Source organism: Jatropha curcas, chromosome 5 (genome assembly GCF_041381405.1).
Source record: "Jatropha curcas cultivar XTBG-Jc1 chromosome 5, XTBG_Jcur_1.0, whole genome shotgun sequence".
In the NCBI taxonomy this organism is placed as follows: Eukaryota; Viridiplantae; Streptophyta; class Magnoliopsida; order Malpighiales; family Euphorbiaceae; genus Jatropha; species Jatropha curcas.
Window position 1 is genome coordinate 16,122,670 of NC_143155.1, and position 72,089 is coordinate 16,194,758.

At 33.3% G+C, this 72,089-nt stretch overlaps 1 protein-coding gene across 10 annotated transcripts; it reads right to left on the minus strand.

Annotated features, from left to right (window-relative positions):
• Positions 1-18,904: 18,904 nt before the first annotated feature.
• Positions 18,905-34,335, minus strand: AE7 (MIP18 family protein (DUF59)). Of its 10 annotated transcripts, none has more exons than XM_089721406.1 (10): positions 34,067-34,331; positions 33,755-33,889; positions 33,550-33,663; positions 32,723-32,761; positions 32,546-32,597; positions 32,308-32,439; positions 31,678-31,781; positions 31,477-31,576; positions 22,760-22,805; positions 18,905-19,296 (listed from the first exon to the last, which is right to left on the minus strand). In XM_089721406.1, the coding sequence occupies exons 6-10, from the start codon at positions 32,431-32,433 to the stop codon at positions 19,196-19,198; spliced, it is 477 nt and encodes a 158-aa protein (XP_089577532.1). In that variant the 5' UTR covers positions 32,434-32,439; positions 32,546-32,597; positions 32,723-32,761; positions 33,550-33,663; positions 33,755-33,889; positions 34,067-34,331; the 3' UTR covers positions 18,905-19,195. The 10 variants fall into 10 exon arrangements, with proteins under 10 accessions (XP_089577532.1, XP_089577534.1, XP_089577528.1 ...); XM_089721408.1 differs by having other exon boundaries at positions 33,550-33,679; XM_089721402.1 differs by lacking the exon at positions 32,723-32,761.
• Positions 34,336-72,089: the final 37,754 nt, after the last annotated feature.

Consider the following 72,089-nt stretch of genomic DNA (forward strand, 5'->3'; position numbering starts at 1 on the left):
ACAGAAAAATCAAAGAAACAAGTCACTAGTTCTCGTGCCAAAGGTAAATCTGTTCTTTCTCCATACCCACTTATGCGTTCTTATGTAATAGACTGGAAATTCTTTGGGAAGGACGAGTTCAACTTCAGGGAACTCTTTGAATTTCAGGGATGGATGGATTTTTTATCCTTGAACAGACAGTGTTATGAGAATGTTGTTAAGGAATTTTACGGTTCTCTTAAAACAAGCGGGTCAAAATCAATTTCTGTAAAACTTGAAGGAGAAATTAAAGCGTTGTCTTACGCTGACTTGAGCAAGATCTTTAATTTGCCAAACACTGGGTCTAGAGTAACACAAATCAAAGATATTTCTAAGGTTAGCGGATACAAAAAGGAAGAATTTGTTAAGAAAATTGTAAAGAAAGGTTTTGCAGATAAACAGGGTGTTATTGAATGTTCAAATCTAACGGACAGTATGAAGTGGTTGTATAAATTGATTGTGCACTACATTTACCCAAAGAGTGCCTCGCTCACTTATGTGAATCAGGTTGAGATGTGCATAATGTGGCATATAACTAAGAAGAAACCCTTCAATCTTTGTCACACCATCTTTGATAAGATGCAGAATAGCCCCAAGAAACTACCCTATGGCATGGTGCTCACCCCTGTGTTTGAATTTTTTGAAGTAAAGTTAAATGAAAGTGAGGGTCACAATGTTTCAAAGCTAGACAGTGGGTCTTTGAAACTAAAAGACGAAAAAGGAGATGAAGAAAAAGAAAAAGGAATTGAAGAGGAAAAAGAAAAGAAAGAAAAAGAAGAAAAATGAGAAGAAGCTTAGAAAAAGAAGAGAAGAGAAGAAAAAGGGAAAGTTAAGTTGGAGAATGCAGAAAAGAAAGAAAAGGAAGCGAGATTGGAAGAAAAAGAAAAGAAAGAAAAAGAAGAGAAATTGGAAGAAGAAGAGAAGGAAGAAACATAGCAAGAAAAGGAGACAGTGGCTGAGGTTGAGACAGAATCAGAAAGGGAAATAGAAATAGAAAAGGAGAAAGTTGAAGTTAAAACTGAAGAGAAAAAGGATTCTAAAAAGTTTGAGAAAGAAAAGACAGTAGAGATAGAGGAAGCCAGTGATCCAGAAACAGAAAAATTGGAATTGAGTGAAGAAGAAAAGGAAACTGAGACTAAGGCAAAAAAAAAATCTGAACTTTTATCAGCACAAAGGAGTAGAGAAGCTATGCTGGGCAGAATGGAAAAAGAGCTTATAGAAGAACACGATAGGGAACTTGATGAGGTAATAAAACAAAGCAAAGCTGTGATTGAGCATAATTAGTCCCTCATTGAATCTTTAGAAAGAATGAAGAATATTAATGAGAGAAGGCTAGCTACTCTGAAAGTCAAGGGAACAGCCTACACTCCTACCTCAGAAAAGCCAAAGAGAGTAAAGCACACTGCTGGCAAGTACAGAGTTCATGGAAGAAAGCCTCCACTGCACCCTTCTTCTAAGTGTCCTAAAAGTTCTATTGAAACTGCTTTTGCTCAAAATCTCAAAAGTTCTAAGAGACTTAGAACTGACCCCAAATCTCTCTGATTTATTTACTTTATCTATCTATATTTTGTGAACAGTTTTTTTTTTTTTTGGTTGTGTTTTTTATTTGTTTTTGCTCTGATCTTTACTAACCCTCTTGTATGATGACAATAAGGGGGAGAACACAGGATATTTTGATGGATAAGTACTCTGCTAATATGTGATATCTTTAGTGCTTATATCTTATTGCTTAGTATTTTCTAATCTATGTTATTTTATGAGCTATATGTTTTACATGATGAACTAATTGGTTAGTTTTTGGAACTTAAATTCTTGTTCTAACATATGCTTTGCAGGTTAGACTTAAGATTTTTGTTCTATTTCTAATGTTAGTTTTTATTCTATTCTTATTGCTCTGATTATTAGAACTTAAAATTTTCCTTTCTATTTGCATGTTCTAATATTAGTTTCTAAAATTACTTTATGTTCTAAGTCCCCATAGATGTTTTACTGCACTAACTCAAGGGGAGTTTTATACTTGTTCTAAACCTGCTTCATGATAGAATATATGTCATGTTTAGAACTTATATTTTATTGACATGCATAAATTTAGGGGAAGCACATGTTTTTATGTTTGATAAATTTATTGGTTTTATCATCATCAAAAAGGGGGAGATTGTTGGCTCAAGGGTCAAATATTTATCTCGAGATTTTGACGATTAAAACAAAACAAATAAATTTAAATTATGTTATTTGTGCTAATAATATTTTATGCAGATTATATATGGAAAGTAATAAATAAATAAGGCAAGTCCTACAATTTCAAGGATCATGAACACTATGGAAGACCTTAGTAGTTAAATTTTTAGGATTCATTGTAGGATAGAGAGAACATCCATTTATAAGCGCAAAATTAATTTCTTCTTTCTTTATCAAAAGGATTTTTCAAAAATAACTGTTTAAAAATCAAAAGCTTCTTTCGTTCCTTGATTATCTTACCTAAAATGGAAGAGATCTTGTCTCAATCATTTTTGGTAATAAATATCTCAGAAAATGCTTGTTTTAATTTTTCAAAAATTATCTTCATAAAGGTTCGAAATTTATTCACTTACCTAAATTAAAGAGACTTTGTCTCAAATGATTTTGGTAATAAGAATAAATCGAATAAGATTTTTATGCTCTTCATTTTTGGAAACAAACTTTTTAAAGAGATCCAAAATCTTGATTTTAACTTCTTACCTAAACGAAAGAGATTCTATCTGAAATCGTTTTTGGTATATATTTATTTCGAAAAAGATTTTCTTTAAATTCTTATTTTCGAAATTCTTGTTTTTAAAGGAAATTTAGATTTTCTTTTATTCACTTACTAAAAAGAAAGAATATTGACTCAAAAGATTTGTTAACAGTATCTTCTAAAAATGGAAAGTCAATATTCTGATTTTAAAAAGGGATTTCATTTTCTAAATACGGGATTCTCATCCCTTTCTATAAAAAGGTATTTCCTCTTTAACAGATGTGGTGAAAAAGAGTTTTCATTTTAAGATTATTCGTCCATTGATCATATCTTTTATCTCTCAAAACTTACTCTCTACCCCCTTATTCATTTTCATCTTAATACTTTACGTTTTATCTTTAAAAGAGAAAAGAAATTTTATAACAATTTCTTTTGAAAAACAGTTTTGATTTCTAAAACGACTTTCTAATCTTAAAAACTATTTTTCCTATGCTTATATTTGCATTTCTGTTTGTCTATTTAGATTCTGTAATCTTTAGTAGACAGGTTTTTATTTGATAAACATTTGTGTAATAGGTTAGGTGAAAAGCTATTGTGAAATAGGTTATTAAGCAACCTTCTCTGTGAGAGAGATTCTAATGTCTTGATTTGAGTTTCTATACTCTACCAAAAACAGAAAGGATTGAGGTTAACTAGAACCTTTGGAAAATCTAGTGGGACAAAGGGTAGATCTAGGAGTTGATCTATTGCCTTGTAATGTTGGTTTGTCTCTTACCATTGAAAAGAGATAACATAGTTGAGGATCTCAAGATGAGTTTTGGGGAGTGGATATAGGCGATTTAGTGCCAAACTGCTATAAATCACTGTGTTAAACTTTTTATTTTCTGAAGTTCTGCTTGATACTATTTTATTTACACTTCTGTCTATATTTTAGAAATGCTAAAGTTGTTAAAGGTTTGGATGTTCTAAACTGAAATAAACTTTATCTATTTCTGAACATTAGAACTCTGGACTTCTGCATAGTGAAAATACTAAGTTCTACTCTGTTCTTCTATTTCCAGTATATTTCACTATTTGGGTTTCTAATCCGTTTTCTAATCTTGGTTAAAGCTCTGTGAAGCAGTTCAGATTTCAATAACTATCTCTCACACTGTTTTTTAAATTTATCTAAACTTTATGAGAAAGTTCTAAACTTAATAGCTTTCCTTCATAAAACAGTTTTTGATATTATATGAAATATTATGAAGCAGTTCTAATCAATAACTGTACTTTGCAAAGTCTTTCTATTTTCTGCATAAAGCATTGTGAGGAAGTTTTAATCAATAACTTATTCTCACAAGTGCATTATTTGTCCGCTGCTATAGAACTCTTAATTTGATTTTAAAGTTAAATTTTTATTTTTAGAAAACTCAATTCACCCCCCTCTTGGGTTGTGCCATACATATTCGGGACCCACATGTGTCACTTGAATAACATTTTGATTGTCCAAGTGAATGCGAGTGGGTGTTGTAAGGGAAATACCCATGTCCTCAAGTAGCCAACGTAACCAAACCAACTTAGTAGTAGTATCGACAAGAGCTTGATATTTAGATTCAATGCTAGAGCGGGAACTAATGGTTTATTTCTTGCTTTGCTTAGATATAAGAGAATCACCTAAAAAGAAGTAAAAACCAGTTGTGGATCGCCTATCTGAGGGATCTCTACCCCAGTCATCATCAGAATAGGCAGTCAACTGTAATGAGGAAGAGAATGAATAAAATAAACCATGGAAGATAGTGCCTTTGACATATCGTAGAATGTGGAGTTAGCAGTGAAATGAACGGTCCGAGGAGGGGTCATGAATTGACTAACACGATGCACTGCATAAGCAATATCTAGTCGGGTAACTGTAAGATAGATAAGACTACCAACCAGCTGGTGATATAAAGTAGGATCACGAAGAGGTTCCCCACCAAGAGCACTAAGATCCCAATTTTCTTCCATTGGAGATTGAGCAATGATGTTGTCTAAGATACCAGATTTTGAAATTAAATCGGTGCAATACTTAGTTTGAGAGACATAGTAACTATTAGAATCAGAATTCACTTCAAGTCCTAGAAAGTAGCTAAGATTTCCAAGATCCTTCATCTCAAACTTTTGACTTAGAGAGAGTTTGAGATCATGAATGCCCGAAGTATCATCTCTAGCGATAATCATATCATCCACATAAAGTAAAACAATGACCAATCTAGAGTTGGTTTGGCAACAAAAGAGGGTTGAATCATAAGCACTAGAGTGAAAACCAAGCTGGCTCAGAATAGAGTTGAACTTCGAAAACCAAGCTTGTAGTGCTTGTTTGAGACCATAGAGTGCTTTCCAAAGATGACACACTTGAGGAGAAGAGTGCATATATCTAGGTGGACGTTTTATATACACCTATTCGAATAAGTCCCCATTGAGAAAAACATTTTTAACATCCATCTGATAAGGAGACCATTGTCAAACTGAGGCAACAACAATAAGGAGCTCGTACAGAGGTAAGGCAAGCAACAGGGCAAAAAGTCTCCTCGTAGTCAATGCCATATCCATGTGTATATGCTTTTGCAACCAATTGTACTTTATACCGTTTAATACTCTCATTTGCACGAATCTTGATCTTGTATACCCATTTGCAACCTACAATAGATTTACTTGGAGGCTGATCAACTAAGTCCCAAGTGTTATTTTTAGTAAGTGCTTCTAATTCTTCATTCACAGCTTTCTACCAAAGGGGGCTAATGGAAGCTTCTTTAAAGGTGGTAGGTTCATGAAGGGTTACAAGAGCAAAAACAATGATAATCATTAAAATGAACATTAGGTTTGACTACTCTACTAGAAGAAGTAAGAATCTCATGAGTGTCAATAGGGACGGGAGGTGCTGGAGGAGCATTGTTGGAAGAAGAAGGGATATTACCTGTAAGAGCAGGTGGATCAACAGGAGCAGGAGGAGAGTTTGAGGGAGGCAGTGTGATTAGAGGAACTACAGGAGTGATAGGAGGATTGTCTACAAAAGGATCAATAAACGAAGATTTTGTAGCAAGTTCAGATTTAGTAGGAGATTTAAGAGATGCCATTTGAGTAAAGAGGATATTTTCCCTAGAAGACAACATGATGGGAAACTCGTAAACTATTAGAGACTGGATCATAACAACGATACCTTTTCTGACCTATACCATACCCCAAGAAACATCACATGCAAGACCGTGGTTCCAATTTGCTTCGTTTATGCAGATGAAGTTGAACGAAACAAACACAACCAAAAACATGTAAAAGATTATAATTTGGAAAAGCATTAAACAAGCATTCATAAGGTGTTTTATTACCCAGAACAGAAGAGGGGGTACGGTTGATTGTAAAAACAGCGGTTAGGACAGCTTCGCACCAAAAACATTCAGGAAGAGAAGTAGAACGTAAAAGGACACCTGTTGTTTCAATAATATAAAAGGACACCTGTTGTTTCAATAATATGTCTATGTTTTCGCGTTGCTCGACCATTTTGTTTAGATGTTCTAGGACAGGAAGTTTAGGCAATAGTGCCATGCTTTGCCAACAAGTTAAGAAAAGGAATTGAAGTGAATTCTCCAGCATTATAAGATCTGAAAATTTTAATAGTGCTTGAAAATTGTGCCTGAAGCATTTGAGAGAGTTGAATAAATAGATAGTAACTCAGAACGATTTTTAAAAACATAAACCCAAGTGAACCAAGAGAAATCATTAACAAATATAACAAAATAACGAGATCCCCCATAGTAATATTTGGAGAAGGACCCCATATATCAAAATAAATTAAATCAAAACAAGCAGTAGCTCTTGATTCACTATTATTAGAAGAGAGTTTAGTTTGTTTACTCAACTGATAAGGAAGACACTTAAATCATTAAAAGACATAGAAACTTATCGCAATTGATAACTGGAGAAAAGAGGATGAAGTTTAAAGAGATATGCATGACCAAGACAAGAGAGCTAGAGTTCAAGTACTTTACTAGAAGAAATGGAGGTTGCCGCTAATGAGGTAGTGTGAATACTCAAATTTTGACCTTGCTACAGTAAATTTAACTTTTCTACAGTAACTTTGACTTTTCTACAGTGTCAATGCCGAACTGCAAACAGTCCGGCCGGACCGAAGGCCATTTTGAAAGTTCACCGAAAATATGTCAATATGGTACTTGAAACGTCCGGAATTTCACGAGGATCGCAGAACCGGTCCTAGAATGATTTTTGGAGGTCGGAAACTCCCAAAAAAGCTCCCGGAGCGAGACATGGTGGCCACCACCAACTACGGCGGCTTCGACCGCCGGACACGGCGGCAGCTGCCGCCTAGCATGGGCGGCACCTGCCGCCCCACCGACTGGGCGGCACCTGCCGCCCCACCGACTGGCCTGCCGCCCTCCCAGGCGGCACCTGCCGCCCAGCCTCTTGGGCGGCAGCTGCCGCCGAGCCAGGCGGCACCTGCCGCCCTGGACCCGAAAATGGCCTATAAATAGACCATTTTCAGCCTATTTTTGACACCCCGGTCTGTGTTGACGGACGAATCCTTCTCCCTCTCACGCTCCTTGCGTTTTCTTTACCGCTTTTTGCATTTAATTTAATTTTTATTGCATTTTTATTGTGATATTTGGACATTAAAATTAAACAAATTAAAATTAATTAATATTTCCTAAGCGAGGAGCTTAATCTGGAGTTAAGAAGCGGTCGTCGATTAAATCAGGTATGTAAACAAAACTCTGCCTATTTAATTTTAGCACTTCATGCATATTTCTCTTCTACTCTTAATAATTCTACAATTGCATAAATGCATTCACGTCATCATTTAGACAAATAAATTGTCTTAATTAAACACGATTAAGCTTAAATGTCCAGTTAATTAATAACTGTGGTATTAAAGCCTTAAATCCGATAATATTGGTTAAAAGAGCCTAGTTAATTAATAACTACGGTTCAATTGCCTTATTTCGAACAAATCCGGCTTAAGTCCAATTAATCAATAATTGTGGCTAAAAGCCTTAATCAATCACGTCTCGACAATAAATTGTGATTAAGCTCGAACGCCCGATTAATTGATAATCGTGGCATTAAAGCCTAAATCGCACATTTTTGGCAAACTAATTGCCTAAAACAACACATTTTGGCCAAAGGCCTTAAAATCAACCATTTTGGCGACAATCGCCTAAATCGCACATTTTTGGCAAACTAATTGCCTAAAACAACACATTTTGGCCAAAGGCCTTAAAATCAACCATTTTGGCGACAATCGCCTAAATCACACATTTTTGGCAAACTAATTGCCTAAAACAACACATTTTGGCCAAAGGCCTTAAAATCAACCATTTTGGCGACAATCGCCTAAATCGCACATTTTGGCAACAATTGCCTAAATCAAATCATTTTGGCTAAAAGCCATTAAAATCAACATTTTTGGCAACATGCCTAAAAATCAATCAATCTTTGGCGAAATGCCTAAACACTCATGCACAAAGCATACACACAAAATGCACAAAGCATACACACACTCATGCACAAAGCATACACACTCATGCACAAAGCATACACACTCATGCATTAAGCATACCCATTCAAAGCCCTTCAAAGAAGGCCTATCGAACTACGTTGACTTTGATCTTCCATTCAAACGGAAGTACGTCGGCACGTTCGGGATTTCACCCCGGGTGGCAAGTCGAAATCATCAAAATCACTCAAACATTTCATTAATCCATCATTCACCTTGCAAAACATTCATTCATCGGTTAGTTTATCAGCATGACATAGTCTCGGGATCCATCTCGGGTTTGCATACCATGCCTTACACATTGGGATAATTAATCTAGTAACTAGGTTAATTAAAATTGAAGTCATTCAGGGTTTTTTCCTAGTTTACCCTAAAATAATTAAACAAGGTGGCGACTCACACACTCACGTGCATTTCTTTCTTTTGTCATATGCATCACATGCCTATGATATTTGGGGAAAGGGGTTCACAGGTAGATGGTAGGTGAAGTTGATCTATTAGAAACATGCAACCCACCTGACCTCCTGTCCCAATAACCCTCCCCGTCATCGTCCTGAATAAAATAACCAATCTTGTTAAGAAGTATATGATAACCAAGATCAATAATTTGTCCAGCAGAAAGAAGATTGTGTTTTAAAGATGGAAGTAAATAAGTGTCAAGAACAGAAATGGAAAATGTAGAGATAGTGCCAACATGAGTAGTATGCAAAAAGGTGTCATCAGGAGTGTAGATAGGTGAAATAGAAGTTGTAATACCCCCAATTTGATAGTCTCGAATATTCTGATTACTATGGTAATTATTGTTATTCGGAAGGATAGAATAATTGGAATTACTTTACTTTGTTAATGAGGAAATATTAATTATAAGATATGATGTTTAATGGAAACCAATTTTGTTGTGAAAATTAAATTGGAAGAATGTTAAATGAGCTTAAGCTTTGATGATGAAAAGCTAGCATGAGAAGCTCCTTAAGCCAGCACCTTGATTTAATATTTAATGGATTAATGTTAAATCACCAAAGACATTTGACTAAGGTTTAATTGTGTATGCACAAAAAAAACGTTGATTTGTGAGTAATTTATAAAAAATCATTCGCCAAATCGATTTTGCGACCGATTTGCGACCGCCTTCAACTGGTCACAAAAGTACTTATCGTAAATTCTTTTGCGACCGAATGACGAAGTGGTTGCAATTTAATAATCGATATGTCGATCGCAAAATATAACAAATCGGTCGCTAATCTGCATCGTATTTTCTAGTTGAAAACTTGTCGCAAACTTGTCAGTCACAATTAGCGAAAGGCAGTCGCTAATTGATTGCAAAATCTAAAAGTGATTGGTTGGTGATTTGTTGGCGATCTGTTGTAAATTTAAATTCAATAGTTATAATTTGGTGGATGTTCAGTCGCAAGTCAGTCGCAAAATATGATTATAGGAAAAAAATAATATATAAATATTAAAAACTACAATTTTTTTTACCTATTAAAAAGCAACATATATAAATCACAAGCCTCATCATCATCATCATCACTACATAATAACAATCTAAAAAGGAAATGTGAATGTAATATACTATACAGAATATGAAAAAATCACAGATAGCTAAAATGGTCCGAAATCAAATTTATGATGCCGGTCCTCTAGATGATCCATTGTAGTTTCCATTGGATGTGTTGTAGTGTCTGCAGGAGTGTCCAAGGTATCGTCTATAGTATCTGGATGTGTTGTTTAGTTGCAAGTCGGTCTATATCTCTTGAGACATGCACTGCTGCTTCTTACCATTTTTCTGCATCCTACAAGTGAAGTCAGCGTACCAAAGTGAAAAAAATATGCTCGAGAGGATGGATATAAGCTGTGAAAAAAACCAAAGTGAAATATAAGTAGACGAATACATCAAAATCTAACCAAACCAAATTAAAAGGAAAAAGTAAACTAAGTACTTACTATCTCGCTACTAATATGTGCTTGTTAACTGGCTCTGAGGAAGCTGCAAAAGGATAAAGTGACAAATGCTATAATAGAGGGAAATAAAATGTAACTCAAATGGCAGTTAATGGTGCTAATTAACAATTATGATTACCTGGTGCATTAGGGGATTATGAAGCTAGTGAAGACTTTGTTGGTCAAGCAAATGGGGTAGAAGTGGAAGGAAAAGAAGGAAGTGCTAGTGGCATAGGGGGCTAAACAGAAGATGAAGCCCCTAGTGCACTAGAAGAAGGAAGAGGAGGTAGAGGAAGGATAGTCCCTCCCCGTCCACATGTGCTACATCCTCGGCCACGACCTCCACGCAGACCGCTACCGGACGCGTCTGAATCAGCCCCCCTGCCTCTAGCCATACGTACTACAAATAACAAAATCTACATATGTATGTATACAGTTATATGAATGGTAGAACATGTGAAAAATATTCATTAATTCATCATAACTATTGTATATATATCTATTAATTTAATATCTATAATATATAATGTATTAAGTATTTCTTCTTCTTCATCGTCATCCTCTTCTTCTTCTTCTTCTTCTTCTTTTTCTTCTTCTTCGTATAAGATTGTCATTTCATTCTTTGACTACTGACAGACATTTTCAAATTGTCCTACTTGGACAATTTAGGTATTCTCTTCCATATGGATGAGAAATACACTACACATGCAACTAAAGTTATATATATATATATATATATATATATATATATATATATATATAAACTTACTGTAATATCAGTAAGTGTATGGTTCCTGAAGGTTTTTTAAAAAAATTTTGGCAGCACTTCGGCATAAAATAATCAAATCTCTAGTCAAAAACACAACATAAACACTTCTATATTATCCAACAACATTCTCCAAAGTGAAACATGGCCGCTACTAGGCCTCCAATTCAAACTCATCATATTCATATCATTTCCACTCAAATGAAAACACAAATCTACATAAAGTAATATCAAAATAATCAATTTCAATGTAATTGCATAAACTTACTTATCTTTTATATGTTTACTTATTATAATTTATTTCATTGCAATAATAGAAAGTCCAAGTGTTTTTATAAATTTTTCTCTTTAAATGTATTTTTCTCATTAATTAATTTATTATAGTCAATTCAAATTTTATGCTTTCATTAAAATTATTTCTAATATTTTCAAAGTGTTTTCTAACAAAATTAGACTTATAATTTGACTTAAATAATATTCTTAATTATGACTTATAATTTGTCACTTATAAATTATACACAACTTTTATTCTAAATACACTAATTAGAATCCTTTTTTGTTATATATACACTACTTAAATTTTTTGTTATAAATTACAATTATTTCTAATAATTGTAATTTATTTTTTACAATTTTCATATTTGAAATTTTTTATTATCCATTCATTCATAAAATTTTACAACAAAATATTATCCATTCATTCATAAAATTACAAAAAAAAGCAAATACATAAACAAGAAAATATTAATTGAAACTTAATCAAAATTTTCAACAAATCCTATTTATGAATATATTTCTCATTAATTCTCACCCTAAAACTACACATTACATAAAACAACAAAAAAATTAAACACTCAAAATACACAAAAACAGATCAAAATGCACATAAAATAAAAAAACCAAACTGCTGCCTGCTAAGAACAGATTTGCAGAAAATAAAGGGTAAGGGCACCTACTTGACTAGGCAGACAGCGCGACTTCTCCAACAACAGGGGTGAGCTCCAGTGAACCCACAGCAACCGGCGACCGGTAGCCAAGGAGAGAAGAAGAGGAGAGAACTGGAAAGGGAGGGAAAGGGAGAGGGGCACGCAATGATTGCGACCAAGGTGACCTAGGGCTTATAAAGCCCTAATATTTTACGACGGATATGTTTATGAATTCAGTCACAATTTTAATCAAGCGTTGTCATTTTGTAAGTAAAAAAATTGCAATCACAAAAAATCAATTGCAAATCAATCGCCAATCCATCGCACTCCAAAAACAAAATCTAGCACTAAACTGTAGCACGCACTTTAATGACAGATTATGAATCAGTCGCAAATCCATCGCTAAGTCGGTCGATAATACATTGATGTTTGGTCGCAAAATAAAAACCAAACTCGCAGGATTTATTAACCCTAGAGTTAGCGACGAATTATCAATCGGTCGCAATTCCGTCGCTAATTCTGTCACAAATCGGTCTATGAATATTTAACTTCTGTCACTTCAACATTCGTCGCATGCGGTCGCAAATGCATCTCAAGTTTCAGTCAGTTGTAATTTAACATTTTTTTTTATAGTGTATATATATCCTCAATTTGGTAGTTCTTGGTATTATAGCTTGTTCAGTAATTTTGGTTATCCGAGTAATCTAAAAATTGGGAAGGACAAGAAACACTGTATAGTTAGAGGGTATTAATATTAATTAAATGGAAATTAAAGTATTTATGAATCAATTTGTATGATGTATAAAATAGAGACTATCACTAATATATATATTGAGCAAACTAATGCGACTGAAAGTTATATGAGTTTATAATTACTTATATACATTATAAAGCACTCGAATGGTTTAGTTACCTTTAAAACTAATTTGTTGTCTTAATAACGACTCTAAAGGAACAATCCAATATGTAATCCTCTTTCTAATGGGCTTATGGGTAATGGTTTCACCTATGTATTTGAGTATGTAAATGTGCAATTTATAATGGACTTTTAGTTAAAACATTTTAAATAGTGGAATGTTTATATCTTTTATAAAAATGAAAATTTATTGAGTTCGAGATTTTTATAAAAGTGAGTCGTATAATATCTAAAATGTTTCAAATAGTGTTTGAAATTATTACCACACATGCATTTTGAATATGAAAAGTTAAGTCCCTTGTAATGTGTTTATTGAGTTCTTATATAGACTAAGTGCTTGATAAACATAATACGAGCAACATGCCACGTCTTACAGTGGGCTAAGGTGCGACAAAAGTAGTAGGTGACTTGTGTGAAAAAGAGTGTGGTTCAAATGTCATTTGGTTACAACATGCACAGTCAAGTAACTAATGTTGGTGAGGATGTCGAATTTTTCTCAAAAGGGAAGAATTGAGTCAAACGGGCTTAGTTCGTTTTTTTAGTAAATCGATTTTCTTTATTAACCCATTCATTTATCCTCAAAAAATGGTTCCTTTACTTTGGTAAGAGTTTTATTAACTTTGGAGTCGCCACCCTTATTAGGAAAAATTCTCGAATTAGACAATTCTTTCGAATCGACTAACTCTGTTTTAAACCAGAGATAAGGTCCGAGAGTTAGGTAAGATAATGGGAAGGTGTTAGGCACCCATATTGGCCGGTTAAACTGGCCTCCTCATTGTCCAATAATTCACAACAATTAATAATGCGATTAACCCTAATTGAGATAAAAGAACCCTTTTTATGCATTTTTGTAAAACATGTCATCTAAGCATTTTTTGCATCTATCAATTCAACACACAAAGAAAGGGAAAGAAGAAAAAAATTGCAAACCATCCCTAATTTACAATCTATCCTTAACCCTCCAAATTTCCTAATACCTAATAATTATTACAAACAAGCATTTAAAGGAATCCAATTAGGACCCTTTACATTTTAACCAACATTAAAGCATAAGAATAAAGATAAAACATACAAACACAAAGTTAACTTTAATCACAGAATAGTAAATCATACATTCCTAAACCACCATTACTCACACACTCACAAAATGAAGATATGATGCATCTTAGGGATTCAAGATTAATGAATAAAGGAGTTAGCACACTAATAAACATAAAGCATTAAACTAAAAGGCGTAAAATAAAGGGCAGAATAATAAAGTGCTTGAAATGTAAAGACAATAAATTAAATGACAAGAATTTAAATTGTTGAACAAGATTTAAGCTTATGGCCTTGACGTTCATCCTTGAAGGATGAACAAATACACCAGTCATTACTCTCAATCTAGTCTTTATTGTTTATTTGATCCATATGTGGCTTAATACGCATCACAGATCATTTAAGGTTAGAGCTTGGCCACTGGATATCTAAATCGAGACATTTATTAAATTTTATACATTCATAGCCTCTGAATTAAAGGGCCATGTGCCACAAGGAGCTATGTCACGCGTAACAAGCTTATGGCCCACGCCACATAGAGTGGCGCAGGGCCTTTTCTGGATCAGGAAGACTTCTGGTATAAACAGGGCAAAAACAGGGGGATCTGGGCTCATATGGTGCGAGCCACAGTCTTATGGCACACGCCACACGCTGTGGCTTGCGCCACTAGCTTAGGCCATGCACCATAAAGGCACAGAGACCCCTTTGTGGTTGATCATATGTTTCCCTCACAACCAAACCCAGAACAGGTGTTTAAAACACCAGAAAGGAAAAAAAATGGAGAAATGAGTTTAAGGTTCTCAGAAACTACCTTTTGTTGATGTCTTTGAAGATTGATTCAAAAAAAAAAATGGATGAAGAAACCCGCCTCCTTGGTCCTTGATCCAATAATTCGAGATTCAAGATTTAAAATGTGCTTTTTGGATTTCTAGTATATGCTTAAGGGTTTTTGATTAAAGAATCTATGGATCACAATCTTAGAACCAAAGGAAAACAATGGTTTCCTTTGATTTCATAGATTGAGTTTTAAAATTTCTAGGGTTTCCTTAACCTATCCAAAAATCCTCCTCTACACACACCCCCCAATGTCTATTTATAGGCCTTTGAGGGTGGGGTGGCCCCATTTAGGGCTAATGTGGCAAAAATGCCACTGACAGGCCCCGCAGTAGGTCCGGACCCATTTTTATCAAATCGGATCGGGTGACACGCAAAACGAGATAGAGCTCCAGAAAGTGCACCGGATGGATCCGACGCGCTTCTTGGGTCCCATTTCTTTGCGAAACGCCTAGTATCCCGAAAAAGTAAAAATAGTTAAACACATGGTTGATCTCAGCTACGAACCAATGGTCCGAAAATCGGGGTGGTCGGAATTTCCAATCCAATTTTATACAAAAAAACGGTGTATCATCACTGAACCTTTTAGGGGCAAAATTTGAACGTCTACAGTTGGGCACCTGTTGTAATAGACAAGGCAGAAAAACTATGAGATGAAGAGTTAGAAATACCACTTCCAACACCATTTTGAGACTGACGAAGCTGAGTAATTACTACTAGTTCATCTGAAGTGAGTTGCACCTAGGTGAGAGAAGAAGACTCAGCAGAAGGAGCAGTGTTCGTTACATCAGCCACTGAGTGTGAAAATGATTTCTGTTTGTTGTGATCACGATCCTGTAGAATGCGGCATTCTAAGTGATGATGAGTAGATGTCTCATGGTAATAGCACCACTTCTTACTAGGAACCAGAGAAGTAGAATGATGAATAACCAATACAGTCTTAGAGGATGACATTTGAGATGGCTATGGAAGGCGTGAAGCCTTACAGGAGAAGACCCGAAGCCTGCAAAAAGAAGAAAAGTAATTGCCTAGAAGGGCTCTAATACCAAGTTGAATGAGAATGAATTTACATTGTATTACTGTGAGATGTACATTATACAACACCCTTATATAGGTGTACAAGGAATCGTAATAAGATACATAATCAGATACACTAAGATCAAAATCAGATATACTAGGTTCATATTCAGATACATTAGGATTAGATTCAGATACTAGGACCAGATTCAGATACGAGGATCACAATCGGATAATAGGATCATAATCGGATTTTATTCTAATAGTTTAGTGTTGGTTCCATTTCAGGAGCCATAATTTTAAAGAAAAAGCCACGGCAGTTTTTCTTGATCGGTTCTATTACTATTTTGTAGTTTTTGTATGATAAATGAAAAAAAAAATAGAGGATTTTGGTTTGTATGGATTTTTGAGATTCTTGAAATTCTAAGTACGAGGAAAGAAAAAGAATTTGGATATCAAACTTTTATCGTCTCAAAAGCAAAAATGGTACGATTTAATTAGGGGCTCTTTTATTTTTCTTCTAGTTTTGGCTTCAACCGTGGCTCTGTTTCTAGATTCGAGGCCTCTGATTTTCACAACTTACATCTTGTGATTTCATTTTTGTCCCATGGATCCATCTTCAAAATTAAAATAAAAATCTCATCTTGTGTATTTAATTAGATCCATCTATGTGAATCATTTTTTTTCATATCTTAGATTTGAGATAACTCAAATAAATTTTTTTTTTTTCACTTTCTTGATTTTTTGGGAAACCAAATGAGAAAAATCTAGTTCAGGAATAAGAAAGTTTCTAAATTTAAGGAAGGGTTATCTTTGCATTATTTTTAGATTTCATGTTTTTAATGTAACTTTGGTTCCTTCGACTCATGTTTAAAATCAAGCAGGTGAAATGGGTACATAAAATTATTACTTTCTTGATTAGAATCGAGAGTTTCAATCTATCTATATCTTTATATTTTGCTTTGATGTTATTCTTATTCAACCGTCATCTTCAATTTTTTATTTTGAATTAAATTAAATGGATCTCAAGGAGTCCTATATGCATAAGACTCCAGCTATCAAATTCTTATCCTCATTCAAATCGATTTTTCTTGTTTGGTTTTTTTACTAGCTCCCATGATATTTGTATGATAAATGAAGAAAATAGATGATTTTGATTTTTGAGTTCTTGAGATTCTTGAAATTCTAACAAGAGGAGCAAGAGGAAGGAAAAAAAAATTTAGATATCGAGTATTTTGGTTATAGATAAGAGACATAAATGAGAGATAAAAAATACATTTAAGCTAAAACAATGAGAAAGAGTAATTGTGTCTATGTGGAGGCAGGGGTGGCCACGGTTCCGAAACCACCGGTTCCGATTCTAAATTTTTTAAAACCGGAACCAAACCGAAAATTAATGATTTTGATTACGGTTTGGAACAGAACGGTTCCGGTTCCATTTTCGATTTCTCAATGGTTCTAAAATCGACGATTATGGCCGGTTTCAAGTGGAACTAGAACCGTTGGTTCAGACTGGAGCTGGAACCACCGGTTCACGGTTCTAAAACTGGTGGAACTTGAACCGAACCGATTTGGACCGATTTCGATTCCGGTTCGTACTGGTTTCGGTTCCCACCGGTTCGGAACCGATGGTTCTGGTTCCGAAAACCAAATTTTGGCCATCCCTGTGTGGAGGGAAGAGAGTGTTTTTGGGAACTGTAATAAATTTTAATTTATGTGGCATTCCAACAAACGAAATTGAAATAAATCAGCCAAAGATCTTGTATTGATACATAAATCAAAATTAGAGTATTTTTTAAATGACAAATTGAAATATAGGCAAGACAAAGTGCTTATCCCTAAATTGAGGCACCACAAGTAAAATTGACCCCGAGATTTACCAAAATATAAATTTTAGAGTTAAATTCACTCCAAAATTTCGGAGGAAATGAGCTTGGAATGTGACTTTTCTTTCTTCTACAGGCCAAAGACTCATATATTTAGTCCAAAATGCCTCGCACTCACAAGACACTAGGATTTAGTAGTAGCATTCATGTTACTAATGGTAGGGGAATTACATTCTCTCCCATTGAGAACTTTCTTCCTGAAAACAAACATAACCCTTAACTTAGAACAAGAACTAATTAAGTAAGGGGATTGTTGATGTCAGCCCAGAAACGATGTCCAAACACGAGGCTCGAAATGACATAATAAAAAAATAAAAAAATAAAAAGCTTATTAGATGATCAAGAATGCACCAATAAGGACATTTGGGCTTAGAACCCACTTATAAATATCATTTATATCTTGGATATTATAGGCATTTATATAGCCTGTTGTTGTATTGTAAATATCTTAGGATTATTATGCTGTCCTTAGAGTGATCGTTAAGATTGCTATAAATAGGAGGTGACACTATTGTAAATGACACACAAATCAACTAACCTAATGCTCTAAGCATTTACTCTGTTTCTCATCCCCTTTTCATTCACCTTTAACCCTATTTTCTTTTTTCAACCTCCTAATTTTTTAATTTTTCTCTTATCCCTCTCATATAGTTCTTTTCCCCTCCTAAACTGTTCTTATTTCATTCCATTCTTTTCAAACTTAATAGGTTCGTGGCCCATTAATCCAACATATCCAAGGCACTCCTCATAGACATAGGCATGACAGACCCTCTCCACTTTTAGACTGAATAAGGTTACTTATTAGTGGATGGAGTTCTTGATGAGAGAGAAGTTTAGGAGATATTATGTTAATGATAACCGTGACAAAATTGGTATTTTATATAGTAATGCTTTATAAATGGATTAGAGTGTTACAAAAATGAACGGATTGCTTTAGGGTCTAATAGCATACACACCTAAAGAGAATGAATTGAGAGAATACTTAAAACAATTGCATTCGAGGCGTGTGCATAGTGCGGAGCCAAGGGGAAACGCTTATCTTGCGGGAGGAACTCAAATCCTGACACTATAATTTGCCTCCGCTTCCTTTACCTCCGAAGACACAACCATGTTAGCTAGTCATGTGAGAACCATAAATTGAGACAATTCATCAAACACTTCCTCGTCAAAAGAACACTTCCTCGTCAAAAGAACACTCCCTCGTCAAAAGAAGCAGGCAATTCTAAAATAATTGCATATCTAAGGAGCAACATATTTATGAGTAAATATGTTAGACTACATTAGCCTTGAAACCATGTGGAAAAACTATATATAAATATGAAATATAAATCAACATGTTTTTTTATATTTTTTATAGAAAGTCTAATAATAAATCACTTATAAAATTAATAAAAATAAATAAATACAATCTTAATATAGAGTATCTCGAGTAACTCTTTTATAAACAATACATCCCTATCCTTTTTTTTTTTAAGGAAATTACATCACTAGGTAACAATTTGACTGCATCCTGCGCTTCTGCACATCACACTCCCACATATATCGTCACAATAGGTAACAATTGTCCACCTAACTTTGAGAACTAGAAGCAATGCTAACTACGATTGCAAATATTTTCAAGCATAAGATGGACCCAGGCATTCGTCAACCATATCCACTAGGTTGGGGTTTTCCAAGGCTGCGGCAACTCGCTCTTTATCGTTTAATTGTTTGTTAACTGCACGAAAAAAAATTATAAATAAGATCATTTCATAACTTACACAAATACTATTTATCAAGACTTCATGCTGCTCCAAGCCACTCAAGGGCCAAACAAGGAAAAAGGATGACCAAAGCATTGTGTTATTATTCACTGAATGAAAGTGCATTTCTCAAGACTTGCACCACTCACAATTCATAAAGGTCTGCTATGATAAAGGAGCAAGCAAAAAGAGAAACAAAATTATCAGCAGGCAACCAAATCTTAAAACTGGATATTATATGATCAGGGTCCATAATTAGCATCTCATGAACTGAACAAAACTATGGTGGAAAACAAATAATGAGGCTTGAAGAGCCGTAACAAACAATCTAACAAGCAGCAAAAACATTTGATTATAGTTGTGAAAGGTATGCCTTGGCTCCAGGCTCACCCAGACCCCATGGTTATGAGCATTAAGGGCTTGGGCAATTTTTCCCCTCATATAAGTTGTGTTTTTTAAGCCAATGAAGGAGCACAGTAGAATAGAGAGACCAAAATGCAAGAATGATTAAACAGGCCAGCAATACACTCACTCAATCAAACACATATATTAGTTTACTAAGGTCCCATTAGTAAAACTATGAGTTAAAATATAACTATTATAAATTAAAAGAAATCTTACTGTGTGATTTTTCAATTTGAAAAGATTTTTATGCTCGAAAATAGATGTCCAAATGGATTCCTACGTTTGCAGCCCTATAAGTTGGTCACTTTTACAATTAAGTTCTAATTATTTTACAATTAAGTCCTTTAAAAATAGCTCACTGTTAGTACAATCAATTAATTCAACTGAATATTCAGCTAGTCAATGGCACATTTTACTAGCCAGTACCAAATATAAGCTCTTTTCATATTTCTAATCTAGCAAAACAACCCTAATAGATTTGACGAGAATATTGAAAAAAGATAACTAATAGATCAGAACTCAACCAGAAGGAACTGAATCTTCTGCTGATACAACCAGGAACATAAACTACCAATAAAATGTCTCTTTTATTACTCAAAAACCTTAAGCATAACTGAAAACAAAAAATTACAGCCCTATTTATGAGCATGTAATAATTATCCATCTAGAACAAGTTAAATCATAATTAAAATAAGGACTTAATCACAAAATCCTACTACAATAAAGTCTTAAACCATAAATCCTGATGGCAGTATGACTTGACTATTATAAATAAAACCTAAATTCATTAAAACATAAAATAACGCTGATTTGAAAATTGCTATAGCTTGCTACTGTAACAGTGTACAGTAACTTCAGAAATTCTGAAAATTTTATCCTTTGCTACTGTATATATTCCAGTCCTAGAGTCTTTTAAAACTTACCTTTCCCTTTTCCCATTCTTTTTCGATCTGAAAGAACTTTCAATAGACCACCAAAATCATGTCAAGAAAGACGAAATGCCAATCAAAGTGTGATTCTTAGAAGAAATGTTTGCATTTGTCCCTGATTAAAGAAAAATTCATAGGAAGGTTTTGATCATTATCTATAGATTTGAAATTTTTAAACTTTAATATGACTATCTTTTTCTTCTTTTTTTTTTTTTAAAAAAAAAAAATCGAGTTTCGAAAAAGGCTAGGCTGTAGTATTTAACAGTTTTATGGATGAAGGAAAAACATTTTAGCATTGTCTAACAGAATTTGACATTGACTGACAATAATAAACTTTGTAAGTTTAGGATTTGGTTGAACAAAGATAAAAGATTTAGTACATAATGGTACAACAGCCACCAACTTTTAGGACTCTAATAGGGGTATAAATGAGTCGAGCTGCTTGCTTGAGGCTTGGCTTGTAAAAGCTCATTCAGGCTCTGCTGGTTATGTAAATGAGCTGAAGTCGAGCTTGATTTTAGATCTCATTTAATGAATGACCAAGCTTGAGCTCAAAGATAGCCAACTCATTTAAGAAGTTTCTGAGGTAACTTGTTTAAGAAGCATGTGAACTAACTCATTTAAAGGCTCATGAGCTTGCTCATAAGGTAGCTTGTTTACATGCCTATTAAGCACGCATGTATATTAAGTAGTTTAATTGAAGGCATATGATAATTGACAGCATTCTAAAAATATTTCACGTTTTATTTTTATTATTTCAAAAAATTAATCATCATACATGTTGAACCAAAAACTAAAATTCGAAGATTTATAATAAATAAATAATTGTAAGTACGAACCTTAAAATCTTTCAAATAAATAACTCACAGAAATACAAAAATTTATTTGAAGTTGAAGCAATAATTATAAAAATGATAAAAGATTTAATTAAATATTATAGCATGCTATATGATCTTTACATAATATACCATATATATAATTAACTTTCAAATGTAGTCACTGAAATCCAAGATGTAATGATGAAAAGAAAGAAAAAAAGGATAACAGAGGTTAAAAACCAAATGGGTAGCGTTCATCCTTATAAAAGCTGAAATCCTCCTCATTCATATTCTTAAGTTGTGGCTTTTAGAGCCATGGTGTGAGGCTCACATTGTGTGCCTCTTAATTTAATATTTTTTATATATATGGCTCACTATTATAAGCCATTATAAAATGCAGTTCAGAATTGTAAAACTGAGTGTGAGGTTATTTACAGCTTAGTTAGCTTGTTGAGCTCAGGTCAAGCCAAGAGCTAATTTAACATTTAAATGAGCCAACTACCAGATGAGCTTGAGTCCAGCTCAAGCTCCTTAAACATGCGATTAGCTGATCCTAAGCTTCTCAAAGCGCGGCTTGGCCCCCAGACTCCAAATCATGTCCAAATGTTCCCAAGAAATAGGACTAGTTAAAAAATTTAATACAATCGAACTACAGAAAATCTAGAGCTGGCATATTGAAGAATAACTAAATAGTAATGCTTAGTGAATTCAGTGTAATCTCATCTTAAATGTTTAAGAAGAGCAAAACGCACATACAAAACAATTACGGAAGCTAACAAAATAAATGAGGTCCTAATTAAATTTATTAACAATTTTTTCATATTGATGGTATTCTCTCTCTTAATTAGTGTCAGTGTTCCTATTTCATTGGTGCTTTAGCCATGAATAGGGTGGACTTAGCCATGAATAGTGCCGAATAGAAGCAAAGATTCATATAGCTGACCCCAACTAGTTTAGAATTAAGGTTAGTTATTGTTGTGTCTGAATATTAATTGTAAACATTTAAAAAAAGTCAGGCAATTATAAGCAGTCTTTGGATTTAAACTTAAAGTTGTCCAAAAATTAGGGTTTCTGTATTATTATTATCCCTAAATGAAACTAGGACCAACTGAAAAGAAACTAAACATTTTATTAACCAAACTAGTAAAACTGGTTAGTCAAATGTACTCTACATTTCAATTATTGCTTTTCGCAACTTGGTTTCAGTTCCATGTATCTATGACCATGCAGAAGCCTATTTGAGAACTATGCAATCAATCCACATACACGAGAGAGAGAGAGAGTACCTGCAGCTTCAGTTGCATGGGTTCCAGGTGCCACCCTTATATCCACCTGGCAAAATGAGGAATTATAGTGAGAGATACAGTGTATTAGATAGAAGCTACTCTGTTAAGCTCAGTGCAATAATTAAAAATCTCCATTTCAGTCACTTAAAATAAACACCCAGCCCATTCATGTTTTTGTGCCTGTGCTTCACATCTTTTAATGGACATGTAATACCACTGGAGAATCCATAACAAAGGGCAATGCCCTAAATACACAAAGGAAAAGAAAGTGCAATGTTGCATAGGAGGGGAAAAAAAGGTTCCTCATCAACAAAAAATGGCGAATGCATTTTCTCATACTTGGATAATGTTCGATCCAATCAAGAAACAAGAAACAAGATAGAATAAAGAAAGAATCAACTCATTAAATGTTGCTACATGCTTAAAAGTGCATAAAGAGAATCTAAAGCCTAGTCTACGCCTGTGCCTTTTACAAATGACACAAACAAAATAAAGTTTGAGACGGTATTCAGCCCAGAAGACAAATAGTCTTACATAAAACTACTCACATTCTTAATATAAAACATTTGGAATCTTAGCACCAATATTTTGAAATCCAAAATAAAAAAAAAGAAACTACTGATATTAAAAATACCTAAAACCAGAATCCATCATTTCTACTAAATAACAATAATCCCTAGAACAGCAATAAGAGTTATCATCATCAAGAATTTTGATGTAAATTTTAATAATCTAACCTTAGTTTTGTCCAGTAACTTTCCTATTTACGAGTGTTACATAATTTTGTATTTAGGAAATGTACATTTATTATTATCTATGCATTTTGTTTTAAGAGTGATGCTCCCTAACTAATATTAGCTTGGAATTTTCCTAGTCAGGAATTCACTTGTGCTTGTAGGCTACAGAGTTAGTCGTCTCTAAAAATATCCAATCTCAAGCTTTGAACAATGGAGTTTTGAGCATTTTGTTTTGGTATGGAAGATGCATGGCAAGCCTTTTCCTTCCCTACTAGCTTCCTCCACTAATACAATGCCTCAATTCCCTATTTTAATTCCTAGTTAAATCTTCATATATCATACCTCCTCATGAAAAACATAGCCTAGAAATTTTAATTGACTCCACTTGGTACCACACTACTGTCCAATCTCACCTAACCTCCATTCTTCTTATTGGAGCCAAACTAGCAATGCATGTATTTTGTCTTAATTTTATTTAGCCAAAAACTCTTACTCTCAACAGTGCTCCTAGATCAATTTCATTTTTCTTTTTATGAAGGTTCAGATCCTGGATTACTTTGAAACTCCAATGTCTTTAAGGTTTAGGATTATTTGGGTCTTTAAATAACAAAAGCTTATAAAGCTATTGGATCAGTATTTCCATGAAAAAATTCCAACAATTAGTCTTCCTAAGTAGAGTGATGCAATTCAGAGCCCAGAAAGCATGAGGCTTCCTTATAGAATAAGCACCTAGCTTTTAATAGTGTGAGGCTAGTAGTTTATTTTGCTTGTTTTATTCTCCTATACGATTGTGAAGATAACCATATTAGCTATGAAACCAAATTTCTTTAATTCTTTCTACGATATCCTAATCTTATTTAAAATTAACAAGTTTTTCCTTGGACACCTGCATCAATTTAAACCCCCGAAATTTTAAACTAATTTATGAGGAGAGATTTCCAAAACACCAAAAACCTTTTTGCCAAGTTGTATGCATCATAACAAGGCAATCAAGCTGTCATTGACTATGCTGGAAAATTCCATGAACTACGGATTGTTGCGTTCAAAAAAATAAAAAGCTTCACTATTTATCAAATTCAGTGATGCAGGAGCAATCCTAGTCCTAATTGGATTCCTAGCACAACTAGGATTTTATTTAATTTACTGTTTTATTTCAGATTTGCATTAGTTTTCCGTTTCCTTATTTGATTAGGATTTACTATTTTATCATTGAATAGGAGTAGAGTTTTAATTCTTTATTTAATTAGGATTCCTAGTCTAGTTAGGATTTATCACTATAAATAGACAGCACTAGTAGTACTGTAAATCATCCTATTTTCCTCATAATTTTAATTCAAAGGTTATAAACCTAATTACTGATTACTGTTCCACCTACAATCAACCTTATTCTAGCTTACTTGTTGAAAACTGACAGCCCTACATCTTCCCCTGCATCAACTGGTATCAGAGCACAAAAACAGATCCTAGGATTCTTTTTTTGTCTGAATTAAACCATGGTTCGAAGAGGCAGAGGCAGATGCAGAGGCAATCAGCCCCAACAAGATGAAATACCTGAGATACGGCGAATGATTGAGGATTTGACCCAGGCTGTACAAGCCTCGCTTCGCAGCGTCAGGAACCCGTGGAAGCCCAAATGGAGACTTCGGAAGGCAACCACTAAAACCTTGATTTTCAAGAAGCTCTTGAGAGTGAAGAGGAAGTCGAGGACGTAAACCCCTTTCATGAAGCTGGACCTGCAAACCCAGCAGCACGAGGCAGATTGGAAGAGCGTTTACTTCATGCTCTTGATTTAAATAGTGGAGGAGTTAAAATTGAAGTTGATGATTTTCATGGGAAATCGCATGCCGAAGACTATTTAGATTGGGAAACTAGTTTAGAAAATTATTTTGAATGGAAACCAATGGTTAAAACCCGAAAAGTGTTTTTGTAAAGCTTAAATTAAAGAGTACTGCACTTCAATGGTGGAAGAGAGTTGAGGAGCAGCATGTACGACAAGGAAAGCTTAAAATCAGCACGTGGGAGCACATGAAAACTAAGCTAAGGAAGCAATTTTTAGCAGCTGATTACGCAATGGAACTATATGAAAGTTTCCACTACTTGAAACAAAATAGCATGTTTGTTGAAGAGTACACTGCAGAATTTAATAATTTGTCCATTCGAGCCGGAATATCTAAAATTAATGAACAAATTACCTCTCGCTACCTTGCTAGTTTGAATCAGTCCCTTAGAGATGAAATGGGCATAGTCCGATTACACAATCTTGAAGATACTCGCCAATATGCCTTAGCAACTAAAAAGCGAGTTTCTCATTACGGTGCTAGAAGGTCCATAAACAGAAGCAATTGGCAAAACAATTTCGGAGCTGCAAGAGGGATTCAAACAACTCAACGAAGCGGGAAAGAGGCTGCTGCTACTAATAAATACAATGAAGAGACAACCCGTGTTGATGGGAATGATAAAGAGAAAGATATAGTACCTTATGGTGGACAAAACAATTCTGGTTCATCTACAAGGAGAGGCAACAATTCTCAAGTTTGTTGTTTTACTTGTGGAGAAAAGGGACATACTTCATTCATCTGTCCACAAAGGAGGGTAAATTTAGCCGAGTATGATGGAGACCTAGGCCCTATTTTTTATGAATATGATGAGGAAGTAGAAGAAATTGATGTTCACCCAGCTCAAGGTGAGTCTTTAGTTGTTCGAACAGTCATGACAGCCATGAACAAAGAAGGAAAAGAAGATTGGAGGCATAAGCATTTTCCGTACACGTGTTATTTGTGAAGGCAAAGTGTGTAATTTAGTCATTGATGGAGGAAGTATGGAAAATATAATATCAAAGGAGGCTGTAGAAAAATTAAAGCTTCCTACAACAAAATATCCTCATCCATACAAAGTAGGTTGGTTGAAGAAAGGGCACGAGATACCAGTAACATCTCAATGCTTAGTGCAATTCACAATGGGAGATGACTTGGCAGATGAAGCACTATGTGATGTAGTACCAATGGATGTTGGGCATATTCTAGTGGGACGACCTTGGTTGTATGATCATGATATGGACCACAAGACAAGGCCTAATACTTATTCGTTCTACAAGGACAACAAGAAGTACACTTTGCTTCCTCTCAAGGCAGAAACAAGGCAAATAGCAAATAAAGGAGCTGCAACTAGTAAATTAAATGAGCTTGTAAGTGTTAAAGAATTTGCAGCAGCGCATAGTGACGTGGGAGTCACGTATGTCTTAGTGAGCAAACTGATAGGAGCTGACCAGGTTGAAAAATAAGTTGAATCTTCCTTTGAAATTCAACGATTATTGCAGGAATTTAAGGAATTGATTAGTGAAGATGTACCGAAAAGCTTGCCACCGTTAAGAAGCATCCAACATGCTATTGATTTGGTACCAGGAGCAACTTTACCAAATCTGCCTGCATACCGAATGCCTCCTTTAAAACGGGCTAAAATAGAAAGACAGGTTAAGGAATTATTGGAAAAAGGTCTGGAGCGTGAAAGTAAAAGTCCATGTGTCTGCCCAGCCTTATTAACACGAAAGAAAGACGGTTCTTGGAGAATGTGTGTGGATAGTCGTGCTATAAATAAGATTACAATCAAATATCGCTTTCCAATACCAAGATTGGAGGATATGCTTGATCAACTAGCGGGTTCTAAAGTATTTTCCAAAATTGACTTGAAAAGTGGATATCACCAAATTAGAATGAGACATGGTGATGAATGGAAAACAGCTTTTAAGACACCGGATGGGTTATTTGAATGCTGCACCGAGGAAAATCATTGAAAACACTCAAGTGTTAGAAGTACTTCGTCAAGAGTAGCTGCACATAAACCTGATAAAATGCAGTTTCCTACAACCAGAAGTGGTATTCCTGGGATACATTGTGTCTGCTGAAGGATTAAAACCAGATCCAGAAAAGGTTCGTGCAATTACAGAATCGCCAGCACCGCAACCCATCAAAGAAGTTAGAAGCTTTCATGCTTTGGCCTCTTTCTATAGGAGATTTATCCAAAATTTCAGTTCAATTATGAGTCCTATAATTGAATCTATGAAAGAAGAAAAGTTTGAGTGGACAAATTCTGCACAAAAGGCATTTGAAAGAATCAAGTTTTTGATGACCAGAGCACATGTTCTTGCACTTCTAGATTTTGAGAAATCATTTATTGTCGAATGTGATGCTTCACATGAAGGGATTGGAGCTGTTTTTAGCCAAGAGGGCAGACTTCTTGAGTTTTTTTAGTAAGAAGTTGTCCGAAGCTAAGAAGTGTTACTCAAACTTATGATCTAGAGTTCTATGCCTTGGTACAACCTATTCGACATTGGCAGCATTACTTAGCCTATCGTGAGTTTGTGGTTTTTTCTGATCATCAGGCCTTGAGGTATCTAAAATCTCTGAATAAACTCAACAATCGATATGCTAAGTGGAGTTCTTTCCTTCATGAATTTAATTTCTCACTAAAGTATAAATCCGGTCAATCTAATATTGTGGCTGATGCATTAAGCAGAAGATCCCTAATTTTGCCAATTTTGAGCACTCAAATTACTGATTTTGAAGAACTGAAAAACCAGTATGATTCAGATTCATGTTTTGGCAAGATAAAGGTTGATTTGCTGCATTCTTCAGAAGCTGGAAGTCTGCCATACCGATTGCAAGATGGTTATTTATTCAAAAGGAATAAGTTATACATTCCTGAAGGATCTTTAAGGTTTACTCGTCGGAGCCGAGTCTTTTTCAAACCCGGGGAGAATGATGCAGGAGCAATCCTAGTCCTAATTGGATTCCTATCACAACTAGGATTTTATTTAATTTACTGTTTTATTTCAGATTTGCACTAGTTTTCCGTTTCTTTATTTGATTAGGATTTACTATTTTGTCATTGAATAGGAGTAGAGTTTTAATTCTTTCTTTAATTAGGATTCCTAGTCTAGTTAGGATTTATCACTATAAATAGACAGCACTAGTAGTACTGTAAATCATCTTATTTTCCTCATAATTTTAATTCAAGGTTATAAACCTAATTACTGATTATTGTTCCACCTACAATCAACCCTATTCTAGCTTACTTGTTGAAAACTGACAACCCTACATCTTTCCCTGCATCATTCAATCTGGGCCCCAAGACCAGAAATGCAAAAGCAATTGACAAATGTCAGATTACATAACCTACAAAATTAAGATGAACAAATGCTTGTAACTGAGACATGTTTGAAATTCACGACTATCTTCTAAATCTGGACATGATTATTGAGGCAATAAAAAGGCAATGCGACAAAGAGGAGGTAGAAAAAATAACAAAAGAAACCAAATAACTAAACTAATCAAGCATCTGGATCAGCCAATTAAAAAGCAGAAAAGCTAAAGCAACTAAACCTAGTGAATTGATAAAGGAAACAGGAAAGCCAAATAAATGTGTAATTATATATTCGCTCATTCAACTTTGTATTGAGTTTCATTTTGGTCACAATTTAGCTTGTACCAATTCTCATCAAACTTTAATTTAGTTTCAATTGAATCAAGGCCACCAGAATCCAATGAGAGGCTCATCAAAAAGCTGGTCTCCTACCGATGGTGAAAAGAACGATAACCCTACTGGTTCGAGGTTACTAGTCTTATTTAATTTATTTCTAATGGTTCTGTTAATTTTCCCCATTTTTCCTTATCAATTGTGAAGCCAATTAAATTTTTATGTTAATTTTCAAGCCTAATTTCTTTATCTCTGCCAAATCTGACCCTTCTTTAACTCCATCAAACCCTAACCCTCGTTTAGAACCAAATGAGTTTTCCACTTGGTATCCTACATCAACAGTATTAGGTGCCTTCAACTTCTTCCAATATTTCCTAGGACTATTATGTGATGCATAAAAAATAACCCTAATCCTCAACTGGGAAGATTTGAAAAAGAATGTTGAAATAAGAGGAGAAAGGAGATAAAATCATCAACCAAAACAGGCTGGAACTTCTGGTTACACATTAGGAAAAGATGAATAACCAAAACCATTTTTCTTCTTGTCATTACTCAAAAGCTGAAATCTGCAATCTGCATCCAAACAGAAGATTACAGCCTCATTTATAAGCGTACATCCAAATAAAATAAGGTTTTAAACATAAATACTAATGGAATAAGGGCTACAATATCAAATCCTACGAGAACAAAGTACTAAATAGTAAATCCTAATAGAAGTAGGAATTTACTATTCTAAATAATCCTAGTTAATTAAAACATAAAATAACCCTAATCAGAAAATTGTTACAGTAACATGAAAAGTAACATGCTACAGTAATTTGAACAGTTCTTTAGATCTTATGTCCTCCATCAATTCCTCCATGGTAGAGAGAACTCAACTCCTATGAGGAAACATGGATATAGTGGTCATAAATGGCAGAATCAATATCTTCAACTTCTCTTTCAAAATAAAAGAGCTTTTTATAGTTGGTTTGCTTAATCGCTTGATGAGAAATTTTCAATAAAGATTTTCTCTTCTTGAACAAACTTTCTTCATATCAAGAATGTCTTAAACCACCTCAAGTGGCTCTTCCAGTAGCCGATCAACCCAAGTTTTAGTCAATGGCTATTGGTTCACCACCTCCCTCATCAAATTCAAGAAAATAAATTAGGGTTGCATCATTGAATGTGGTGTGAAGCAAGTTTCTCTCCATGGTCTCTTCTTTTTCAGCATAGGCAAACTGGCAGAACACATGGACTATCACCTAGTCCTAACTCCTTAGCATACAAACGATGCTCTGCAACAGAATCATACAAATGATGGCCCAAAAAAATTTTGACAAGCATCCATTGTAAAACATCACACGATACTTCATCTTTGTAACATCATCCATGTTTATTGAACCAAACACCTAGATGTAATAGGAATTGCATTACCTTTTCTAATCCAAGAAACTTTAGAAGGGTGAGGATGCTTATGGCACACCAAATTCAACTTATCTATTGATTCTTCTCAAACTAAATTCTCAACAATATCATTATCAATAATAACACCCAGACCTTGAAGTTACCTTACTATGAAATCGCTGTCTTCAATCTCTTGGTTAATAACTAGAACTGATTTTTTTACTGTTATTCAAAATCTGAAATTTGCCTCTAAATAGAACATTACAGCAATTTATAAGCATCTAATCAACTAGAATAAGGTTTTAAACATAAATATTAATAGAATAAGGGCTACAACATAAATTCCAACTAGAATAAAGTCTTAAAAAGTAAATATTATAGTAGGAGTGAAAATTCTCAGTAAACGCCTGACTTAATTAAAACATAAAACAACCCTAATTAGAAACTTGCTACAGTAGCATGAATAGTAACATGCTACAATAACGTAAACAGTCCAGATTTTGAGTCCTGCATCATTATTTCACTTTGCAGCATCTTTGATCCCAAGGCCCGCCAACATCAAGAAATTTCACTCGAAATCAAAGGTAAAGCACATGCATAACCAATTTTCTACAATTAATCATAAATTCCTAATATAGAGGTTCTTTCAATTCATAAGATATTATTTATGTTTCTAGCCTCAATGCTATGTCTTGGCACTAAAGTAAAAGGAACCAATCTTGAGTTATTGTCCAAGCATTCATAATCCTTTAGCTCTCTTTCCCCTTATCCAATAGAAACTAACAAGAACAAAGAAAGGGATATTCGCATTAGCAGAAGGAGAGCAAAGAGATGAGCACTTTTCAAGCATCTTTCCTTGAAGAAGTCATCTATGTGCCATTGCAAAAAGGAAATAAAAACCTAATTAGCTCTGCAATCACAAAACTCTACAATTGGCACATAGATTTAATACATGTGAAACAAGGGAACTGGAAACAATACAGCTATATGCTAATAGATTCTTATGATGGAACTGATATTTCATGTCAAATAGAAACTAAGCAGTGTCACAGCCAACAGACCCTCAAAAAAATTGGTTCCACAAATAACATTTAACAATGAAGCTGAAAACCCAATTAATACCTTGTAACGAGAAGGCAAGCTTCTCATGAGTTTCACACGCAAGCAAAGACCAATAACTGTTGCCATACTGCAATGTTCGACCGTTGGAGTAAATGTCACTCTACATAGGTTGCAACAATTATAGTGAAGTAAAAAGCAAAAAATTTGAGCATCATAATAAGTAAAAAGAAGAAATAGAATTAAGCCAGAAGCTCCTATTACCTCACATAACTATGCTTGTCATCAACTTCAATTGCATCTTCTGTAATCACTTTGAGCTCCTCTAACGAGTAAGGATGCTCTGGATCTTTTATATCTCTAATATGATTTGAGAATGTTAAGAAAATGCAAACTCCACAAAGGTCCATTCACATAGTTTGCCATCAAACTCATTAATCCCCCTTTTTAAATTCCACAAATATATCTCTTAATGGTGGGAAAAAACTACTAAACTATAACACAAGTTTAATGCAACACATCTCCACAAATATTTGCATGCTATTCGTATTTATCCATACACAGAAATATAGATACGTACCTAAATTACAGAAATCAAATATTTGCATTAATTAAATGTAGAAATACAAATTAAATATCTATACATACAAATAAATAAACATACTTCATTTGTTTCACTCGCTGCTCTGCTGGTGATAGAGTAAACTTAATTGGGAAGAATAAATAAATCATGATTGCCAAATTTTAAACATCTTAGATGATTGAAAAAATTATACCAAAAGGAATCTCTAGGAACAATTATAAAGGGGAAAAGAAAATACTTAAAGAGACATAGATAAACACATTGATGGTTTGCAGTTCCAGAAGCTAAGCCCAAAAAAGGGTGAAGAGGATATCAAAAATTTCCTGTTGATCAATTGGCTCGACAGCATACTCATCAGCATCAGTAGGACCACGTCGAATCCTACTCTCCCTTTTTTCATAAACTATTGGATTGGGATTTATAAGCCCAGACAACATTCTTTCCTGAGAAAGAAAAAGAAAAAGGGATATTCAAGCAAGTTAAAACAATTTGCATATAAATTTAAATGTAGAAGCATATGTTTTGGATTCCTTTTTCCTTTTTTGGTACCTCTCTTCCTTTGTATGATGGAAATTAGCAAGAAGAATTTTCAACCTGTAACCTAGAAATGAATAATGAAAAATTAGAAAAAATGGAGAAAAAAAATGTAAGGACGAAAATAAAATTGCAACAAAATGAAAAAGAGAGGATAATGAGGGGAAGGAAACTGAAAACAAAAGCGACAACCTGGTGAAGTCGACTCGAGACCATTGATCAACTGTCACGCTAGAGAAGGGAGATGGGGGAAGAAGAGAAATGAGAAGGAATTATGCTAAGTGCTTGCTAGATAACGTCATGTAAATGAAGTTAGTTTTACTTCAATCCAAAAAGCACCTTATAACCAGTTACCGGTTAGAAAGGTTATCACTTTATTTATGTATTGTTTTAGATGGAAGGATCTCGAACAATTTAGAGGAAATTAATAGAAACAAGAAGAACTTTTTATTAATACTAGAATCAAGTTAAAATAACTTGTTTATTATTACTTAGACTCTATATACAAAGAATCTATCAAATATCTGGCAGAATCTCCCCTCAAATTTGGACTGAACCACCTGTTTGTAAATCACAATTCAATAACAATTCTCAAAGCCCATCCGTCGGGCAATTCACAACAATTAATCTCATCTGCCATTTACATATTCCATTATTAATTCACTTTCCAATTTAATTCATTCATGCTAAAGATATTCCATAATCATTTTTCAACATATATACACAAAACATGGTAAACAATATAAATAACCTTATTCCATTTAATTATATTGCTCATTTTCCAATTTATTCCAAGTAACTATGTATTTGGCATATAATATAGGAACCGAACATCTTTAGAATGAGACCAAACCAATTTATACCTTAATATTTAACTCTTCAAATAAAGGAATTTACTTAGTTGCAATTCCCATCAACTCATACCATTACAATTCAATCCCAAAAAATTCATATCAAGTAAGTTTAAATTAACCTGCTAAATTTAAACCACATGACTAAAATTCGTCCTTAACACTAACCTTGCAAAACTAAGCAACTCCAAGTAATTCTATTATCGATTGTGTAATTGCCTAGCTAATTAGATCTTCTGAGGTCACAACATCTTTTGGTTCGTTAATTTCCGCTGTCGTCCGCTTCAAAATCAAATTTCTATATTACGTCAATTAGCAATTCAGACATCAAACTAAGTCGGATTGCAAAACTAGTCATATATTTAGAACCTACACAAAAGCTTGATCTTCCGCCTATTGGGGACTTTTCGGTCACCGGAGCCACCGCCAGCCTCACGCCGCCGCCGTCCACTGTGGCCGGAAGGCGACAGTTGTAGAATCTCACCAAATAAAATCAAATCATGGTACTCTGTATATAAATTCCATTCCATTGATCAATTTCATCGATTCGTGTCGAAATCTATCAAAACCCCAAGTTTTAATCCAATTAAGACCTAAGTTCAAATTCTCCTAAAATCTCCAATTAATTCACAAGTTTAGCAGAGAAACCATTTGAATAAGCATTAGAAGGAGATGGTTGGCCTACCTTGTCAGTAAAAGTTGCCGGAAACGGCTTGAAGATGGTCGGACGATCTTTCTCAGTCTAGGCCTACACCTATCGCGCAATATGCCAGCTTGTACACAAGAGAGACAGCGCTGGAACTCAAAGAAAGGACCGATAATGTCTTATAGGCGGTCTAGCAGTCAATCTTTGGCTGTAATTTGATCGGAAACGACGAAAGTTTGAGGCTGAGGGTTGCTTCGATCGCAACTTCGCAAGAAAGTAGAAAAAATGAAGGGGTTTTTAAATAAATGGCAGATTTATATTTCATTTTTAACTAAATGTCATAAAAATAATAATAAATTTGATATAAAAATTCAATAAAACCAAGGCTAACTTTGCAAAAGAAACGAAAAATACTGAAAAAAAAAAAGGAAACACAGAAAAAAAAAAAGAAGACAAAAAAAATAAAAAAAAAGAAACACGAAATCTATAAGACCAAATTCTTATAGAGCTTATATAATTTAACCACGACAATCATAATCAGTAACGGTTACTAATGACCGGCGTTTGCGACAACATATTAGTAAATACGATATATATAAATGTTTTGTATCAGTAAATTCTATAAAATCGATTAAATATTTAATACATATACATATGTCAATTAACATATTGGATTAAATAAGTAAAGATGTATACTTATATATATATACTATATCAATAAATACTGTAAAATTAATTAAATACAGAATAGATATATATACATCAATTAACACGTTGGATCAAACCAAATATATACGGTGTATCAAACCAAGTAAATATAGTGTATACATATGTATTGTATCGTATCGTATCAATCTAAATAAAATCGAGACTCCTACCTTATTTCCTGATTATATAAAAAATTGATAGAGATATTCTCAATAATAAACAGCAAATCAAAAATAGAAATCAACATACTTTATGAATAAAAAAATGAAACCATAGAACAACACCAATAATGAGAAAGAACGATAGCAAAAGTAGAAAGAACAATAAGAAAATAATGGAAGGCAACAAAAGGAGAAAGAACCATTAGAAAATAATGAAGGCTGAAAAAACGCAATAAAAATATTGTTAATATACTAAAAAAAAAGAAACAATAGTAAAAATAGAAAATTAATACAAAAGAAAATGCTAATATATTAAAAAACTGAAATAGGAAATTAATATAAAATGAACACTAACATATTTATGAAATATCCATAAAAAAGGATATAATAGTAAAAGTATATCACAAATGACAATAATTTAAATCCTAAAGTCAAACTGACATTCTATAAAAATAAGCTTTCAAAAAGTGACGTTTATTATGACTTTCCAAAAATGAAAGAGGTTCGGCCCGATCCAAGCATCATTAATTTCATTTAGGGAAAATAATCATTTAGTTCCTCGGGTTTGATGAAACTATTTAAGTAATCTCTGTCTTTTAGACTAATATCCAAAATCCCCTGATGTTTGCACCCATCGATATAAGTAGACCCTATATCCATTTCTGAGAGTTTTTTTCATTAAGTCACAAAGAAAGGATGAAAACACCTTTAGGCAATATGAAAGCCACATGCTCATTCTCTCCCTCTCCTCCATAGCCCCTCTGTAGTATACACCTAACACAATGCAAGTGGAGATAGTTGAACTATGCTTACACTTAACCCCAAACAACATTGCATAAAGAAAGAAAATAAATTCATGATTGAAACGTGTTTTTGTTAGTCTATTTTCAAGTTCATTTGCAACTTGTATTCTTTTCATATTCGTTAATCTTTTTTCTTCTTGATTGTCTTTTCTTGTTTGCTTATTTGTTGTTACTTCTATTGTATGTCATATCGGATAAGCCCCCTTCTATGAAATTTGATTTATTTTGAGATTTATTTACAATTTAATCTCAAAAATTCAAATTTGTTCACCCAATCAATGTTGATTTTCATTGTAATGGTGAAATTTGATTTCTTTGTGAAATCTTGTGCTTAAATTGCTTATGGGTTTGCTTCAAAATAACAATTCTAATCACCCAAAATCTCTATTTTAGGCATAGACATGATTAATTCATTATGTTATAAGCAAAGAAAGTATCAAAGAAAGGTTCTCTCTGCTTGTATGGCACCTCCACCGGACATAGGGAGTGATGAATATCATGTAATCAAATTCAATGTAAATCTCTTGCATGAAATATAATTGTATTCTTCTCAGTTTAAATCACTTCTAATTTTTCTTTTTTGTTTTATTTTTTTATTCACTCGAATTTTGATTCTCAATTCTTATTTCCTTTGTGCTTAAAATGTGAATTTTCCTAGAATAAAATGCATCTTTCTATTTATCCTTAAATTTTTTATTTGAGTTAATGTCTTATGATGTTCTCGTTATAGATGTAAATAGGATTCATATATCCTTCCTACATTAGGTGAGAATCTCAAATCTGTGTTGCAAGACTAGAAACTACCTACAGTTTCTTTAAAATCTCTTCTTGAAGGTTTCTTCATTTACGATCTATGTGGTCTTTTATGGGCTTTAACTTCTCCTCTTGCAGTTGCTCTAACTCTATAACAGTGACTTCTAGTTTCAGTTCCTCTTCTTTAATAATTTCTTCAATTGGGTTTGCATCGGAGTTCCTTGCAGTTAAAGGTACCTTAATCATATTGAAAGTTTTCTCTTACCTTTTATTGTCCTTTCTTTATGATTTAATGGACAAACCCTCAAAATTGAACGGAGGGACTACTTATGTTGACTGATGCAAATGTCAAGCAGGCTTTGGATATTTGTCTGAAAGACATGAACTACTTAAATAATTTAATCAAACCTTAGGGACTAAATAATTATTTTCCCTTTAATTTAAGTAATATCGGTTTGATTAGATGGGTTTTGGTTGGTTCATGGAGAGTTCCAAGATCTAATCCATCTTTTTCTTTGGTTTTCTAGAAATCTCTTGATTTCTCTAGACCACCTTTTGAGTTGAGTTTGGATTTCGAGTTATCCTTAATGGATCTCGAATTGGGTTTGTAATTTAAAAACTCTAAATCCAATGAACCTATCTAAATTATATTTTGTAAAATTTTTTATTTAACATATTATAATTTAAAATCTTATTTTCGATTTATTTTTAGTTCAAATTTTGCAAATTTAATAAATTAGGGGTTTTCAAAATAATGATAGGGATATTAAAAAAATTGAGTTGAAAGCCTTAGTTAGACAATTTCTTCAAAAAGCGATTCCAAAAGCCAAGAAAATTGCAATGAGTGAATGGAATGCTAAAGAGTTTACATTTGAACAAATTGAGTATACAAACTTGGATGCTTTTATTTTGTTGGAATTAGGGATTTTGCTGAGTAATAAGATTATAATATTAATAAAATTCTTCAAGTCAATATATATTTCTTTCTAAATATTAATTAACATTAATATTAACATAAATATAATAATAGGTTTAAATAATTTAAAATATAAGAGGGAGGAGAGAGATAAATATGAGTTGCAACCATTCTCTTGCCATCATTTTCAAGGGGGCTAACTGCAGTAGGTAGCTACATAATGTTGATAGGCCCTTCACTGCACAACATCCATTTCTTCCTACTGATTGGCTATTTACTGTAGGTATAACGTACCAAATGTTTGATTTTATGTGTTTTAGGGTAGGATATATATATATTTGGTGATAGCCTTTTGGGTTTTTATGTTTCTGCCGATTTGAAATTAGTTTTTGGTTTAACAAATATTTACAAAGTAATTAGCTTTGCTAACTGTGTCTACTAGGGTTTTTGAAATGCTTTACAAATCTTAAACTAATGGTATTTGTGCTTTTGCTTGTCACATTTGTTGCATGATATCAATGGAATTGATTTAAATTCAAATATAGGTAATACGGAAAATGCAGCTGTTGACAGAGGTAAAAGAAAAGCAAATTTTGAATTGAAATCTATATACATGGTAATTCAATATGTTTTCTATTGGGCTTGGGGAAAAACAATTTTCTTATTATGAAGGGGCTGCTCAGGTAGAGAAATTAGCTTAATTTCAGATATAAATATTAGCTTGTTAAGAGCAAATCAACTAGTAAATAATGACAATCTTTTAGAGGGAAAAAATGTTTAAAAACCAAAGCAAAAAAGAGTAATCATCTAATAGAATTGCAGAAACATGCAACTCACTCACATAACCTATCATCTAGTAGTTTTACTAAACAATGTTAGAATATCCTAAGAGAAGATATTATAGTTGAAAATAAAATTTAATATTTGAGTACATTACTATATTAAATTTAATTTCTTGGTTTCAAATACTTTACTATCTCACTTTTATTGTTGCAAATGAAACTACAAATGAAAAATTATTTGTTGGATATTCTTGAACCAAAGATCTGTTGTTAGTATCTCATACGATGGAATTGTTCTTTTTATTTGCTTTTATCAGGGAATCTATTTGACATTTCTTGTTCAACATCCTATCTCCATAATTCTTCTCAAGATGTTCCTCTTCATATTATTTTAGTTGAATATATGTACTTAGATTTGGCTTGTTCAACTTTAAGGTATCATACTAAACTATGGCTGCATGATTTAGTTGATCCTTTATTTATGAATTATTACAAAGGGAAACAAAGAATTTACTATATCCAAAGGTTGTCTCTATATTCAATGTTCATGTAAGAGAGCATATGAACAAACAATTTCCAGTCTTATAAAAGAGTTTGACTACATAGAGGGTAAGGGTTTCTTCCTTTCTCTTACTTCATTTTATCTACTGAAACTGTATGGAGAGTTGGACTTGTATAGCTCTTTTCTTTAAGGGTACCAGTGAATAACAACACTATTAGGTACGTTCTCTCTCCTTACTGTTTATAATTTCCTTAAATTGTTGTAATGTTGATTGTTGTTGCTTTCACTCTGTCAATTTTTGAAGGGCTGGTGGCATTTGTTTTGTCATTACAATGGAATTAAACTTTAAAACTAGAGTAAATATAATTTTAGCCAACTTAATTTCTAATGTTAAGCTTTGTTTAACTCTATCTATACCACTAATATATTGTATCATCTAAAATAATATTGACAATGATTTCGAGGGGAAGTAATTGTCGTTATGTATGGTTTAAATGAACCAACTATTCGCGAACTATTCAAAACTCAATTTGAGAAAAGCTCAACCTGATTTGATTTTGTTTTCTAAACGTACCAATCTTGAACAACATTTTAGGTTCATTTGAATAAACGAATCAATCTTGAGCATAAGGTAGTTCGGCTTGATAATCACAAACTGTATCATTTATGTAGCTCGTGAACAAGCTTGTTTAATAGGTTTGCGAACAGGCTCATGTACAAAGCTTGTTTAATAGTTAAATTTAATTTAAACTATATGAAAAACTACGTGGTTTTGATGTAGAGATTTGAGACAAAACTCAATTAGTTTATAGGTTAGGCCTTCTACCCGTCTCTTCTAGCCATTTTCTCTTACAGCCCTTCACCCAAAAAATTGAATCCACTTGATAAGCAATAATTTTCTTATAGATCACCATCTTAGCAATGATCTTTAGCTTTGAGGGATAGAGAATCCAGATTTAAGAGAACTCAAAGTTATATGACGTGATCTTCCTCAATGTTTTGCTCTCTCCATCTAATGGAGGGAAGTTCCACCACAAAGCTTCTAGAAGATTGGGTCTTCCAATGAATTTTTGTTTTATCAATTTCAACTTCACTTGTTTGAATTACACGTATTTTATGGTTTTTATTTAATTTTCTTGGATTTTGATTTTAGCCTCTACCGTTCATCAGCCCCTCAAAGTTTTTTCTTCACTTTTGACAATCTCTACTACACAGCTTTCTAATGGTAAGATTTCAATTTTCTTTTCATTTATATGTTTTGCTTATTTTGTTGCTTAGAAAGTTGGGTTTAACATAGATAAAATATTTTCTTACTGCTGACTTGATAATCTATCTCAGCTTAATCTATAAACTATGTTGAAATAATGAAATTCAACTATCTTTTCAAAAAAACAGATACTATGTTCAACTTTTTCTTTGCAAATTACTTAGTTTTGGTATATAATAAAACCCATTTGGAGATATTTACTGTTTTTGCACTTTTGAGCTCTCTAATGGAGTTGCTTCTACTTGAAAGCTCTTAATTCTGGTTGAGTCTGAATTCATTGGCTTTCACATTTTTCTTTGGAGATTTCATGTGTAACATCCCTTCCCGGTCCACCCGTTAACCCGAATGAACCTAGCCGAGACGCTACAATCTGGTTGAACCTATGTCCTGTCATGCGGATATCATCCTGTATGCTAAATATGAATATAAAAAACTCCCAATTAAACTTCAAACTTTCAATATCTCCAACTCATCATCATAACACAACAACACTTTATATATATAGTCATAACTGTATAAATCCTCAATAGCATTTAATATCCAGCAATTAATTGCATTCATGATCTATATCAAATCTTCATGACCTAATCATACCAACTATAGTAAAATATTTCATATTCAATCATTTCCTCCAAATACTTACACCACAATAATTACATGCTTCAATTATATTTCCAATCACATAAGCTCTAACAAATGTAATAATTATACATGCCATAAATCTTAATACATGCCATAATTCTTAATTATATAACTCTCAATCTACTACTCCCAAATTAATCACTTCTGCTTTGAAAGTACTCCTCAAGTCTTCAAGTAGCAACCACGATCTTCAACCTACGCGTGATAAAAATCGACGCTCTGAGTATAAAACTCAGTGGTGCTCATAATTCACATACTTAACAAAATGTGATGACAACTAACTTAAACTACACATTTCATAAAATCATTGATAATCTTAGAATCATTAAATTTCAACATAAATGTATCTTTGTAGTGAAGAATAAACTTCTAATGCACAACATAAATAATTTAGTTCAAATTATCTCATAACTCCTTTACATGAACTTTTAATCACACATTATGATACTATCATGATCTTACCTGCTGTTCATTGTGTTGTATGAATGAAATCAATAAACATGTAAGACTACATAACAGTATATGTTCATTGTCTTACTTGCTATTTATTATGCTGTATGACTTATGCACTTTTAGTCACATCATATAAGTTATGATTAATAACATCTCATGACTGTATGGCTCCTTAAAGATTCAATAAAGAAACTTGTAAGCATATATAGCATTATACTTTCATGATCTTACCTGATGTTCTTTATGCTGTATGAACTCTGCAACTTTGATTAAACTCAGTGAATATCACAATGAATAAAGAAACATATAAGCACATACATATGTAGAAATAAACATTTACTCACATATGGAATGTAAGCACACATATCATGATACTTTCATTTTACCTTGATGATCTTTCTTGCTGTTTAGTATACTGTATGATTCATGCAATGTTATGTCAAGATATCTGTATGGCTCCATAAGGTTATAGTGAAACCGAAGTGATAAGAAAAACTGTATGAAACTGGATGAAACTGTATGCTTGGCTGCTATGGCCTATATAATCATATCCACTCAACGGCCTGTAGCCGGAGTACCAAACTGTATGGGGCGCAGATCTGCTATTCTATGTCGCGACATAGCCTTATCTACGTGGTTTCTACTTAACCTCAATGGAGCATATTAATGGAATGACAATAGATAAAACAAAAGCAAAGTAACTGTGTCATAATTTGCATGCTTGTGTCATGTTATTTTCACATGCTTGTGTCATAAAAATTAACTGCTTCATCATTTCATAAAATTTACTGCTTACCTGTATGCTGATAGCCTCGCCAAGCGGGCAACTTGTGTCATGTTAGTTTCACACCATTTGCATGCTTGCATTTTGTGTTTATACATGTGTTCATGTTGTCTTTTTGCTTTAAAATGGTTGAAGACATACAAGTTGAAAAAAGGAATACAATTGCATAGAATTCATAACTTCATACACCATTTCACATCATTTCACAATTGCATAGAATACAATTACAAGTTGTGTTTACCTCATTTCACATCATTTGCATGCTTGCATGTTGTTTTGATACATGTTCTAATGTTGTCTTTTTGTTTTAAAATGATTGGAGACATACAAGTTGAGCAAAGGAATACAATTGCATTGAAAATGAAGTCCAAAAGAGCATCAGAACACAATTCGCGAGCGCGCCTTGCAAAGTCGCGAGCGCGAGAAGTGCAAAATGAGAGTCAGAGAGTTTCCAGGCACAATTCGCGAGCGCGCAAATGAAATTCGCGAGCGCGCGTCGTGTTTTTCAGCCTGCGCAGTCTGTACTCTTTTGGTCATATCTCTCAATTTACAACTCCGATTTGGGTGATTCGAAAACCCATGTAAAGCTAACACATAGAGGAACAAATAACTCTTCTATGACACTTCCTAATTCCATCGTTAAATAGGGTAAAAAGCAAGGTGAAGTTACTGGTAACTTTTCCAGCAAAACTTGTTTCAGCATGAACTCAATATCTACTTCATTTATTCATTTCATCTCATGATTTTTCACCATTTTCAGTCATCTTACTCAACATGAAACAACATATTTTCTCATTATCAACACACCACACAAATTCTCATGCAAGGAAATTAATTAAACTAAAAGAGATAGCACACCTTCACTCCAAAAAGCTTAAGCTCTTCTTTTTAGCTTCCTTTTTCTTCTACCTTTGAGCTCACCTCTCCTATACATGAGAATTCTTATGAATACTCTACAATATCACCAAATGATTCAAGTATGAAATTCAAGAAGGTTTACTTACTTGGATAGAATAGAGGTTGAATTAATGCTTGAATCCCATTAAAATCTTCACTACCATTAAAAGTGATGGAGAAAGGAAAGTGGAAGAGGAAAGTAGAGGAAGAAGATGAAGATAAGGATGAAGAAATGAAAATGAAATGGAACTCACGGGTAGTCTCTAGAATATCATTGATTTTTATGTGAAAATTACCAAATGGTACCTCAAGTGTCAAAATGGTACAACTCAATACCTCAACTTTATACTTTAGTGTAAGCAAGTCCTAATCCTTATACTTTGATCTTTTTGTTTCCTTCAAGTAAGTCCACTTCTTTTCCTTATTTCAATTACATCCCATTCTAGCCCACTCTAGACTCTAATGGATCGAACCGGGTTTTGAATCAGCCCGACTCGACTCTAAGCAACGACTCGATTCAATAGAAAAATGGGACGTTACAGTTCTACCCCCCTTAAAGAATTTCGTCCTCGAAATTCACTTACATTAAACACTGATAACTCTCATAATAGTTGCCAACTCAATTTGATTCTTCGTTAATCGGCTAGCACTTACTAGCCTTATGTTCTCCACGTGATTCTCCCAAATGAACATCCATACTAGCTAATATATCTAGTCCATATCGGCACTCAATCCAAAGACCTATATACCGCTCATACCAAACATATCAGTATATCATAGACATATCATATCATATACATATCATATCATCATCTCATATACATATCAAGGCATTTCATTGCAATAGCCTATTCAAAGATTTGCATGAAGTACATTCTCATAAGCATGATGAGATTATAGAAACATATCCTGAGATCATATAATTTATGTTCATAACTGTATGAATAACTTTATGTCGTCATGGTACTTAATTTCATCATGGTACTTCTTCTCATCCACTGTCATGCATATATACATATAGTCATACATGCATACTTGCAAGTTCCACTCAAGAAGAAAACAAAATGAAACCAAAGTTCCAAATGTCAATACATGAAAGTAATTGTACACAATTACAAAGTTATGCAAATCATGCAATGTGCCATATAGATTATCTCAACTTGACCATTTATCCTTAATGATTTGGTAGTGCCATCCAAATAGAATTCACTAAGTGATAGCAATTCCACCTTTCTTTTTTTTTTTTGAATCATAGATAGCTCACATAAATCCATAAATCATCCATGACTTATAAATACTTCTATTAGCGTTTAACCAATCTTTTCTGTCTGAAGAATGATCACTTATAAAATCTTGATCATTTTGGCTTAGAATTTATTCTCATATAAACATAATGAGATCAACACGAACCACAATTTGTACATATTCATGAACTCTCAAAGTATAGTACGTCTGATCTTGTATATACTCTGATGCATCATTACTTTATGTCCATCGAATCTTAATAACCATGATTCCTAATTTGTCACAAAACTCTGAATGACTATCATCTCATTGAAATCATCCTAATTCATACTTCTTCACCTCTGTAATTGATGCTTTTCTTAATCTTACTTCAATGACATGACTAGATCCATTCTTACTTACCTAATTTCTTGGTATAACATCAATTCAATAGTTGGACAACTATCTCTCCATGTCCAATGTCATTCATCATTTCACTTAATCATCATGGTCCAATATTTATATAACATAATTATCTTCATTTTTTTTTTTTTTTGTTCTTTGAATCATAGAATCTCTCATTAACCTTACATAACATCTAGAATTCACCAAATACTTTAAACCTCAAAAACTAAATCTTGTTGAATATAATTCATACTTATACCATATTGACCCACAAGGTGCCACAATTCATACAGCTTCACAACTAGGCTCATCAAGATTTAATAATTGACTTCGTCCTAAGAATCACCATAGTTTTCTTATAACCATAGTACTTTCTATTATTCCTGATAGTCATACATTTGAAAAATAGCTGATGAACACCACAATATACTTGACTCCACCAAATAGTAAGTAGTTCTCATAAATATAAATCACTTCTCATAAATGACTTGAAATAATGACAGTAGTTCTTATGAAAAATACTCATCATCCATTCTTAGAGCAAATCACATCAAATCATTCATCATTAAGATCATTTATGTAACTACACCAATGAATATATGTATATGTGTATTCTATCCAGCAAAATGCTTATCTCAATAGTCATAATAGATTCCATTAACCACAATCATGTAAACATCAATACTCTTCGTAAATAGATTCTAATGTCCTTAAATCCGAATCAGTTCGTTTTCTTATTAGATAAGACTAGCAACTCATCCTCAACATACTCCTTCCATAGGCACATGTACACACATTCATGCATTTCACATTCACATCATTTCACCTTTATACTCTTAATCATGCATAACTTAATATAGCTTTGTGCTTACACAACCATACAAGTTTACACTTCATCTGACATACTTAAGTATATACATATATGTTATTTTCATGTTTAAGTCATAAACCAATATACTTCATAGCTCATGAACAAACATTTTTACAAGTCATTCATGCTATCACAATCATGGATAAAAAATCAGTTTCAAAATACATCTCATAATACTTATAACATTGAGAACTCATATCAACTCACGAAAGTACACAAATCCTTAATACCTCAATAATATTTCATCTCGAATAACCACTACATCGAATTCCCTATTCCTTATTCTCTAAGAATATCCTTCATGAATAATGGTCCAGAAGGATATAACCATTAATCATCAATAGGAACCTCAATATATATACTCCGCTTACCACAACACCATTCTCCAATGGCTGGTTGTTTCCAATCAAACCAATATGGTATGTCTTTAACTTCAATTACTCCTATTCTCACTGCAAAACAGATAACTTCCTACATAGATACCCATATAGTCCGAGAACCGCCTAAACCTAGGCTTTGATACCAAAAATTGTAACATCCCTTCCCGGTCCACCCGTTAACCCAAATGAACCGAGCCGAGACGCTACAATCTGGTTGAACCTATGTCCTGTCATGCGGATATCATCCTGTATGCTAAATATGAATATAAAACACTCCCAATTAAACTTCAAACTTTCAATATCTCCAACTCATCATCATAACACAACAACACTTTATATATATAGTCATAACTGTATAAATCCTCAATAGCATTTAATATCCAGCAATTAATTGCATTCATGATCTATATCAAATTTTCATGACCTAATCATACCAACTATAGTAAAATATTTCATATTCAATCATTTCCTCCAAATACTTACACCACAATAATTACATGCTTCAATTATATTTCCAATCACATAAGCTCTAACAAATGTAATAATTATACATGCCATAAATCTTAATACATGCCATAATTCTTAATTATATAACTCTCAATCTACTACTCCCAAATTAATCACTTCTGCTTTGAAAGTACTCCTCAAGTCTTCAAGTAGCAACCACGATCTTCAACCTACGCGTGATAAAAATCGACGCTCTGAGTATAAAACTCAGTGGTGCTCATAATTCACATACTTAACAAAATGTGATGACAACTAACTTAAACTACACATTTCATAAAATCATTGATAATCTTAGAATCATTAAATTTCAACATAAATGTATCTTTGTAGTGAAGAATAAACTTCTAATGCACAACATAAATAATTTAGTTCAAATTATCTCATAACTCCTTTACATGAACTTTTAATCACACATTATGATACTATCATGATCTTACCTGCTGTTCATTGTGTTGTATGAATGAAATCAATAAACATGTAAGACTACATAACAGTATATGTTCATTGTCTTACTTGCTATTTATTATGCTGTATGACTTATGCACTTTTAGTCACATCATATAAGTTATGATTAATAACATCTCATGACTGTATGGCTCCTTAAAGATTCAATAAAGAAACTTGTAAGCATATATAGCATTATACTTTCATGATCTTACCTGATGTTCTTTATGCTGTATGAACTCTGCAACTTTGATTAAACTCAGTGAATATCACAATGAATAAAGAAACATATAAGCACATACATATGTAGAAATAAACATTTACTCACATATGGAATGTAAGCACACATATCATGATACTTTCATTTTACCTTGATGATCTTTCTTGCTGTTTAGTATACTGTATGATTCATGCAATGTTATGTCAAGATATCTGTATGGCTCCATAAGGTTATAGTGAAACCGAAGTGATAAGAAAAACTGTATGAAACTGGATGAAACTGTATGCTTGGCTGCTATGGCCTATATAATCATATCCACTCAACGGCCTGTAGCCGGAGTACCAAACTGTATGGGGCGCAGATCTGCTATTCTATGTCGCGACATAGCCTTATCTACGTGGTTTCTACTTAACCTCAATGGAGCATATTAATGGAATGACAATAGATAAAACAAAAGCAAAGTAACTGTGTCATAATTTGCATGCTTGTGTCATGTTATTTTCACATGCTTGTGTCATAAAAATTAACTGCTTCATCATTTCATAAAATTTACTGCTTACCTGTATGCTGATAGCCTCGCCAAGCGGGCAACTTGTGTCATGTTAGTTTCACACCATTTGCATGCTTGCATTTTGTGTTTATACATGTGTTCATGTTGTCTTTTTGCTTTAAAATGGTTGAAGACATACAAGTTGAAAAAAGGAATACAATTGCATAGAATTCATAACTTCATACACCATTTCACATCATTTCACAATTGCATAGAATACAATTACAAGTTGTGTTTACCTCATTTCACATCATTTGCATGCTTGCATGTTGTTTTGATACATGTTCTAATGTTGTCTTTTTGTTTTAAAATGATTGGAGACATACAAGTTGAGCAAAGGAATACAATTGCATTGAAAATGAAGTCCAAAAGAGCATCAGAACACAATTCGCGAGCGCGCCTTGCAAAGTCGCGAGCGCGAGAAGTGCAAAATGAGAGTCAGAGAGTTTCCAGGCACAATTCGCGAGCGCGCAAATGAAATTCGCGAGCGCGCGTCGTGTTTTTCAGCCTGCGCAGTCTGTACTCTTTTGGTCATATCTCTCAATTTACAACTCCGATTTGGGTGATTCAAAAACCCATGTAAAGATAACACATAGAGGAACAAATAACTATTCTATGACACGTCCTAATTCCATCATTAAATGGGGTAAAAATCAAGGTGAAGTTACTGGTAACTTTTCCAGCAAAACTTGTTTCAGCATGAACTCAATATCTACTTCATTTATTCATTTCATCTCATGCTTTTTCACCATTTTCAGTCATCTTACTCAACATGAAACAACATATTTTCTCATTATCAACACACCACACAAATTCTCATGCAAGGAAATTAATTAAACTAAAAGAGATAGCACACCTTCACTCCAAAAAGCTTAAGCTCTTCTTTTTAGCTTCCTTTTTCTTCTACCTTTGAGCTCACCTCTCCTATACATGAGAATTCTTATGAATACTCTACAATATCACCAAATGATTCAAGTATGAAATTCAAGAAGGTTTACTTACTTGGATAGAATAGAGGTTGAATTAATGCTTGAATCCCATTAAAATCTTCACTACCATTAAAAGTGATGGAGAAAGGAAAGTGGAAGAGGAAAGTAGAGGAAGAAGATGAAGATAAGGATGAAGAAATGAAAATGAAATGGAACTCACGGGTAGTCTCTAGAATATCATTGATTTTTATGTGAAAATTACCAAATGGTACCTCAAGTGTCAAAATGGTACAACTCAATACCTCAACTTTATACTTTAGTGTAAGCAAGTCCTAATCCTTATACTTTGATCTTTTTGTTTCCTTCAAGTAAGTCCACTTCTTTTCCTTATTTCAATTACATCCCATTCTAGCCCACTCTAGACTCTAATGGATCGAACCGGGTTTTGAATCAGCCCGACTCGACTCTAAGCAACGACTCGATTCAATAGAAAAATGGGACGTTACATCATGTGTGGTGGAAAGCAAATTGGTTCATGTCTTTTTGGTTTTTTTAGTTTATATGAACACTTTATGTAGCACTTTACATCTTTTAGAATAGGAAAGAAAGGAAAGTGTTAAAGAGTCATGCTTTACGTTTGATTCTCCAGCTTCTATTTGTATTCCTCTCTCTGCCATTATACTTATTTAGTTGTATTAATTGTATTCTTTTAATTTTGGATTATAAATGATAACATCCTCTATTACACTTATCAATCTAATACACACTTAGACTTTCATATTGAATTTTTTACGGTTTGTTGACAATTTGTCAAGTCATAGACACAAGGTAGGTTGAGTATGTAGTTAGTTCTTGCTTGTGTTCTTTGTACAACTAGCTACATTTGTCTCCTCTTTGTTTTGTGCATGTGCTGCATCTTTGCATGTAGGATGCTCTTAAAATTATTGTATATGGAGATTGATGCACAACTTTGTTTTTCCAACATTTCTATATTTTTTTCAATGGGGGGCTACCTTGAAGACTATTTCCTAGGTGTGTTTGGTTTTTGTGGAGACTGTCAAGCAAATATTAGCAAAAGCGAAACTTTATTTTGTATATGTGGTGCTTGTCTACTAGTGAAACCTTACAGGGAAAAGTCAAGGCTTATTGATAGGTAAACATTTTTTGTTTGTTCACTAGTGCAACATCCATTATCTTTTATTTGGATTGTGGATAAATTATGGCACTTCTGATTTCAATTATATATCAATTCTTAAAGTTTTGGAAAATTAGGTAGTGTTTAGTACTATTGTGGTTTCTAATTTTTCGTTCAATTTCAGTAAAAAAAAAAAAATGAAACATGTTTGTCTTAAAACTGTTTAAATTTATTTTTTAACTCGTTTCAAAATCATTTAAGAAATAGAAAACGTGTTTTATAAAACCACAAATCATGGTTTATGTGATTTTATTTTTTTTCCACTAATATGCTTCTCTCTTCTCTCTCCTACAAGTCTTTATAAATAGATACACTTCCTTTTCTCTCTCCTACACCTTTGTATCAGACTGAAATCTATGTTAAATTAGATAATTTAAAACTCTATATTTGATTCTCCTCTATTCCCTTTATAAACTCCATTATCTTATCTAAACTGTTTTCTCAAAGTTTTATAATTGTTAAATAGCTCATCACAAGGTACAAATAATACAAGTATTCTCCAAATATTTGAGGAAGATCTATCTATAAAAGGGCAGCTGAATTTGTAAGGTACTTTAATTTACTTTACAATTTTTTATTATTATTTATTGCACGAACTATCATTATTTAGTTGAATTTTTTTCCAGTTCTTCACTTTGTTTGGAACTTGATTGAGTTCATATTCTTTTATCATAATCTAACATCTATAAGTACTAGTTATTCAATAATAAAATAACTTGAAAAGCCCACAAAGAAACATATAAAAGTAGTAGTGATCAAAATAACAACTAGCCATCTTCTATCACAATAGTAATTTCACCTTTCTCAAGAAGATCATGGTTCTCAGACAACAAAGGAATTTTGTGTACAAATATTATGAAAATAAATATTTAATATAGCTCTCATCTATGGGTCTTGCTGCTGTAAGTGGATAGTCTCGTCTAGTACGAGTTTTTTTTCTTCTTTCATGGCGTAACCTTTGACATATCCGAAAGATATCTCAAATGATCTGATTCACCTTTCATTATGTGAGGAGGAGGAGGGAGGGGGATTGATTGTGGGGGGTAAGAATAATACGGTGATAGAAGAGGAGGAAGATTATAGTCTGGTGGGCAGATTCCTAACGGAAAGAGGAGTCAATTTCCAAGCGATGAAGCAGACCATGGCTTCTTTATGGCGCCCTACTAAAGGTGTTAACATCAAGGAGGTCTCGCCAAATCAGTTCCTTTTTCAGTTTTTCCATAAAGGTGATATGAAGAGAGTGATCTCAATGAGCCCATGGACTTTCGACCAATATCTTCTCCTATTCAAACGTATAGGGACAAAGAAGCAGGCGCAAACAACACTACTTTTCTCCACCTTACTATGGGTTCAGGTGCATGACATGCCAAATCTGCTCATGACAAAGGAAATTGCCACAGCTATTGGAATTATATTGGATTGTGGAAGCTGATGAAGCAAATTTTACAGGCTATTGGCGGGGATATATGCATGTTCAAATCCTTTTTTACGTTTGTAATCCCTTAAAGAGACGAATGCACATTAAACGTGTGGGCGAGGAGTGGTTATGGATCAAGTTCAAATGTGAAAGAGTTCCCAGTTTTTGTTTCCTGTGTGGTTTGCTCGGACACTCAGATCATTTCTATTCGCAGTCAATCACCCTACCAGGTCTGATCACGGAACGACCCTATGGATCTGAGCTGCGTGCCTAATCATGCCGAGCTTTACAGTCGATTGGCGCCCGATGGCTTTGAGATAAGCAGTTTCTAGCGAACGAACTTGCAACAGTTGAGAGGGAGGCAGTTACTGAGTGTTTCCGTGAAAAGCGCTAGAATGTGACACAAGCTATGAAAAAAGGGGGAGAGAGTGGAAGTGGAGGGAACATCATAGCGGAACATCATAGTACACGTTCCCTCTTCACCTAACTGTCTTAAGTAGGAACAAGTTCTTATGGGCCCAAGTAGCTTACATGGACAAGTAATTAAAATAGATGGGCCTGGAATCCCTGATCACAAGAGGAAGCGGTGTGAATATGGAAAGGCCCAAGCCTCTGATTATAAGAAAACGACCTCAGATAATGGTCTACAATTATCCATTAAAGTGTTATCGGCGGTTTCTGGGGGCCAGGCCCACCGAGCCAAATGAGTACATTGAGTTGGAGCTGCCGTGGTCTGGGCAATCCATGGATAGTTCAGGTCCTTAAGGATCTAATCTATACATACAAGACTCTCTTTATTTTTCTTAGTGAAATGAAAGTGAATAGAAATAAAGTAGAGTCTATTTGTGGAACTTTGGCTATAAAGGGTGTTTTGTGGTGGACATCAGGAGTTTAAGTGGTGGCTTGGCTCTTATGTGGAAACAAAGGAATGTAGCCCAACTGATAAGCTACTCTCACTTTCACATCGATATGAGGGTGGTTATAGCTGATGATGCACCTTGATGCTTGACTAGTTTTTATGGCTGCCCGAATAGGAGTTAACAGAAGGAATCCTTGGATCTTCTAAACAGTTAAAGCATAAATCAGATTTGCCGTGGTGTGTCTAGGGGACTTCAATGATTTGTTAGCACCTAACGAGAAATAGGGTCGGATACCAAATCTACAATGGTTATTCAATGGGTTTGGAGAGGTAATTCAGGCAAGTGGGCTTGAAGACATCGGTATGGAAGGTCATGAATTTTCCTGGAAAAAAGGCAGAGGTACTATCGATTGGATAAAGGAGAGACTTGACAGGGCGCAAGCATCCACTTCATGGTTGAATCGGTTCGGTGACTGGAAATTGCAAAACATTGCTGCTTCCTTGTCCGATCACTCCCCCATATTTCTGAGACCAATCATAGCTGCTACAACACATTGCATGAACAGATTTCGATCTAAGAATTTGTGGCTTGGAGCACCAGAATGCTTAGCGATTGTACAATGGTATTGGAATATTCAGCTAGGCGAAATGATCATAAACAGAATCTCCTCTTGCGGTGAAGCGTTGAATGATTGGGGAGGAGAGTTTATGAAACAACGACAGAGAGAGTTATTAAAATTGAAAAAACAGCAAGCCTTCCTTCGAAAAAAAAGAGATGCTTGTTCTTTGAATCGGTATGATGAAATTCAAAAACAATATGACAAATTTTTGGAGGAGATGGAGCTCTACTGAAACTAGAGAGCGAAGTAATTTTGGCTTGGTGGGGGCGATGCTAACTCTCATTTCTTCCATGTACAAGCCTCCTCACGGAAGAAAAAGAACCAAATTCATCAACTACAGGATTCGAATGGGGTGTGGAGAACTAAAGGTGCTGGTTTGGAAGATATTATGCTTGGATATTTTAATATGCTATTTTTGTCTTCTTTAGGTGACATACAGGAAGTTTTGGGTTGTGTCCCACGGACAGTAACGGATGAATAAAATGTTTCTTTCTCCTTGCCTTACAAGGATGCAAAGATAAAGGAAACATTATTCTCTATAGCTCCCAAAAAATCCCCCAGCCCAGATGGCATGAACCTAGCATTTTATCAAAAATACTGGTCGGTGGTTGGCACAAATGTTACAGAGGCTGTCTGAGGATATCTGAACTAGGATACCTTTCCTGTGATCCTCAACAACACTCATATGTGCCTGATTCTGAAGAAGAAATCCGCTCAGACAATGGCTGACTTGCGCCCCATTGCACTCTGTAATGTTCTTTATAAAGTGATAATGAAGGTGTTCGCAAATCGACTCAAATATATGCTTCCTTCCATTCTCTCACCTTCCCAAAGTGCTTTTGTCCCTGGATATTCCATAACATATAATATCATGGTGGCTTATGAGGTGAAAAGGCAAGGAAAAATGAGAATAGTAGCTCTCAAAATTGATATGTCAAAAGCCTATGACCACATCGAGTGGGGTTATATGCTTGTTATAGTATTGGCAGAGCAGCTCCACCTATAAGCCATCTCTGTTTTTTGCTGATGATAGTCTAATCTTTTTTAATGCAGACGTTGCTGATTGTTCACAACTAAAATCCTGCTTGAGAAAATATGAGAGGACATCAGGACAGATGATTAATTTCCAGAAGTCTTCCATAGTATATAGCAAGAATACGAATGGTTAAATGAGATGGTGCATTTGGGAGATGCTTGGGGTAGTTGAAATAGAAGATTTTGGCTATTATCTAGGCTTGCCTTCCATGGTGAGATAGAACAAGGGGGAGGTGTTTGCTTTTCTAAAGGAGAAAATATGGAAATGGGTCCAAAGCTGGAGAAGGTGCTGTCATCCCGCGCCGGAAAGGAAGTTCCCTTGAAGTCTGTAATTCAAGCCATACCAACATATAAAATGAGCATATTCTTGCTTCCACAGAATATTTGTACTGAGCTGCAACGTTTTATGAATCGGTCTGGTGGGGAAGCAATACACAAGGCTCTACAGGGGTCCACTGGAAAAGTTGGGAAGGCATCTATTCTTTGAAATCTCTGGAAGGTATGAATTTCCGGCGCTTACATGAATTTAATGTGGCTCTCTTCGGCAAACAGGTGTGGAGGATCTTAACAAATGAGAACTCCTTAGTCTCTCGCTCTTATAAAGCAAGATACTTTCCTTACTCTTCAATCCTTAATGCTGAGTAAGGATCAAACCCAAGTTTTATCTGAAGCAGCATTAGAAAAGTGATTCCTCTATTGAAGTCAAGACTTCTTAAACGAGTCGATACAGGGGATACTATTAAGATTTGGTCAGACCCATGGCTGCCAAAACCAGCACAGCCACGAGTTCTAACTCCTGTTCCTCCTGACTATGTGTTTCACTATGTTATGTCGCTACTAAGTGCATGCAAGATCATGGTAGGAAGATGTAGTGAATAGCCTGTTTGTGGAAAGAGATAGACAGCTGATCCTAAAGATCCCACTTGGTGTAAAACCGGAAATCTAATACATGGATATAGGGTGAGGAAAGAAATGGTCAGTACTCTGTTAGAAGTGCATATCAAAAACTCACAACAGTAGCAAACTCGAGCCTTCCAGTTACACGCACATCGTTCTAGAAGAAATTATGGATGTTAAAAATCCCATTGAAAGTGAAAAATCTTATTTGGCGGATCGGTAATGATAGTATTCCACTCTGAGATGCTTTGAAACGATAAGGAATGGACTTGGATACTGTCTGTCCAGTTTGTAATGCTGGGAGTGAAACAACGGTTCACCTGTTTTTGGATTGTATGTTTGCGCAAGATTGTTGGTCTCGCAGTATGGGACTTCTTTGGGTTGGTTTTGACATTGACCATGAATCGCATGATTGATTGGCTAGCCCTTGTTGCTTCAGTATATACCATTGACCAACTGCAGACTGTATATGCTTCACTTTGGGTCATTTGGAGACATAGAAATGAGCTTTTTTGGCAAGGGATGAACGCCAGTGCTATCTAGCTCCTACATTTGACGCCGACATGGTTCCAAGAATGGCAAGGTACCCAAGCAAAACACAGGCTTGATCCTCCTATCCAGCAAGGGTCATTGATCTGGACCAAGACTCATTTAGGTTTCCTCAAATGTAACTGTGATGCAGCATTAGGTCCCTCCTCCCTAGTGATAGGTGCAGGCTGGGTTCTCCGCGACGTAGATGGGACAATATGGAACGCATGTTAGGTAGTGCTTTGAGGCGGGGTGGATCCACAAACAACGAAGCGCTTTCTTTAAGCATTGAGTTGGGTGAAGTCAAGAGGATTCACAAATGTGCAATTTGAAACAGACTTCCTCTTGCTGGTTCAAGCTATGCAACGACCACAAGAGGACCTTTCCTATTTAGGTTGTGTTATTACTGAATGTAAATGCTTAATGAACGATGTGCAGAATAGTTCTATTGTGTTTGTCAAGAGGTCAGCGAACAGAGTGGCTCATCTACTAGCTACTCATGCATATTCTTGGACTAATCTCAAGGATTGGGGTCATGTCCCTCCTTATTTCATTGTTTCTGCTTGGTTTGATACTTCTTATTAATGAATTCCATTTTCCTTCAAAAAAAAAAAAAAAAAAAAAAAAAAAAAAAAAAAAAAACCGAAGATCATAGAATTCTTTGGTTCTTTTTTGGTTATTCCAAAGATGCATTTTCCATGAAAGACTAGCTGGAAGCCTTAGACTTTTCCCATAAAATATCTCTTTTAATACACCTTTGACCTTTGTAAGCATCCTGGCATAACTTTTTTATTAGCATGAGCCATTTATTTTTCTTTTTTTTTTTTGTAAATATATTCACAGTCTCAAACTATAGATTAGATATACTTTTCTCATTTTTTTATTAATTAATTGATTCGTAGGAGGAAAAAAATGCATTGGTTCTTTTGAACTTGAATATTTTTTAATTGTTGCAAAATTTATTCTCGTAAAATAAAAAAAATGGTGAAACTAATTAACTGATAATAAAAATACATTCTTGGAATTATTAATTATAAAAAATAAAAAATATTGCAATTTCAAATATTACAATCAAGAATTTACTCGTGATTTTCAATTTTAGTGCAAGTTATGATAATGTGGATTATTGATAATAATTATGATTATCTTTTTAGTGTAAGTTAATTGGTGGTATTCATACATATTTTTGTTGATTACCCTACTATTCTCTATGTTTTTTTAATTAAATAGTTTATTAGTAGTGATATTAATATTAATTTAATTGAAGTTATTTTTTGTCACGTTAGGAATATTTTTTTAATAATTTTAAGTTTTTTTCGTGGATAGCAAGTGTAACTCAAGATAATGATATTAATCAAGATGAAGTTATTGAAATTAGTTAGGAAGATACAATCCGGTTTGAAAAGTGAGAAGATTATTTTATATCATTAATGGAGGAGGAAGTGAAAAAAGGAAATAGAAAACAACTACTTTTACTAAGAAAGGCTGGAAAATAAAATTTTAGAAGGATTGATTGAAAAAACTGGAAAATTATATACTCATGTTCAGTTAAAAAATAAATTCAATGCTCTGAGTATGATACCTAGGCGAATCCCACATTGGCTAAACACAAGGTGAAAGTGAAGTATATAAGAAAGAACAAGCCTTTAAACTAGCAAGAGATCTTTTGGGTTATGAGTTAGTTCTAGCTCAGGAACAAATTTGTACAGGCCTAGTTGGATTCGGCCCAAAGGGGACAATATCTTGTTAGGTCTGGGATACAACAAACTTTGTATCAAACTCTAGATGAATCCCACATCAGCTGAGCACAAGGTGGAAGTGAAGTATATAAAAGCAATATCTTACTATGCCACATTTAAAACTCAATGAAAGAATCATTAACAGGCAAAAGTTAATTCAGTTATTAATTTGAATCATTTTCACTATTTTCATTTTTTTGGAGTTGATTGTGATTGAATTATAACGAGTACTTATTAATAATAAACGTGCTTTATTGCGATACTACTGCTACCAGAGCTTATACTCATGCCTCCATAAAAAGCCCTTCTATTAGTGAGGATGAATGAAGTAATAGTAAAACTTCTGATGATTCAAATGATGAAGGACATGATGCTCCTAAAAGTTAGAAATGAAAATATGTTGCCAATTTTGAAAATAATCATCGCAAATCAAGAGAGCAATTTCAAAATGCAATGACTCAAGCCTTGACTATAATGGGTGAAAATTCAAAGAAAAAGTTAGAAATAATGGAGAACAAAAATTAGTTTAGAAACATCATCTGCTTCAAATGAAAATAGTATAAATAATAGGCAAGATCAACGGTCTGTACTAAATTGCCTAAATATACTTAACACTCTTGAAGGAATAGATGGATTATCTTATACAAAAGCAGCTAAACTTATACATAAGCAGCTAAACTTATACATAATAATCCCTATGGAGAATCATGTTTTTAGCTATGCCAGAGGGAAGGAAAAAAAGATTAGATCCTTAATATTTAAATTTGGCCATGATTTTTACACTTGTTGATTAATTTTTTTTTATCCTTTGCATTTTGAAATTAAGAAATTTTAAAGTTGTAATAATATGAGACATTTATTGTGATTTTCTTTTCTTATGATTAATATTAATAACATCATGACTTTATAAAAAGTAATATTAATTTGTCTACATTTCAACATTCCTAAATGTGTATATATCTTTTTTTGTTTTTTTGTTTTTTTTTTTTTTGTTAGGTTTGATTATAAAGAGTTAAAATATGAAACTAGAGGAATTTTTTCCTGATTCTGATAAAGAGGATGAGCAATTGCTAATTATTTATTTAAATGAAGAGTACAACCACTTGTGCCAAAAGAAACCTCGACGACAAACAATATCAGCATTAACAGCTCATGAGTGAGTTATAGAAGTATTAAATGGTCATCCCAAAATTTACTTTGAGTTATTTCGAATGGACCGACATATTTTATCAATTTATTTAAGGAGTTAAAAGGAAGAAGAAAATTGAGAGATTCTAAAGTTCTTTTAGTTCAAGACCAACTAGTTGTATTTCTTAGTATTATTGATCAAAATGCAAGACATCGATTTGTGGGAGATAGATTTCAACACTCCATATAAACAACATCCAAACATTTTAGAAATATCTTATATTCTATTTGTTCTCTTGCAAAATGTCTAATTGTTCCTCTATCATTTGGCGATACTCCCCCAAAGTTAAAATACAATAGACGATATTATCCATTTTTAAGGTACAATCTCTTCAAAAGTCTTTTTTATTTATTAAGAAATAGATCTATAATTTTGCTGTTATCAATATTGTTATTTTTAATATTAGAGTTGTGTGGGAGCAATTGATGGTATGCACATTTTTGCTCGTGTTCCAACTAATCATCAAATTCCATATACCGTCGTAAAAAGTTTAGCTAACTCAAAATATTATATGTGCTTGCTCAATTGATATGCGTTTTACTTTTTGTCATGACTGGTTGGGAATGAATAAAAAATTATGCAAGAGTTTTCTTAGAAAACGGTACTAAGCCATAAAATAAATGTCATATGCCACCACAACGTAAATATTATTTAGTGGATTTTGGATACACTAATATGCCTGATTTTCTTTTCCCATATCATTGAGAATATTATCACTTACGTGATTATAGGATGGATGAAATCCACAAGGTCCAAAAGAATTATTCAATTACATATATTCGTTTCTACGTAATGTCATTGAATGTTGTTTCAGAGTATTAAAAGTACGTTTTTCCATTCTTAGAGACATGACCTCATATCATTTCAAGCAACAAAAATACATTGCTCTTGCTTGTTGTGTCATTCATAATTACTTAAGAATGCAATGCAACATAGATACTCTATTTGTGAAATATGCAAATGATAATATGGCAATAGAAGATGACCAAGGAATTGAAGCACGTGAAACTGTTAATATCAACTCGAGCCAACTTCATCGAATGAATAGCTTTCATGATTAAATAGCTCAATATTTATGGCAAAATTATAATAATTAATTTTTATTATTTTTGTATGTGTAGAACAATTCATTTCCATTTGGACATGGCTTCTTATTTTAAATAAAAAAAATAATTTTATTATTTTATTCTCTTTTCTATCTCTTATATGTGTGTTGGTTTTGAATATAAAATATGTTATCAACATATAAAAAAAACCTCATAGAAAAAGAGTTTTCAAAAAATAAAATCAAAAATCAAAAACAGTTTTTTATCTTTTAAAAATAAAAAATAAAAAACAAAAACCGGTAACAACGAGGCCTGAATTATTGCTTTGATAGTTTGCCAACATGAAATAACAAAGATTCAGAAAAAAAATCATTGTCTTACATAAAAACCAGTATCTTCTTTATCATCAAATTCTTGTCATCTATATATATATAAAATCCAGAAACCAAAAAAAAGCTTTACAAAGCTAACGTGGCACTCTCATGTTTGAGTATTGCTTTTTCTCTGTTTTTTTTTTTACAAATTTTTAAAATTTTTAATAATTTTTGAGCATTTATTCTTCCTTTTTTCATGAATTAATATTTGAAATCTAAACTAACTTTTGAAATTAACAATGATAATGATAACTTCTATAATATTTCTACTTTTGAAATCTACTTTTCCATGACCGATTTTATTGGCTAACAAGTTTCAAATAATGAATTTAACATTATAAGTAACACATTCCAATAATGATTGATGACTGATTCTTGTATATTTAAGTTTTTGCATATTTAATTTTTTTTTTTAAAATATTGATGATTCTTAAGTTAAAACGCTATAGCTTTTCCAAGAATTGATGATAATGCTATTCTCATGTGTATATTTAACCATGTGAAGGTGTTGTGCAGCCAGCAACTTGAGCATGCATAGCAAAGAGCTGGAAGCATGGAACAAAAAAAAAAAAAAAAAATGAAGATTTACTTTTCGTGAAGGAAAAATTCTAGGATTTGTTTTTATTTAATTTAAATAATAAAATAAAATTTAATATATTAAGAATTCAAATACCTAATCAGTTATATTTAAAGTGTTGATCTTATCATTTAAAATTTAATTTTATTATCTAAATATTAAAAATTATATCTAATAATTTCCTTTTAAAAATTACTATATTGCTTGTAAAAAAATTATATTATCTACATCTATAGTTTAAATTTGAATTTTTAAAATTTTCATCTCTTATTCTTATTTTTTCAAAACAATAATTAGGGTGCTTGATACTTTTAAACTTATATATTAGAAAAGCACGTTTGAGGTAGGAAAAAAAAAATTATTTGCTCAATTTTTATATTTTTCTAGTCAATAAATTATATTAATTGTTTTATTTATCATTTTCATTTTAAAACAAAATTTATATAAATTTTTTAAATTTACAAATTATATAAATAGTCGCATGGCAAGAGCGGATTTACGACTGGTTTTACATAAAGTCTTTTTTTTTTTTTTATGATTCTTTCTGCTTATTGTTTGTTTAAATCTATTTTAGTTTAATTATACTTGGGTTGATTTTATTGGTGATAATAATATATAATTAATAATAACATTAGAGGTAGTTGTTCTTAATTCTTTAATAGCATCGTTTTTCGTTGTAGGTGTCAAGGTACATTAGTCTGGTGTATGGAGGGGTAGCATAAATTTGATGAGTTTGACCTTTACTAGCATTTTTTTTTTTCCGGTGCGATGGAACTAGAACTACTTAATTATATTTAAAAATGTGTTGTTGTAATGTTTTGTTTGGTACAAATTTACGTTTCTATAAATTTGGAACTATTGTTGTCATGAAGCTATTTTATTGTAGAGGAAATTATAGTATGGTCCTTATAGTTTGTGAATACAAATAGTATGTCCCTCTATTTTTTAAAATATAAATTTTTTTCATGTGTTTTGCTACTACTAGATCATTTTATTCAATTTTTGTATATTTTCTATTAAGTCAACAAGAAAAATAGAGACCAAAAGAGAGATATTAAAATTTTAATACCAAAAAACTTATTACTCAATCCCTATGGTTTGAGAAATATAACTAGTTTGTCTTTGTGTTTTAAAAAATGTATCAAAGGTGAGAAGAGATAAAAGGATATCTTTGTCATTTCATAAGACACATAATTGAAAAAATACAAAAATTAAACGGAATGACCTAATAATATAATGACAACAGAAAACAGAAAACAAAGGAAAAATTAGTCTATTTTAAAAAATACAAAGAGGAACGAATTTTTATTTCCCGAAACACAGTTACCGTACTTAATTTTCTCTTTATTCTATTGTTGATCAGCTCGACCACTAACTTGAACTTTTTAATGAGCCCAATTTTGAGCTTTAATGAAGCTGGTTTCAAGCTTAACTCGGGCTAATGTGTACGAGCTCCTAAATGAGTCAATCTCGTGCTCAGTTTTGTTTAGCTTATAAAAGAGCTTCAAATGAATCAAGCTTAAATTGCACGCAACTTTAAAAATCTTTCACGAGCCAAGCTTAAGTTCGTATTAGAACTTAATAAACTTAACGTAAACAGTTTAAAACTTAATTTATTTACATAGTTGATGCAGATTTGTACATTAATAATTCGCCTGCATTGCCTACTTTTCTATTGATGGCACTCGACAACTAAAATATCTTTGCTAACTACATTTTTGTAATATTTATGTTTTCTCTTCATGTATAGAAAATAGTATATGATTAAAAAAAATGGCGATAATTGCAATTTTGATGTATAAATTTTATAAAATTTTCTATTTTGGTGTATAAATAGAAAAAATTCACAATTTAGTGATTAAACTCTTAATTTTTTAACAATTAAGTGAATATACTAATAATAAGAATTTCCCATAGGAGGGCTGAGTCCCACAATTTCATTTATTTTTTTGATGATTGGGCATCATTCAGCATTCCACGCTAGATGCCATGAGGATTAAAAAGTCAGAGGGCGTGACAATTGACCCTAAAACCCTCCTCATCTTCTCCTTCTCTCCCTTTGTGATTTCAAAAGTCGATGGTACTGCTCAGTTGCCTTCATCAGAGTCGCCGTCACTGTCGTTACATGTGTTGGTCGGACTTGCAAAACTTCAGTGAAACGAGCAAATGATATACAATCATTACAAAGTGACAATCATAAATATGGTATTAATTTTCACATACACTAAACCATTTCGCTAGAATTGGCAAAAAGACATTCGGTCATTCACTTATATCAATAAGGTGAAGATGAGTCAAAGAACACCTATATCAATCTTTGATCTAATCAGAAAATGGTGATTTAGTCAGAGAAGGCAAAGAGAAAAACTGCAAAATCTTTAAAAAATTAATTTGTAGGAGAGAGGAATTCGCAAACCTTAGAATTTTGAGCCTTTGATTCTTGTCGATACCTGATTAATGGTATAATCGGAGGCCAAATAAAAGTTCAGCACGATGAGATCGTTTGATTGTCACCTTGCTCTCGTTGAACAATAGCTGGAATCTCAATTGATAGTGTTGAAGGCAATACCATCCGCCATGGTAGCGACGACAATAGATATGTGGAGTACACTAATTCCTACATCTTTGTTGTTGTGGTGGTGGACAACAATAACATTAGATCTAAGATTTTCGACTCTTCAATTTTTCAGCTTTTTATCTCTCTTAAGCGACTCAATTTTCACTGTTTTTTTTTTATATTTTTGGGTAAAGGAGCTATCAAGTTTATACATGTTGCTTGTGATTTGAAATGATGATGCAGTGATGGAGATAAATAGTTGCATTTTTTTTTAATAGAACGACAGAAAAAGAAAATGGACACATGAAAATTATTTTAATGCTTAAGTGATTATACACGTACAATTCAACTTGTTGGATTTTGAAAAGTTGAACATCAGAACGAAGATTATTTTTTTAAGAAATTCAAAATTTTAGTTATGATTTCTAGATTATATAAAGGGGGAGGAGAAGATAGAAGAGGGTATTGGGGTCTTTTCATATATTCTGGACTTTTAATCCATGTGGCATCTGACGTGTAATGCTAAATGGCGCCAATCATCAAAAAATAAATGAAATTGTGGGACCCAATCATCCTATAAAATATTTCAACTGTCCATGTTGGCATATTTCACTTAATTGTTAAAAAATTAAAATTTTAATAACCAAATTGTAAACTTTTTCCATGTATAAGATTTCTGAAGTTATACACTTAAATTGCAATTATTCCTTAAAAAGGTGTACTTTGGAGGAGTGGGGTTTTTCAAATGGTGTAATTTTTTTTTAAATTATTTTTGGTGCTTAATTTGGCCTTGATGAGGCCATATATAGTTAGAAGAAGGATTCAAAATGCTCCGTTAACTTGGATTCAATATACAACCTTTTTAACAATTGTATTACCAATTTGGTCATATTTGTACAATATAATCCATATTTTTTGGACAAGTATGCCCAAGGTGAAGTGGTGATAAAATTGTTAAAACGTGTGAAATTTGGGGTTTTTGTATATTGAACAGAAGTTGAGGGGGAAACTGAATCTTCTTCCTATATAGTTATATGTTTTGCTATGTAAATTTTATACCTTGAATGCTAGTCAATACTTTTTAAAATTCTAATGTCTCGGAAGATCCATATAATGTAATATAACCAAGCAACCTCAAGTGCATTCCATATAATGTAATATGGAAAAATTAGACTTTGTTAAAAAAAAAATAAAAAAAACAGCACTTTATAGAAATATATGAGGCCATTGCTTATGAAACATTGGCAAGAACATTTATTAAAAAAAAAAGTTACTTTTACAAATTTATTCAAAAAAGTTATTTACTGAGTCATCTAATTATTATTAAAAAAACAAAATACTTCAAAGGTTTACATAATATGTACATGACCATTTAAAAAAAAAAAAAAGCAGCTTTAAACTCAATTCTTTGCATTTTTACAAAATATGCAATGCACATATTCACCGATTAATTTGTGTATATGGTAGGAACAATATTTTACAGAACAAATGGATGTTTTACAAGATCTATAATATATATAAAAGTGCGAATAAGGTGGAATATTGAGTTCCTAAAATGCCCCTGCTAAGTTTATGAGTTGAAAAAAAAATTATTATTAATCCTATTCTAATTATGATATCAATTTATTATTTTTATTATATTAATATTATAAATTTAATTCCATTCTAATTAGGAATTTGTCCTATCATAACACTATATATATGTTTAATTTTAATTGCTTTTGGCTATCAATAATTTATTACTTTTGATTATTAAGAATCATTACATCAAGCTTTTGGTAATTTGAAATTATTGAGTTTGCAATCATGTTTTTTTCTTGCAGTAAGTATCCTTATAAAATTTTAGTTTTAATGATTGATCAAAAAATATTTTTAAGGATAATTTAATCCTATTCTAATTAGAAAATTTTTAATTTTATTGATAGACTAAAATTATATAATAATTTTTAATTAGATTAGTTATATTAGTTTTCTTAATTAGAGTATTTTAATTAATTATCAAATCTTGTTTCATTCATTTTTCATCGCTCTACAAACACGTTAGGAACGGAATATTTATCCGTTTCTAAAGTTATAACCTAAATTGATATCATTCTTCTCCCGCCGCTAAGAGTTGGGAAAGGGTTCTACAAATGGTTTAGCAACAAAATTTTTATCCGCCGTTAAAAGTTATAACCAAAATTGACAATTATTTTGCATCATTTTCTCTTTTCTTCCTCCCTTTTATTTTATATTTTATTAATAAAGTGTAAATTCTATTTGGATTGTAAGATTAATATTTTTTAAGATAATATATTTAATTTTTTATTTTTTTTAGTTTCAAATATTTCGATGGAAGTAAGGTAGTCATGAGAATTTTAATATTCAAATTATAGTATAATAGTAAATCATAATTTATTTGCATTATAGGAATTTCAAATTTTATTTATATTTTATTAATTGATTAAAATATCATTAATGATAATTCAGTTTCATCTTAATTAGAAAACTTTTAATTTTATTGGTTCATTGAAATTATATAATAATTTTTAATTAGATTGGTTAATACTATTCAATTAAACATATTAAACAAGGAAATATAAAAATAAAAAATCAGAAAATTTTTTTATCTTAACCCTAAAATAAAAACCAATTATCAAATAAAGTTAAACATCCAGTTAAGAAACATGGAGTATATGTTAAAATATTTTAACTCAATTGATAGACAATTATATAAATTTATTTTATATTAATTTCAATGACTTAAAAAAATTAAAAATAATTGAAATAAAACTATTAATAAAATAATAAAATGATTACAGAATAAGTGATAAATTGATATCTGTGATTAACTTAACTATGTTAGCTAACTCTTATAATATGCAATTTTAAAAAAATAATAAAAAAATATTCAATTAAAATAATTAAAGAATTGGTACTTATTATTTAAATTTATTATTGTACTTTTAATATTTGAACATAAGACGTACGAGTAATATCTTGATTATGAATAATTTATGAATTATACTATAACTCAATTAGGAATCTTATAAAATGTACTTATAAAAAAATCACCATAATAATTTTATTTTTCTTTGGCTATAGGGCTTTTTATTATTTCATGTCAAAAACCTTACTTCTTAACATTTTACTTTTTAATTTTAAAGATATTATTTTACTTCAGTTATGATTATTTTTACTTTCCATATCTTTTCAATGATAAAGTTTTATTTTCATTCCATTTTGATTTTTTTTACAATATTCATTCATTTTGTCTAAATACATATTATAATATTTACAGTAAAATAAAAAACACCTAATTAATATGTTTATTTTTTATTCAATAATTTATTATCATTTTTATTATATTATAAAAAAATCGATAAACTATATTTAGATAAAAAAATAAAAAATGGGTAAATATAACGAGTTTTAAGGTGCAAAGCACGTTGTTAATACTAGTATCGATAAAAATAATATGTTGTTTTATAAAAATCACTTTTACATGAGATAGATTTAAGTACATATTATTTTATTTAATTTTAAATTAATAATAAAGTCTTCAATTTGTCACAAATTTTTATATTTTGCCACTCATTACTTTTGCAGAAAAAACTGCTTTTTATAAAAATCTTTGAAGTATTATAAGATATTAACACGACAACAAATAATTTTAATCAAAGAATTTTAGTATTTTTTGTAAACAATTTGGTTAATTAATATTTATAGACACTCGATTTAATAATTTAATCTTCAATTTTGTCTACAAAGTATAATAGTAGGTCACATCATTTTATTTTTTTTACTTTATATTATTTTTTAATTCGTTTTTAACTAAAACAGATTCAAGCTTTGTTGTTGTTAGTCATTTACACTAATTACGATGCTTTTATTGAAAGATTTTTTTCCTTCAAAATTCCTCATTAGAAACTGCATTATTTTTGCAATTTATTTTGAAACAATATCATTTTGATAAATTGTTTACCATTTTACATTATTTTAGTCATAAATCCCACTCTCTCACCTTAATAAGATTGTTTTATACCTGATAGATGGCTACACTGTTTGGACATTAAAGAATTAGTATACAGATAAAGGACCAAATTGCAAATAGGCAAGATTTAGACTTGATATTAGGAAATAATGCTCCTAATATCTCTTCCTCAAATCTCTTATGTAACCAACCTTATATGATACTTTGTATATAAGATTAAAGCCCTCACCAAAGAAAGGGTTGATGATCATTACATTCATAATATCTTAGCAATCTTCTTATAACTGTGAATATAATATTTTGTGATTATCAAATTGGTGTGGTGAGCATAGACCGAACAATCCCAAGCTTTTGGATCCCTAGTCTGCTAGCTCGCCCCTAACCACTGAATAACTATCAAACTCTCCACGATGTAATTGAGAAAACACTTGTTGTAGGAGCAGGGGAAAAGGATATAGCCGGGAGCTCAGTAAAGAAAATAATCCCCATGCCTCTTGATGTATTCGCCTTACATCCTCAAGCGGCGACGTTATTAACTCAATCCTACAACAATTTCGCAGTTGTACGAAAGGATAATGGCAAAACCTATGAACCTTGTATCCCAGGTACCTCCTAGAGGTAGGCACTGAGGTAATGTCATGATGGATGAAGGAGGCACAACCGATAAGACCATGGGTGATGAAATGGAGGACGGGAATCCTCTTGGCATACGGACACCCAGAACAGGACAATTATACAAGTGCAATCCACACTACTGCTCGAAAACGTATGCCACAATGATGAAGATGAATTCCGAATGAAGACCCTGCAAGTCTTGAAAGATTTTCAAGAAGTAGGAGACAAAACTGACTTTGGGTTAAGAAATGACTCACCTCTGAGCTCAGAGATCAGGATGGTGAACTTTTCTCATAAATTCAAGATGCCAGCATTCGAGACCTATGATGGAACTATAGATTCTCAAAGTCACCTTGCAAATTTTCGGACGATAATGCACATCGAGACGATAGTGGATGCACTGCTATGCCAAGCATTCCCAATCACCTTGAAAGGACCCGTATAGGAATGATTCTAGATGCTCAAGACCGACTCCATCGGCAGCTTTGCCTAGCTTGCAGCATCATTCAAAGTGCGGTTCATCACGTGTATCTCGAGTAAAAAGATATCCTTGAATCTGATATATTTAAAGAGAACGAATGACGAGTGACTCCGAGATTATATCACCAAATTCCAAAAGCTCGCCATGCAAATAAAAGACCTCAACACCGAAGTGACCATCAGTGCCATGGCCAAGAACTATAAGTATAGCAAACTTTTTGATTTATTAAACACTGATAAGCCTTATTTTTTTGCAGAACTAATGGCCCGAGCCAACAACTTCACCCGGCTAAATGAAGTGTGTAAAGCAGAATAGGCACAAAATAAAGACATGGAAACCTGAAGGAAGCTCGACAAGCTCAGAGGTACTCTCCTGTGAGAGTAAGTAAATCGAAAAGGACCAGGTCGAGCTATTCAATTTGATCGCGCTATACCCAAAGCAGCAGCTAAGTCATAATAGAAGGAAATTTCACTCCTTTAGCTAAGAGCCAGACAAACACTCTGCGCTAGCTAAAAAACAAATGAGAAGAAGTTCACTTCTATTATTTGAGAAAGTTGAGAGAGGAATTTGCAGCCCAAAGAGACAAGAGGAAATACTGTGAGTTCCACAAGGATGAAGGCATGACACAGAACACCATTGGCAATTGAAGAAGGATATCGATCGCCTGATTCAAAAAGGAGAGTTAAAGAGATTTGTCAGGAGAAATAGATACCCAGAAAGTTTTACCGAGCGAGTAGCCGAGTCATCTAAGAGAGCCGGTAAACAACCAGTAAGATTTGAAACTCTTAGTACTATTAACATGATTTTTGGTTGTGATGCAGGAAGAGACAGTAACTCAGTAAGAAAGAGACATGCTCGACAAATTTATTAGTACATACCGAGTGCGTGATAAAACCATTGAAAAATCCATTACTATCTCTGAAGAGGACGCTGAGCATGTACATTTCCTACACTCCGATGCCCCAGTGGAAAGGGCGTGATGGAGAACTATAAAGTCGAAAGAATCCTCATGGACGATGGTAGCTCAGTAAACTTAATAACCTTAGAAGTCTTCAAGGTCCTCAAGCTCAACATTGTTAAGCTTAAACTCGTGCGAACCCCCTTGGTGGGGCTAGCAGGAAGGCAGGTATCCGTAGAAGGCAGCATAGAAATAGCACTAGAACTCAAAGATGGTGAGCACACCAAAACTAAAAAGCCAAGTTTGTGGTCGTTTTGACATCCCTTTCCCCTACAATGCAATGCTTAGACGACCATCGCTTTACACCCTAGGCACCTGCACATCAATCAGGTACTTGGTAATGAAATTTTATTATAACTTAAGTGATATTATGATAGTCAGGGGCAATCAGAAAGTCACCAGGGAGACATATGTAGTAGCACTAAAAGGGGTGTAACTAAAATTACCGCTCAAATGGTGCAAGATACCGAGCTTGAAAGGGAGAAGGAGGACCCTCTAGAGTAGGCAGTAACAAAGCTATTCAATATAACTAGGGAAAAGACTGAGTTAAATCTTGAGCCCGAAGGAGACATACAGTACCTCACCATAGAAGAGGGCAAAGTACAAAGGCAAGTGCAGACTTGGAAGGTCACACACTTTTTTCCATTGAAGATGTGCTGAAGAAGAATATGTGGAGCTTTTCCTGGACAAGATTGAACATCAAAGGAATTAACTAGAACACAGTCAGCCATAAGCTCAACATTAACTCGAACACTAAGCTAGTTAAGTAAAAGGGGAGGAATCATGCACTCGCATGACAAAAAGTGATCGCTACAGAGATAGACAAGCTCATTAATGCGGGCTTCATCTGAGAGGTGCATTATCTAGAGCGATTGGGCAAATGTGGTCCTTGTTCCAAAATTAAACGGCAAATGGCGCCTTTGTGTAGACATCCCAGATATAAATAAAGCATATCTTAGGGATCCTTGTCCTTTGCCAAATTTACACCAGTTGGTGGACTCCGTAGCCAGGTATGAGAGATACAGTTTTATGAACATCGTGGCAGGATACCACCAGATAAAGATGAACCAACTGGACAAAGAGAGAAGATGACTTTCATCATAGACTGATGGATATATATATATATATTGCTATGAGGTCATGCCCTTTGAACTCAAAAATGTCGAAGCCATATACCAGCGACTGGTGAACACAATGTTGAAAGACGAAATTAGAAAGATGATGGAAGTATATGTGGATGACGTGATAATAAAAAGTAGACGAGCTGAGGAGCACACTAGAGACTTAGAGCAAACATTTCAGGTATTAGCAAAGTACAATATAAAACTTAATCCAGATAAATGTGTCTTTGGTGTAACTACAGGTAAGTTTTTAGGCTTTATGATATCATAAAGAGGGATTAAAGCTAACCTTGAAAAAATAGTTGCAATCAAAGAAATGTCACCTCTAATAAGCATTAATGAAGTTCAATAACTTAATGGGAGAATCACAGCTCTAGGGAGGTTCATATCCTATTCGACCAAGAGATGCATGCATTCTACCAGACTTAAAGAATATAAGATAATTCAAATGGCTAGAAGAATGCCAAGCAACATTAGAAGAGTTAAAAACATTCCTCGGCACGCCCCCACTACCTAGTGGACCTAGATGCATGCATTCTATACTTACACCTATCGGTCACTGAAACCATAATGGCCTCGACACTAGTCAGAGAGGAAAGAGGAGAGTAGTTTCCCATATATTATGTCAGTAAAGGATTGAGAGGTAAAGAGCTGAGATACCTGGAGGATAGAAAAACTGGCATTTGTTGTACTCACTGCATCCACACGGCTAAGGCATTACTTCCAAGCGCATAACATCATTGTCATAACAAACTTCCCCCTGAAGAAGGTCCTACACCAAGCATAAACCTCCAATGCGATGGTGGAATAGTCCATCCAATTGGGAGAATTTGACATATAATACACTCCACTCCCGGCCTTAAAAGCACAAGTCCTAGCTGACTTTATAGCGGAGATGACGCTACCCAAGCTGATAAAAAAGTCGAACGCTCATAAATTCCAATGGAAATTGCAAATAAATGGAGCATGTGAGAGTTCAGGGCTAGGAGCAGGCATCATCCTAAAAGGTTTGAGAAGGATACAGTTGAGTTATGCAATGCATTAGATTTCCCTTGCACCAATAACATGGCCGAATACAAAGCGCTGATCACCGGGTTGAAAATAGCTATGGAAGTTAGAGTAGAAGAATTACTGATCCTCTTAGATTTGCAGTTGGTGGTAAATCAAGTAACAGGAAGATTTACAATAAAGGAACCCTCAATGAACATATACCAAGCCCTACTGAAAAGTCCGCTAGCCCAAATAGAGAAAAACAGAGGACATTGGGAAATCAAACAAATATTCCAATAAGAAATAGTGCAGTAGGCATAATCGCCAAAACAATAACTAATAATGAAACCTTACCAGAAGGAAACTTATCCGAGAAAAAATATGTCCGAGCATAAAAATAAATGAAGCTATGCCCTCATTGATTGAACTGAATCGGATGACACCCTTGATGAAGTACCTGGAAACCGACTAGCTCCCAGTTGAGCTAAAACAAGCTTTAAAAGTAACCAAACAAGCATCAAACTGTTCCCTGGATTGAGGGATACTATACCGAAGATCTAAGTCACTTCCTTGGGTGAGATGTCTAAATGAAGATGAGGCTAATTATGTGACCAGAGAAGTAAATGAGGGGTTCTACGGAGTTCACAAAGGTGGAGATGCAACTTTAAGAAAACTTCTTTTGCTCGGATATTATTGGCCCATAATGAAAAGGGATGTCCGGCACTATGTGCAAAAATGTATCCTATGCTAAAAACATAGGGTCCCCAGAAAGCCAGCCGCCGAAATGCAGACATTCAGAAGCTTGTAGCCCTTTGTTCAATGGAGAATAGATATTCTTGGACCTTTTCCACTCACTATAGGGAAAAGAAAATTCATCATTGTGACAGTATACCATTTTTGAAAATGGGTCGAGGTACAAACCCTAGCCACAATAACACTTGCTCGGGTCATCAAATTGTTCAAAATGAATTATTATTCCAATAAGGATACCAAATAGACTAGTTATAAACAACAACAAGCAATTTGATTGCTTGGCCTTTAAAAATTTCTGTGCTAACTAGAATATCTGCCTACACTTTACTTCAGTAGCGCATCCTCAAATTAATGTACAACAAAAGTCACTAACAGAACTATTTTTTTAGGGCATCAAGAAAAGGTTAGAAGAGATAGGAACCAGTTGGTCTGAAGAGTTAAATAACGTGTTATGGGCCTACCGAACCACTCTTAGAAGGTCCACCGATGAAACACCTTTCTCACTAGTCAATAGCCTAGAAGCTGTCATCCCGGTGGAGATTGGACTACCGAGTAGAAGAATACAATCTTATAATGAGGACCAAAATGTCGAATCTCTAAGGCTTGACCTGAATCTAGCTGAAGAAAGAAGAAACAAGTCTAGAGTAAGAATGACAGTCCAATAACGACAAATGGTAAAATACCACAAAGAAGAAAAGCTAAACGAAATTTCAATGTCGAAGACCAAGTATGGAAAAAGAGGGAAATCAAGACAGGTTTAGCAAGTGCCAGCAAGTTAAGCCCTAATTGGGAAGGCCCATTGGAGATCACATAGAAGTGGGGGCTGAGCACCTTCAAAATCAAGCAAGTGGCGGACCTAAGCTCCCTCGCACATGGAATACTAAAAACCTAAGGCATTACTTTGTATAAATATCTCTTATTTTGTTCAATGATCACTGTA

Excerpts from the sequence above, each read along its gene's own strand:
- AE7 (XM_089721410.1), bottom strand. The coding sequence starts at position 32,433 with ATGTTGTCTGGGCTTATAAATCCCAATCCAATAGTTTATGAAAAAAGG. Across the intron at positions 31,782-32,307 it reads ATCAACAGGAAATTTTTGAT|CATATTAGAGATATAAAAGA; the intron begins ATCCTCTTCACC and ends ACATTCTCAAAT. Across the intron at positions 22,806-31,476 it reads GCTTGCCTTCTCGTTACAAG|GTGGATATAAGGGTGGCACC; the intron begins GTATTAATTGGG and ends TCATTTTGCCAG.